Source organism: Thalia democratica, chromosome 8 (genome assembly GCF_965202585.1).
Source record: "Thalia democratica chromosome 8, ktThaDemo2.hap1.1, whole genome shotgun sequence".
NCBI classification, from domain to species: Eukaryota; Metazoa; Chordata; class Thaliacea; order Salpida; family Salpidae; genus Thalia; species Thalia democratica.
In genome coordinates this window covers 22,059,186-22,131,274 of record NC_139172.1, presented here as the reverse complement: position 1 = coordinate 22,131,274, position 72,089 = coordinate 22,059,186, and the positions used below count along the sequence as shown (strand labels likewise).

Genomic DNA, 72,089 nt, shown 5'->3' with positions numbered 1-72,089 from the left:
TTAATAGACTTGATATAGTTTAATAATAACTTTTTGATTATTGAGAAAATAACAAAAATTAAACAAAAAATGCTAATGAGAGTTAAAATCCCTGTCTTTTTTAGTATAAACTTGTTTCATAGATAAGAATTTGAAATTTTTAAAACTAACTTTAACCTAACATTCCTGTTTCATTCACCTATCAATAATAATGACCCGCGTTTAGCCGAAACAAGTCCAAAGTAACTTGTATTCAGGATTTAGTACAAACAACAATACAGGCACAAGATAAATACAACGCACGTTGGCTATAGCATGATTGTCAAAAAAAATAAAACTATTTTTAATATTAATCAACTTATTGATTCTTCTGATAGATCAGTTTTTTATTTTGATTAGCTTCATGTTCATGAAAGATCGCTAAAACTTACGGTCATCAGTTACTATTTTCCATTTATCAGTTTCCATATTTAAGGTCTTAAACTCAACCCTGCAAAGTTAGACGTTTTGTATTTCTTAAGTAGCCTGACAGTCAAGTGTTGGGAATGCGCTAGCAGCTCATTTACAGAACATGACCAAACTGACGAGGGTTGTGTACAAAATGGTGAGACAAAGGCGTCCCAGCACACCTTCGTTGCTTGTCTTTTTTGCCAACAAGTTCTGAGGATGGAGGCGTCGTTTTATTTGTCTTAAAATTTAGAACGGTTCAAGCTACTTTACCGTACTGCAAAGTACCGATATACATTCACCTTTGTGCGGGTTGTCACTTTGATTCATCTGAAACTATTGCAGCAAAAGTCGAGAAAACGTTTGTTAAAGCCACAATTATCCTTAGGGTAAGTTGTTGTGTCAGAAGCACCGGAGGTATGCGAAGTTTTTTTTACACATTTTTGATGCAAATGTCATGGATTTTGATTGTTGGTGTAACTGTAATATCTGCTTCTTGCTCTAACATTTTTATCTGTCAAAGACAAATAAGGAATGCTGACCCAACAGTATTTTCAGATCTTTTGCAGAGTAAGCTACGAATGCCGTATCAATAAAAAGTAGAATACTTCGTACAGATATACTTTTATCTTTATTCGTGATTTCAGACGTGATGCACTGCACAACTTTTGAAATTTGGACACTTCAAGTTCTTAAAAAATGTTTAAGGAGTCATATCTCAAAAAGTAATAAACACTTGACAAAATAAGAGGTTGTAACATTAATAATTATCTACAAATATTTTTTATATGAGATATGGCTAAAATAATTTTTAAATTATAGGATTTTTTAGTATTTTTAATACATTTTACTTATTAGATATTTTTTTTGCATTTTTAGTTTTACTATCATAAACTTATTGATTAGATCTATGACTGCTTCTTTATTATTTTCAAATACATAAAATTTTTGAGATATGGCCTCTTATACAATTTTTTAAGAATATGAATTTTATAAATTTGATCTGTCATATAACTTTTCAAAGGAACATGATTGAGTAGGTGTCAATTAAATATCGTATACAGCTTAATTTCAAAAGGTGGTTTTGAACAAAAACCATGCCTTAGAAGCCTACCAAGAACTACAAAAAAAGAAATTAATCGTAAATAAACTAAAAACGTTAAAATTGGTCGGTTGCCATAGTATAGAAACACTTTGCAATGTTAAAGAGACTTGTTGGACAATCAATCTTCAGCAAATTCGCAAAAAGTCTTTGAATACTTTTTAGATCAAGAGTGTTAGTAACATCGACATTAAAAAACTATAAAGCGCATTGTTTTTACTTCTCTTGCAGCTATCGCACAAAAAAAATTATTCCAGTGAAGTGTTTAAACTTCAATCATAGTTGTGACTCGAGATGTGTTACTTTAGCCATTCGTATAGGCGAGGAAGAATTATAAGTGCAGAAGATTAGCTAGCCCTGATAATTATGTGAAAAAAATCCTCTCTTTATTGCAAGCCGCTATTATTCTTATACAACATTATATTAAAAACAAGCATACTTTTTTTGGCATTCGAAGTTCTTAACAACATTCTATTAAGAAATTATGTAGGAGAACTAATAAGCAGCAATTGCACTATGCCATCATTGCACGGTATTTTCCAAGGAACCAGCTCCCTTATGGGAACAGGTCAAAATTGCACGAGGTTACTAAATTGCGTAAGGGGGCTAAATTGCAAAAAGACAAATTTGTACGAGGGCACAAAATTGCACGAAGACACTTACGCACGAAGACAAATTTGCACTAGGGCGCAAAATTTCATGAAAAAAATTTTGCACGGAGGGTCAATTTTCAGGAGAGTAAAAAAACAGAATAGATATATATAAAAAAAAACAGAAAACAAAGAAAAAATAATTAATAAAAAAACAGAAAATATATAATAAAATATTAATTAATTAAAAAAAAAAAATTAAAAATGTCTCCGTGCAAAACTGCCTACTCGTGCAAAAGTTTCTGCGTGCAAAAGTATCTTCGTGCAATTTGTCTCCTCGTACGCTCGTTTAAATTTGACAGCTACCCCTCCCTTATAGTTAGTTCGTTTTCCATATCATACCAATTAGGCTTATTACAATGTATTTATCTGCAGCATCATTAACAATGTTTGTCTCGGAATAAAAAGAAATCCATACTAATGTTTGTAATAAGTATAAAAACATACGCACTAAGAACCAAGTAGTACGTACCCACACGTATTTAAATCATAAATCATAAATACTTAATTTTTGTATACAATGAGAATCTTAACAACGTTTAGTTTGTTAGTTTATGTAAAAGTTTTGTTTTTAGTTTTGTAGATATATGTATACAATAATTTTACAAAAACCTTAACTATTTATCAGGCATTCATATCGTTTGCTTTTAACAAGTTAAGAAAAATAAAAATTACTACAAAACTTTTGTAAACAACCTTCAAACTTTTACTGCTAATTACAAAAAAAGAACCGTTTATAAATAAAACAAGAGAGCTGTTTAAAACAATATAAACGTAAGTATTTTTGCCACGCTATTCAGAGTTTGTCATGGCAAATAAAGCTGTAAGCAATTGCGTAGAATGCAAATTAAAATTAAAAATAAATATATAAAATATACAATGTATACAAAAATAATGGAAGCTAAAATAAACACAAATGAAGCAGTTTAAAGCTTTAGTAGCGATTTTTTTTTAGAACAACATATATATTTAGTTTATAGATTACCTTGATAAAAAATATGGCTGTAAAAATGTCATAATTTTGTGTTGAATTTTATATTGTGTTTATTACAAATTCCTAAATTCAATACTTTAAGTAATGTTATTTCTAATATGGTAAAATAACTCAAGCATAAAAGCGGTATAAAAATTGTACAACCTTAAGTAAACAATTATCTGTTATAAGTAACTGTTATTTGCAATCTCTAACTGTTTTTTTATTTTCATACAGGTCTTATAATATTTAACTAGAATTTAAAAAACGTTTAATTCAATTTATCAAAAATATCCAATTAAAAAATTTTTAAAGAAATAGATGTCGTTTTGTTTAAAAAATATCAATTTGTTCAAAGTTTAAACTTTTTATAAACATAATATGATTAATTACCAACATTTAACTAATGTTATTTTATTTTTTTTTTGTCTAAATAAGCTCTATTTTTATAAAGTCAATATTTTGATTAAATTCTAATTGCCAAGGTAATTTATGGTTTTTTAAAGTATAAAAACAAATAATAGTTTTTTACAGTCTCGTGTCTGTTTAAAACTATTAGTTTAACTTTACTCTCTAAAACGCCCTAAAATAAATTGATACATTAAATATTCTTATACAAAGTCAAAACTTTTATTTAATTGTTTTTGATAGAATACGCAACAAGAACTATAAAAAGTTTTTTTTAAAGCAGTTTACGTACTAAACTAGTCTTTAAACGAAGAACAAGGTAAAAAACTAACTAAATTTTGAGATACCATGGAAAAAATATTTGACTTTTAACCAATATTCCAGAGTGAAATTTTAAAAGTTATTACTATTTTAGAAAGGTTTTATCAACTAATTTAGCTAACAGTTATCAAATAACTAATTATTTTTTCCAAGGACATGGGTGCACAAAAAGAACTCTCGGAAATTGAGTTGTGCACACCAATTAAAAAAAAAAGTAACGAGACTAAAAAAATTAACAGTCAAATTTTTAACTCTAAAGAAAGAAAAACTCGTTACAAATAATAGTAAAAGTAAGTTTTTACAAGAAACTAAACTAAAAGCGACAACCAATTTGAGAATTCACATGAGTTAAACAGTTCTAAATGACAACTAATTGAAAAATATAAACTAAAACAGGTTAATTTTTAATATTTTTTATAAAAAAATAAGTTTCAATAGTTAAAAACTATGTTCTCAGAATTTCTTTTTTAAGTACATAAACAAAATAATAATACTATTTTTATTTTTAAATTTTATAGCTGTAAATAACTATCTATTAATCAAAATATAATGACTGCGAAAAAACAGAACTAATATTATAATAATAAAATAATGTTTATTAAATTGTTTTGAAGAAATAACAAAAAATTAAAAGTTAAGAAATTTCGAATTTAATTATCAAACGTAATATTTCAAAAAAAAAATTCCCTTTTAATTATGTTTTAATAAAAAGCAAACAACATTACTGTTTATTTTTACTAAATTTCTTCAACCGTGTTTTAAATCTGCTACATGTGCAAAGGTCAAAAGTTTATTTTTATGTTTTACGTAAATGTTGTTAAAACACCATATAAATTTGAAAAATTAGCTACATCAATCTTCAAGTTTTTCTAATATTTTTAAATTATTCTAATAAACACTGTAATTAGTTCAACAATTTATTTTTTCCTTAATTAAACTTCTCACCATACTTGAACGACGAACAATGTACGTTTTAGTATAAATACTTCAATGCCATTAATTTTTATTAAAACAAATTTTCAACACAAAAACTAATAGTTTAAAAATAAAACAGTAGTTAGAATTTGTCTAGTACAGTTTACATGATCTCAATAGAAAACAGAAAACTAAGTTATAAATACTTACATTAGACATTTATTTATTTTTAAAATATCCGTAATCGATAAAAGTATGATAAAGTTTATAGGTGATTATAATAGTTTTTAATTAAAAAAATATTTTTTACTGATATACTACTTGCTTTATTTTACAAATTACTTGTTGATTTATAATAGCTATCAAGGTTAAATCTTTTTTTTCTGTTGTGTAAGAGCCGTAATTTGTTTTAAAAACAAGGTAAAAGCTACAATTTTGACGTCTAGTATTTTATCATACATGCATTACTATTAAGAATACTAAGTTAAAAAACACCACCCAACCTTTCATTTTTCAGTTTTAATCCTGTGTTAAGTATCCATTTACAAGATTCATAGTTTTCTCTAAGTAAATTTTTGAAAAACTAAAGTTTATTATTAGTTTATGAGTTTTTATTCAACTTTTTGAGAAGTAATATAACTTGCATTACGCATATTTTTTATCAGTCAAACTATTTATTTATAGTTTATCTAAATGTGTGGCTGTATCAGTTTAAATGTATTTAACTTTTTCATTGTAGGTTATGTAACAAGTTTCTATACAAAAATAAAACAATATGTCGTTAAATAGGTAATGATGATAAGCGTTTACATTATAAAACCAAAAACTGCAGTTTAATTTTAAGTTCTTCTAATTTTCAAATCAACCTGCTTGCTTTTACAAGTTAATAGACAAAAAAATTAAACATTTTAAAAACGCAGCTTTGCTAGATCACTTCATTTAAATTACGTATGCAATAGGTTTCAAACCTTTCGGAAATTTTTTGTTCAAAATAATCACTTATTAAACACTACACGTCGCCAAAGCGGGAAGTAGGAATCGCTTTTCGTGTAAAAATTGTTCGAGTAGAAAACCGTTTTACTGTTTTTTTTGTGTTGAAATCAAAAGTAGTGTGAAATATTTAAGTAAACACATATACAAAAAAACAGAATTTTAGTTTTATAAAGTTTCAAGATAAAGAGTTTTGTTTAATTCATTTAGTTACAAAATGGTATAAATATTAGGAATTATTTACAATTAAATTTTATTACAGTTTAGATTTGTTAAGTCATTACATAGTTATAAATAGTTTAATTATTTGTAATAGCTAAAGTTTTTTTTTAGACTTTTGATTGTATTTTACAGTTTTCGTGAACAACTGTTTGCTTTTGGTTAACAGGTTGCATTTTATTTTTTACGGGACTCAAAAAAATACAGTTAAAATATTGTATGTTTCTTACACTTAGCTTGAGTCAAATGAAGAAACGAACTCTTAAACGTTTCAATGTACTCAAAAATAAAAAGCTAGTTTTTTTGTTTACAATAACTTAAATCGATAATATTTTTTTGCATTACAACTGATAAAAAAAATACTACCAAGTACAAAATGTACTGTTTATATGTCATTAACTGATATGCATTTCAATTGGTAAAGTATTGCAACATTACTGACCAGTTATATAGTAGGTAAAAATCAACGTTTTATGCTTAAGTTGTTTTATTTTACTTAAAGCTTTTCGGTATTAAACTTAAGAACATTATTAAACGATTGAATTAATAAAATATAAGAACGGAAATTTAAAAAGTCTTTTTACTGTTTTTTTTTTATGTTTACAAAAGTTAATAAACAACAAAGTCTACCACAGCTAAATGCTAACAGAAATATATTAATTAATAAATGATTAAAAGTGTTGTTTTTTTAGAAATCCTAGTTACCAGTTCTGTTGTTCGATTAGCAAATATTCTAAATGGTATAAGTATCTAATGTTTGTTTCGTTTTACGAATCTAAAGTTACTTAGATATTCAGTTTGAATAAAAAGTTATAAAAGCTTTGTATATGACAACCTGGTACTGACAAAAATATATATATATGTGTGTGTGTTTTTATTAATACAAAATTTATTTTGAATGGTAGAAGTCGTTAAAAAACCTGTTTCATTTTATACGTATATCACTTCAGAAACAACATTTAAAAACAAAATAATTCATTACAAAAAACTGTTTTACTGAATAAATAGGATAACTAAAATTATTTCTTTTCCAATACATATCATCAATTTTTATCAGGAAAGTATAATTGAAACATTAGATTAAAATGAAACGCAAATCAAACATATTACATAAATATACTACTTAATATTAGTTTAAAATTAACTTAGATTATTTTTAATGTTAACTGTTTTCATTATACTTTTAGCACAATGTAAAGGTATAAGCTTAATAAAAATTCCTTTAGCTTTATATACATAGTTGTATAAAAACTTTTTATTTATAAAAAACAAACATAAGTATTTTTTTTAATTTAAAGTTTTAAACACCATAAAACTACTAATAAAAAATTAAAATTTATGAACTATAAATTCTGATATCTTCTTTTAATTTTTACAAATTATCCTTCCTAATACTAGGCAATTTAAATCTTGCAAATTCATCAATTATTAAAACAAGATATATATCAACGCAAAATGTTCAGTAAACAATATTATTGATCGTACGAACGCTTGAGTACAGATAATTTTCAAGGTTTTCATCAATTTAAAAATACTTTTATACTTTACATTGAAAAGCTTTAGGCAGCTATTTACTTATTTAAGCCCAATAACTAAGATTATAAATATATTAAAAAAAAATTATCTCTGATACTTGACTATAACAGAAAAATTAACTTAAACTACTTTTTTATTGATAGGTGTTTTTCATTCAACTAAAGTTTATTTTATTAAGAGCCTTTACAACTAAGTTTTTCAATAATATACTTTTTATTTCTTAGTTTAACAGTTATTGTAAAATTTCCCAAATAAAAAGTAGTTGTTACTAAGATTTATTGTCGTTTCAATCATCAAAAGTAAAGACGAAAAAATTGACGTACCTGCGTACTTAAAAATAGTTGTTTTTTATTGCTTTCGTTTAATGTTCTTTATTTTTCTGTTTTCATAAGTAGAATATTTTTATTTTTCTAATATCTTGTTGATTTTAACTTGTGAAATTTAAACAAATCTTCATTCCTACAAAAACATTATCACTCGTTTTACATGCAAACAAAAAAGTATTACTTTACAAAACAGTTCAGAGTAGGGGTGGGCAAGGTTTTTAAAGCTTGACAATTATCTGTGTACAACAAATGACATAAAACTTGTTTTATAAAAATAATTTTAAATGTGTTCTTAATTTGGATTTCAATACAAGGTAGCGGTTTTTTATTATTATCTTGTTGGTTTTTATCTTTTAAGGTTTTTTGTTATTTAATTGTTTTAGTACAGTTTTTTTAATTGCGCGACTGGCTAAGGTACTTTTAAAAAGTTTGGTCTGCGAAAGACTTTTACTGACAAAGCTGATACGCATACTATAAAATTTGACCACATCTAGTTTAGATACTTAGATAAAAAGGCATTTCAAATAGTTAATATACTTTGATAAAAACATAATTTAAAAGGCTACATACTTGCAGCAACCAAACAAGTATTCGTTATTTTGAATTAATGGCATAGTTTCCTTAATATAAAACTAATTTTTATATTTTGAATTAAAAAGCTTGAAGCAGCTACTTACTTATGTAGAATAGTAAGTAATGTTATAACTTTATCAACATTTTTTTATTTCTGATGCTTGACTATAACAAAAAATTAAATTTAAACTATTTCTTTTAGCTCTTAGGTGTTTTTATTTCAGTTAAAAACTGTTTAACATTTTTAAGAGGTTCTACAACTAAATTTTTCAATAAAATGTTTTTCATTGCTTAATTTAAGTGTTATTGTAAGATTTCTCAGAATAAGAAGTCGTTGTCACTAAAATTTATTGTCAATTCAGTCACCAAAAGAACTTTTTTGTTGCTTAAAAAAATGCAATAAAATTTTTTTAACTTTTTAGTTAACTATTTATAGATTTTAAGTTGTTTTATTTTACTGTTTAAAGTAAACTACGACTTTCGAGCAGGCTAAATATAATTTAAAATTATTAAAACTAACTATTATCAGAAACTATGTATTTTTCAATCTTGTAAAAACTAAAGCCTCTTATTTTCCATCAGCACTGTAGTAGTTTTTTTTTATTGGTAAAACTAAATTTAAAAATAAAAACATACTAACCAACAAATTCTATTATAACTTCGCAAAGTACACTAACTATTTTCTTTAATTAGTTATTTGTAATTACATTTTTCAGCATTTAAATCAATTTTTTTAGATTTATGACGAAAAGTTTGACATACCTGCGTACTTGAAATTAGTTGTCTTTTATTGCTTTCGTTTAATGTTCTCTATTTTTCTGTTTTCATAAATAAAAATATGTTTAGTTTTCTAATATCTTGTTGATTTTAACTTGTGAAATTTAAACAAATCTTTATTCCTACAAAAATATAATCACTTTTTTTATATATAAACAAACAATTGTTTTCTTTTTAAACATTACTTTACAAACTATAAAGCAAATGTTCAGAGTAGGGGCGGGCAATTTGTTTTAAAGCTTGACAATACTTGTTCACAACAAATAACATTAAGCTTGTTTTATAAAAATATTTTAAAATGTGATCTTAATTTGGTTTTCGATACAAAGTAGCGATTTTTTATTATTATCGTATTGAAATTTTGCTTCTAATGATTTTTTTTTTACTAATTGTTTTAGTACAGTTTTTGAATTACTCAACCTGCTAAGATATTTTTAAAAGTTGGGCCTGCGAAAGACTTCACGCTGACTAGAAAAGTTGACCACCTCTAGTTTAAAGTGACACTTTGAAAAAATATTTCAATTAGTTAATATTCTTTGATAAGAGCATAATTTAAAAGGCTACTTTCTTGCAGCAGCCAAACAAGTATTCGCTATTTTGAATTATTATCATAATTTCCACAAAAATAAAATTATTGTGTTTTTTTTTTCAACTAAAATGTCTTGAACCTCTTTAGATATAGTAGATCACAAATAAATAAATAATTTTCAGCTAATTAATAAGCTAATATATCAACGCAAAATGTTCAGTAAAGAATACTATTGGTCTTACGGACGCTTTAATACAGATATTTTTTAAGGTTTTCAACAATTTTAAAATAGTTTTGTATTTTACATTGAAAAGCTTTAAGCAGCTACTCACTTATGTAGAATAATAAGTAATGTTATAACTTTATCAACATTTTTTTATTTCTGATGTTTGACTATAACAAAAAATTAAATTTAAACTATTTCTTTTAGCTCTTAGGTGTTTTTATTTCAGTTAAAAACTGTTTAACATTTTTAAGAGGTCCTACAGCTAAATTTTTCAATAAAATGTTTTTCATTGCTTTATTTAATTGTTATTGTAAGATTTCTCAGAATAAGAAGTCGTTGTCACTAAAATTTATTGTCATTTCAGTCATCAAAAGAACTTTTTTGTTGCTTAAAAAATGCAATAATTATTTTTTGACTTTTTAGTTAACTATTTATAGATTTTAAGTTGTTTTATTTTACTGTTTAAAGTAAACTACGAATTTCGTGGAGGCAAAAAATAATTTAAAATTATTTAAACTAACTATTATCCGAAACTATGTATTTTTCAATCTTGTAAAAACTAAAGCCTCTTATTTTCCACCAGCGCTGTAGTGGTTTTTTTTTATTGATAAAACAAAATTTGAAAATAAAAACATCCTAATCAACAAATTCTATTATAATTTTTCAAAGTACAATAACTTTTTTTTTAATATTAATTATGTGTAAGTACATTTTAAAGCATTTATATCATTTTTTTTAGATTAATGACGAAAAGTTTGACATACCTGCGTACTTGAAATTAGTTGTCTTTTATTACTTTCGTTTAATGTTCTTTATTTTTCTGTTTTCATAAATAAGAATATGTTTAGTATTTTAATATCCTGTTGATTTTAACTTGTGAAATTTAACTTTTAGTTTTTTTATGAAAATATTTTGAAATGTGATCTTAATTTGGTTTTCGATAAAAAGTAGCGATTTTTTATTATTATTGTATTGAAGTTTTGCTTCTAATGATTTTTTTTACTAATTGTTTTAGTACAGTTTTTAAATTACTCGACCTGCTAAGATTTTTTTTAAAGTTGGGCCTGCGAAAGACTTCACGCTGACTAGAAAAGTTGACCACCTCTAGTTTAAAGTGACACTTTGATAAAAAACGTTTCAATTAGTTGAAATTCTTTGATAAGAGCATAATTTAAAAGGCTACATACTTGTTGCAGCCAAAAAAGTATTCGTTATTTTGAATTATTATCATAATTTCCATAAAATAGAAAATTATTGTATTACTTTTTACAACTAAAATGTCTTGAACTTCTTTATATATAACAGAAAACAACTAAAAAACAACTTTTAGCTACTTTAACTTTTAACATTTAAATTGTATTTTTAATTAATTTAACAATTTGGTAGTACGTAAGTAGTATTTCTATAATAAGAAATTTTTGGTTTAAAACCATAAGTATGTTGTTGTTTTTAATATAAAGTATAAAGATTCTAATTCTTCATATTTTTTGCTATCGTCGTAAACAATTATAGTTTTTTTGCAAGTTTGTATCATCAAAACATTTGCCATTTGTAAAACAATATATTATTTTTAATCTTCTATATACCACTAGTTAACTTAAATTTTTTGAAGGTAGAAGTTCTAAAAACGTTATTTACAGAAGATCATAATTCCAAACGACGCGTCAGTACAATTTAATATCTATGTATCAAATAAACGATTAAAAAAGCTATAAAAATCCAAATAAGCATTTTTTATTTAAGTTGATGTTATAAGTTATAAGTTAATTTTATGTACGTTAAACAGGAAACAAAACATTCATTGATATAAGAATTAACTTTTAATGTAGCGGTTTTTAAATGAAAAAAGGTATTATTTAGTTTAAATGAATATTTTAATAGATAAACCTCAAGCAAAAAATCAAATAAATACTTCAAGTTTAAGTTTGATGAACAAAAATTAGTATGTTTCGTTAACTAAATTTTTACTTATTTATTTGATTTTATGTTTAGTTACTATACTTTCACTAGTTACTTATGAGTTTATTCTTTCAAGAATTTATTTTACAAACTAAGTATCGGTCAAAAACCTCGGCAGTGCTTAAATAAATCTAAAAGATATGTAACAGTCATGGAAAATAGCATTTAAACAATTAGATTAAAATTAAAACAAATTTTTACTCAAATTTTTTATTTATAAAACTAAACAAATTAAATTTTATTATTTAGATTGTATTTAAGTGTAAAGTTTAAATTTTAGTTAGGTTTTAAAATTAATATAACAACAATAATAATAATAATAAAAGCTGTATGTAGGTTTTTTTTCTTCTAATTAATTTTTAAAGTAAACATTGTTTAATCAAAAATGTAGTTAATAAAGTGAGCTTAAAGTTGAGATGCATTTTAATGTAGCTTATTTTAATTGTGACAATCTTGTGCTTGTAATAGCTACAGGGTTGCCACTCATTTTTCAACTTTTTTTCCAGGTTTTCCAAATTTCTTCCAGGTTTTTAAACGTACACATTTTTCGGTTTATTTTTAGTTTAAAATGAAGTTTAAGGTAAGAAACTGTGTTAAATAGTATAAAAGCATTGAAAAGATACTGTACAGCTCCTTTATATATGTTTTTTAATAAAAAAAATTTGATGATGACAAAAATTTTCTATTTATATGATAGATTTTTGGAGTCAAATCGAAATTTTACTACTCAACATGTGAAACTTGTTAAAACTCCAGGTTTTTTCAGGTTTTTTTAATAATTTTTGTTCAAAATTCCAGGTTTTTCAAGGGTTTTTTGCCTAAATTATCAAATTCCAGGTTTTTCCAGGATTCCAAGTGAAGTGGCAACCCTGTAGCTATGAAAATTTGAAATCCCGCCCGAATTCTTTATATAAAAACTTATAGTTAAAACGAATTTTTACCTAAAAACAAAACAAAATTATAATACTAATTTTTATTGTGACTTAACTATTTAAAATTTAAGTAATTTTGTACAGTGCTTATTCACTTATCCGGACACGTTGGGAAAGATTTTTCGGTAAACATGTCCGGATAACTAAAAATCCGGATAAGTACAAAAAGTCATTTTTTTATATAATAATGTAACTGCTGCATATAATGCAATGCATAATAAAAGTGTTATGGTAAAAACAAATACATAGTAATTGCGAGTAAGTTATAATAAAATGATAATTAATAAAAGCTAAAATTTTTTCTTTTCTAATGTAGAAAAACATCAGACTTACTAACCCTTTGCAACTATATACGTTTTTGAGGGTTAAGCAAGTAAAATTCGTCATTTGCTATTACACTTGCCCTAACTATTAATTAAAAAAATATATAGTTTTTGTTTAAGAGAAAATATAAATTAGTTTTATCTTTGAAAACAAAAAATAATGTAAACCTATACCTCCTTAAATGAGAAAAAAAACTTTTTGAACAAAAAAAAAAGCAGACAGAAAGAAAACGATAAACTTTGACTAAGTTAAAGTCAAAGTAACGGAAACATATCACTCCTAACAAGCTAGTGTTTATTGGAAGTTTTACTAAAATAAGTAAGAATATACGTTTGTTTTATAGTTTTTCTACGTTTTTCAGCAAAAAACCCATGGAATTTAAAAAGTTGTGAAAATTTTTGAATGATTTATTGTGTTTACTATTAAAAATGTTTTGAATTTTTTTCTGATCAATACTGTCCGGGTAAGTGAGTGTCCGGATAAGTGAAGTCCGGATAAGTGAATAAGCACTGTACTTGTAATAGTTACGAAAATTTGAAGTTTTCTTGAATAAATTTTATAAAAAAAACTTTTAGTTTCAAGAAAGTAATAGCTACATAAAAATTTTTTAAGAGCATGCATAAAACCTGTATTACCAGCAACTTAAGTTTTGAAGCGAAGTTATCGAAAGTGCGGGCAGGAACAAAAAAGCTCGTACCGTTTATTTAGGTTGTTTCTTCTGTCAGCTTTGGCGATCGCGAACTTTTCTAATATGCAAGTACTGCAAATGCTTTGCTCACAATAAAAATTAGCTTGATTAAAATGCAACTTAACTTAAGCTTACTTAATACTATTAACTACATTGTTATTTAAGCAATGTTTACTTTGAAAATCAACTAGAAGAAAATAGAAAGCTACATACAGATTTTTATTATTAATTGTGTCGTTCTTTGATTTTGAATTTACAATTTTGATTTGATTAAACTTTACCACAAATTCAATTTCAATATTTAAATTTAATTTGTTTTGTTTTTAAGTAAGAGTTGTTTTAACTATAAGTTTTTATATACAGCATTCGTGCGGGATTTCAAATTTTCATAGCTATTACAAGCACAAGATTGTTTAAATTTTGAATTGTTACGTCACCATTAAAATAAGCTACGTTAAAATGCATCTCAACTTTAAGCTCACTTTATTAAGTACATTTTTGATTAAGGAATGTTTACTTTGAAAATTAACAAGAAGAAAAAAGAAAGCTACATACAGCTTTTATTATTAACATTATTTTGATTTTAAAACTTGACTAAAACTTAAACTTTATCTTAAATTCAGTCTTAATATTAAAATTTAAATGTTTAGTTTTTTAAGTAAGAATTTTCAGTAAAAAATTGTTTTAAATTTAATTGTTTAAATGCTATTTTCCATGACTGTTACATATCTTTTTAGCTTTATTTAAGCACTGACGAGATCTTTGACCGAAACTTAGTTTGTAAAATAAATTCTTGAGAGAATAAATTCACTATTTCTCCTCCAGTAGTTGAGATTTCTTTATTTGTTTTCTCAATCCCAAAACATATAATACCATTTATTTATAGGGTATTCGTTTTTTTTCTAAAAACATAACTATGGATAAATAAAGCCTTTTCACTAAACTTTCTAGAATTAATGCTTTTTTTTTGAAACTGTTTACAATATTTAGTTATTTTTTATGAATTTTTAGGTTTAAACGATTTGTAGAAACCATTGTATGTCTTGAAGTTAGAATAATTTTATATAATTACCTATAAAAACATGTTTTAAACGTTTTACAAGAAGCTTATAGGCTCTAAAGTAATTAGAAAACGTACCAAACAATAAAACACCATAAGAAATTGGTTTAAAGCTTTTTTTATAAAAAATGGTTTTATTAGCATGTTACAAACTTACTTTATTTTTTTTGTATTTTTGTAGAAACTCAATCAAATGTTCAAAATCAACATTGTTTTCGTGTACATTCATTATTTTAAAGTTAGTTTTGAACTTTAATTTTGGTTGAACTTTTTTTTTTTTTAATATTCACTGTTTAGAAAAGCTAGCTTTTAAATATTTAACAAAACCTTTTAAAAAACTCAAGAATTTTTAGCTATCAAGCATGTTTTGTTATTTATAGAGAAAACTTACTTAATAAAAATTGAAATTTTCAAACCAAACTCTTTTAAATATCACAATATTTTAAATTTAATCTCTTATTATTGGGTTTTCTATCATCAAATTTTTTTAAATCAAGTTAATTGGTTAGTTTTCAAAATTTATCTATTTATTTTTATTTTAGAAAGACAACATTAAGTTTTTAAAGGCTTTTATTTTCAGTGTATTAAAAAACAAACATTCTGAAGTAAACAAAATTAAAGTTTTGAGTTAGTGTAAAAGTTGCTAATTTGCGGATCTAGCGTGTAATTGATTTTGGCAATATTTCGAAATGATTAATTACTCAACAAAACAATGCTAACTTATGTAAATTAGACTTGTTCATTCTTTTATTGAAATAACACATTAAAATAAAACAAAAATTGTTTACAATGGTCTTAATGGTACTTATTTTGGTTTTCTATTTCCTGTTTTGATAACAAAACATTGCCTATTTATAAAACTTTATTTATTTAAAAATAAGAAATAAGTAGAAATCTAGAAAAACGTTTTTAGGTTTTAGAAAAGGAAACTGCTTCAACAATGTTTGCTTAATAGTTAATAACTTTTTTTCTTCTAAAAAAATGGTTTTACTTAACATCTCATATGCATTATAAATAGCTTATTTGTATCATTTGTAATAATTTCTATAGATAAAGGGCTACAAAGGAATTTCAAAAAATCTAACCATTACAAAGTTTTTTTTTATATAAGCTTTGTTTTCAACTATAAAAAGCTTCAATTGATTTTGAAAAACCAAAAGAATTAAGATTACTAATTAAAACAGCAAACATAACATAATAACTTTTAATAAAACTTTATGAAACTAAATTTATAAGATTAGCTAGATTATTAAAATAAAAATATTTATATCAAATTTACAGTTTACTTTGACTAACATAACTTTAAAGTTTGTATTATTAAGTATAGCTATTTTTTTTTACTTTCACTATTTTTCTAAAATAAAAATTTCTATAAAGTATAAAACATTTAAAACAGTACGATAAAATATACAGACAATTAAAACGAAAAAAAATTAAATAATACAAATCGTTAATAAAGTTGTTTGTTATATACTACATCATGATTTTTTTATACTCAAAATTTAATTTACAGTAATTGAAAATTAGATTCGGAAGCTCATTTATTTTTAGAAGCAGTAAAATTTTTGTTTTACAGTTAGTATTAAATTTATAAAAACTACTTTGTGTTAAAGGTTTATATACTTTGTAAACTGTGATCTTATAAACTTATTTCTTAACCAAATACAACTTAGAAATATTAATTCAGTATAAGATAAAGAACTTACAACAAATATTAAAAATCCATTAAAATATATACATTACTATTAATTGTATACATTTATCTATTTTTTTAGTTGTTTTACACTTTGACAAATAATTCATTTGAACAACTATTTTTTAAAACAAGTAGTTTTGTTTGTAACTTGAACTCCATGTTTATAAAACTAGTTAGTACTTGATCAAACCTTATTTTTAACTTGTTTATAAAACAAAATATTAAAAAAGAAAATTAGATCAAGATTCTTTTATTCTCTAACCTAAAACGCTATCCATTAAATTCATTCTTTTACGCTGAATTAAAAATAAAAACTGTATTTTGAATAAAGCTGTTACGCAAGAAATTTACGTAAGCGATCCAACTAATAAAATTCCATTTTGACAAGCCTGATTACCAATACGGATAGGACTAGAAAATTTATTGCTTAATTTAAATATTTTTATTCGATAAACTTCTTTGGAATTAACTCGTCTTTCTAAAGTTTACCTTGTGAAGAAAAATACAACTATAAAATTATATAAAGCTCTCGTTAAATTGTAACTTTTTTTGTTAAAGTGTCATTGCATTCAGTTTTATTTTGTTCTTAGATGTTAAGCTGATAGATAGAACTATAAGCAGCTGTTTTAGCTTTATAAAAAGCTATACATTTGAATTGTGTTATAATCGATTATTCGTTGATCTTATATTTAGATTTTAAAAACTTTCTATAAATATGTTAATATCAAAAACTGTGAACTTCTTTTTTTAAAGTAATGCCAGTAGCTTAAGACTTTATTAGAAAAATTTAGAAAGTTTTTGTTGAAATGTTTTTTTAATTTTGAAAACATGATTTAGAAAATATGAATAAGCTTTTTACTTTTTTTGCACAAAATATTTTTATAAACCTTTTTTTCAACAAGAATCTTAATAAATAATAAAAAATATTTAAATACTCGAAAAACTGAAAAAAAAATATTTATAAACTTAAGAAATTTATAAATTGCTAAAAGAAAGTTCTTTTTACAAAAATTTGCTCGTTATAGAAATAAAAAGAACAATAAGTGTTTACTTTATTTGGTTTTTTGTAAAAGATATTTAAATATTTAACTTTTTGTATAATTTAATTGACTGCAAAACAACAAGCGTCAAGTTCTTGTTTCAGTTAGATAGTATTAAACAAAACAGTTTTCTTGTTGCAAGAAACACTTAATAAGTTTTATTTTTCATAAACTTTAAATTTTTCTTACTTTTAAAGATACTTTAAACTACCTGTTAAAATGCAAAACATAACTACGGCAATTCCGTTCGAAGTAACACTAGAAAATGATCAAGAAAATCAAAACAGTTCTGCAGTTTGGTACAACATATTAGGGGTTCTTATTCTGGTGGTTTCTATCTGCTCCATTGCAATCAACAGTCTGATTCTGTTTATATTTCCTAAGTAAGATATCTCGTTGTTTATTTGTTTTTTTGTTTTTTTTAGTGGGAAAAATTATCAACTTTTAGTTATAGGTTTTATCGTCAGATTTCTATATATTTATATAAGTTTGAAATATTTTTCAAAAGAATGCTTTTTTTTATATTTAGAACTGACGTACCACCTTGGCTGTAATTCTTACAGTTTGAAAGGTTTACGTTTAACCTAATAAAGTTTTAATTCAAAACTTTTTTAATGTTTTGTGTTTTTGTATGGTAATTTGATTAGCTTAGAAACAATCTAGTAATATTAAAATTAAACAAAGTGTTTTAATAAAATATATTAAAAGTTCTTTAGCAGCAGTTTTAGTAAAACTATTGTCTTTGAGCTTATCGAATTGTAAAATTAAACGTACAAAACAAATAATACAATATTGTAGATATAAAATCCTTAAAAAAATCCCACTTAGTATTATTTATTACCTAATAAGTAAGACTTAATTTTCAATTGATCCTTTGTTTGTTATAAAATCAAAACTTTATATATAGTACAATGATAACAAAACTTAAATCATTGAAATGAACCATTCCTTAGATTAGGGGTGGTTAGTATTTCCATTCGGCGGGTCAGAATTGCCAGAAAATGTATTTAGCAGGCCGGAATTGTTTCAAAAGGCTTTGCAAGCTGCGTAATTTTAAGTTATTTATCTTAAAAATTATTAAAAAATTCTAATGAGCAAAGTTGTATTTAAATAATCATATACATTGTTTTACTTTCTACTAAAAATAAACTAAGAATATATCTGTTTTTTTAATCTCGATTCTAGTTGATTTGCACAAACTATCTTAAGCTAAAATGTTTGCATGGACCAGAAGTTTTGTAGTTGGGCCGGACATTGTCCAACCCACGTTAAATGGTCAGGCCCTTCTTGTTAAAAACTCTATATATTAAAAAAAATCATTTAGTTTTAACTTTGAGTATTTTAAACTACAATAGTATAACCTAAGGCAAATTTTATTAGCAACCTACGGCCCGCAGGTTAGATATGGTTTGTTAATAAAATATATATATTCCACAACTTGTCAGTTTTTAACTGCACAAAAATTATTTTCAAAAAAACACCGACAACTGTATAAAGATAAAGTTTACAGTTACGATATTAGTTTACTCGTTAGTAGTTTGTGGTGCTAGTTTCTCGGTTATCCCTTTTTCAGCTTTTTGTGGCTTGAAAAATAAATATTATTTCAGTAAGTGTTTATAAAACTTTACGCGAAAACTTGTTTTCTAGGAGTTACTAAAATTTACTAGGAGTTACTGCTACTCAAGCCAGACAACAAGAGATATTACCCATCTCTGTAATGGTCTAAATTTTTTATAAGTATACTGTCAACACTTCAACTTTCTACATAACTAATATATAGAAATAAGTCTACGTATACAATTTCGAATTGATATGGAATCTAGTACATAAAACTTATATACTATTTTTTTTTTGAATAAGTGTTTATTTAACTTCTCAGATGTTTTACCAGCAGTTTCTACATTTATTAAGAACTTCTGTGACAAAACCACTAGTTTTGTCACTTAGAGGTAAAACTCAAATAAAATTTAACTGAAATATTGATTATATTTTTTAAATATGCATACTATATATAAACATAAAAACATGAACTAATTACCGTTCATTAAAGCAAAGAATATATAAAAATAACTCACAAAGTTTATTCCATTGTTAAATCAGAAGCTTAAGCTACATTGGCAAGTCTTTGTTACAAACCAAAACAACACAAACATGTGATTTCCCCACAAAACAACAAGTTAGCAGCTGGCACGATTAAACTTTTTTTTTGTTTCAACCAGAGCGTTCAAGTCGATGAAGCAGCGGCTGGTGAACATCAACCTGGCGTCGCTGACCGTCTCCAACATCGGCGTGTCCTCCAGCTTCCCATTCATAATCGACGCTTGCTTCCACCGCGGCTGGAGGAGCGGGGATTGGGGTTGGTTTGATGTCGTTTGATTTGTGTTTGAAAGCAACTTTGAAACAGAGTTTGGGTTCTGTTTGTTTTAAATTGAAGCTCTGCTTATAGTTTTGAATTCGATAGTAAAGGACGCTTCGTGATTACGATAGATTTAAGAACGTTTTACCTCTGCTAAAAATGTTATTTTTTGCTTAATTAGTTGTATATATTAACATTATTATGTTGTAGTTTTAATTTGTAGTAGGGTGTATGACAATAACCAAATATTTTTTTAAACTTATGGTTAGTTTGAAAACTATGAAAAGCTAAAGCTTTTGTGAAACAAGCTTTGATTATTTCTTAGCTTTAATGACCTTGCTTTTAATTTTTATACTATTTTGAAAAGTACAGTGCTTATTCACTTATCCGGACACGTTGGGCAAGATTTTTCTGTAAACATGTCCGGATAACTAAAAATCCGGATAACTAAAAAAAATATTTTTCATATAATAATATAACTGCTGCATATAATGCAGTGCATAATAAAAGTGTTGTGGTAATAACAAATACATAGTAATTGCAAGTAATATATAATAAAATTACAAATAATAAAAGATAAACTTTAGGTTAATTAATTTATTTTTTTATGGTACAAAACCATCCGATTTACTAACCCTTTACAACTATATACGTTTTTTGAGGGTCAAGCAAGTAAAATTCATCATTTACAATTCAACCTGCCCTAACTATTAATTTAATAAAAATATCAATTTATGTTTAAAAGAAAATATAAATTATATTTATCTTAAAAAACAATAAATAATGTAAAACTATCTATTTAAATTTATTAAAAGGTTTTTTTTTTATTAAAAAAAAAAACAGACAGAAAATTAACGGGAAACTTTGACTAAGTTTAAAGTCAATTTAACGGTAACATATCACTCCAAACAAACTAGCTTTTATTGTAAGTTTTACTAAAATAAGAAGTAATAGACTTTTGTTATAATTTTTCTACGTTTTTCAGCAGAAAACTCATGGAATTTAAAAAGTTGTGAAACTTTTTGAATGAATTTTTGTGTTTACTATTGAAAACTTTTTGAATTTTCTTCTGACCGAATCTGTCCGGATAAGTGAGCGTCCTGATAAGTGAAGTCCATATAAGTGAATAAGCACTGTACTTGATTTATTGAAAACTGACGTCGTAAACTAACAAAACACATCTACGGACTTTTTCTTTGTGCAGTTCCAAAAACGTTGAAGGGTACTTAGTAAATAGTGATGAGTTTTCAGAGCTGCACCATTAAAAACTCACTAGAACTGTGTTGTTGGTTAGTCTAGAGAAATGACGTTAGTAATCAATGCATCAAACACTTTGCAAATGTTTATTATCGTTATAATCAAACAAGATTATAGTTTATTGAACGACAAAAAAAAATACGCTCAAAATATTTGGTCCTAAGGCCTGGTGCACAAAGAACCTTTCGGTTATCGAGTCGCACACCACGGATACCTTTTAACGCTTTGTCCAGGACTTATTGTTAGGATTGTTACGTTTAGATTTATATTAAGAATTACTATTATAATTTATTAAGTTTTGAACAATTGCTTTTACTTTTTGGTTAACTTAAACTACTTTTAGATCACTAGTTTACTAATTATAAATCAAAACAAGTACGTAATGTGTATTTTAGAAAAAGTTTTGCAAATTGTCCTAAGTTTACATTTAAAAAAAAGTTAAAGCAACAATTAGAAACTAATTCTGTTTCCAATACGTTATTTAACTGTTTCTAAATTAACAAAAACTAATAGCTTGCTTTAGTATTCCAAGTCATGTTAAAATAGATCACAGTTGCTTTCTTAACTCAGACCATAAAACAAAAATGTTTCAAACAAAAACTTTTAACAGAATTTTTCTATAACGTGTGGTGTTTTTCTGTGCATGTTCAGAAGTGACGCACTGCACTTTTTTGAAAACACTGGGTCAAAGTAATAAATATTTTGCTTGTGTTAATTTTTTTCATACAAAAAACAAAGTTCTAAAATTATAAACATATAATAAATTAAGTAAATATTTTACTTACTACTAACTCTGTGCAAAAATATTTATACACGTAGTTAAACAACGTATTGTATGTATGTAAATATCGTAACTAAATCACACTTTTTATTAGCAACTGCTTTCAATATGGTCTAATTTACACAGCAACCATTGCACACTAGAATGTTCATCTAAAAGTTGTGTAAGGTTTACATTTAAAGATGCTTCTTAAAAAAATGTTCAGATTTCATGTTCAAAATTTGCTAGCCAATAGTTTGTTAATGAAGATCCTAACAAAGCAAGCTCGCCGGACTGTATAACAATAACAACGATTTGCACACTACTTTTCTTTAATCAACTAGCATATGTTTCTCCGTATTAAACAAGTTATGTAGCTTTTCCTAGTAATTTAGTTTGAGTTTATTAAACAATGCTTATTGATTTACTTCATTTCACAATGCAAAACAGTCGGATTATATAACAATATTGTATCTACTACTAATCAATCTGTAATAATTATGGCTTAAATTTCAGTAAATTCACATGCTCATCTGCTTTGCTTTCTTTTCTTTACTTGCACGGCTCACTTTTTGCAGAACTCCGTGGAAGTGTGTTAACTTGTTTTAAACAATTTAAAAATATGTTACTCGCATAAAGAAAAGTATATTTTTGTACAAGTTTTATAAACATTCAAAATATGAACATTAGTTTTATTCTATCTAAATAACTAACAACATAAGGGACTTGAAATATCTGCAAAAGGCTTGAAAAACTTCAAAACAAATAAAAAACTAAACTGTAGAACTGTGAACCGTGTAGTTCATATTAAAAAAAAAAGATTAATAAACCAATTTCTATAAATAAAATAATGGAACATTAAGTATCTGTAATTACGACCACGGAATTTTTCCAATTAAAACTAGTATAATAGCTTATTTTACAAAAACTTTAGTAGTTAATTTGTAAAAACGTATAGAATACAAACTTAAAATTAGTACGAAAAAATTCAATATAAAATTATGTTTAATCAACTTTAGCAAGTAGTATTTCTGTACATTTTTTCAATATAATTTTAAACTAATCATTATTTGCGAAACAAAATAATTTTTTTAAACTATTATTTTAAGTAACAATAGAAGCTGATTTAGAGTATACGTGCTAAAAAATTGTTCAATTTTTAATCAAGTTTATACCTGTTTGTTTAAAATAAAATACGGTATAACATAAATCATACATTTGCATATTAGTTTTCAGAAAAATTTCAAATAACGGATTTAATAAAAAAAAAATCAATTTGAACAATTGAAGAAATTCAACTTAACTACTTAATAATTTACTTATAAAAAATTGTTCAAGTTTTGTATTTTAAAGTTTTATCGTCGAGTGATCTACTCTATAGTAAGCATTTTTTATAAGTTCCAAAACACATTAGTTGTATCTTATTAAACTGGAGTTAAGCAATTTTAAACTGTGTGTTTTAACTAGTATAAAAATAAAATAAATTTCTTTTAAGGCAGAACTACTCATGTTTCATACTAATCCTTGGCAAGACGTTAAACTGTGTCTAAATGGTGTAGGACTCGATAATCGAAAGGTTTTTTCGTACACTAGGTCCTTAGACCAAAAATTTGTGCGCTTCTTTTGTTCAATAAACAATAATTATTAAAACGGAAGTACAGCCTGGACATACTGCGGTACCCTGTACTGCGTGACTTTAAGCATAGTTCGCTTTAAGTTTTTTTTATGATTTAAAAAAAAATCATTAGTAACATTAAAATTATAGAGTTGCTTATTTGTAAAACAATATAATCTTTTCTAAGCTAGTCAAGGTTTTTTAGGCAGTGAAAAATTTACAAACTTTACAAAACTAATACTTAACTTGCATACAGATTCTATTTTAAAAGTAATATTTTCTCATTTTGGACGTTGTTGATTCGCAATAATTAGTAAATAGACAAATAAGGGAACACTTTGGAATTAGCTAAAGCTTTTTTGCTATAAAATTATCAAACAGTTTTATACTTTTTTTTGAAAGATAATGTTTACAAACTCGTAATGGCTAGTAAAGAAAACCTTAAAGTTATTTAAGATTTAAAAACTATTTAAGCAGTTAAGCAGAATCACAATTTACCTTGAAGTTAATGTTTTAGTTTATAAATTTAAAATCTAACTATAAAGTATTAATAAAAATAAAAATAAGTCGTAGTCTAAGTGAAACTTGTTTTAAACGTTTTCAATACTGTGTCTTAACGTCTTTTTATAATGTTTATTAAACTATGTTTAGAGATTAAAAAGGAGAAATATATTTCGAGTTATACTACAAATGAACGAAAAGTAAGCACAAAAATAATTTACTGCATTTACTAATAACTGCATTTCCTTAACAGTTGAAATAAAAAGTGAATTTTTTAGTATATTATCAATATACATAGTGAAACGGAGAAAGAGCTTTCAGTAATCTCACTACTACTTTTGTTATTGTATTTAATTTCTAATAATAAAAATTAATGTTATCTTAACTGTAAAAACTTTGTTTAAGTATCATTAATACAAATTGTGCAAGTTTCTCACAGCCCTAGTTATTTTTTGTTTTTTGTTTAAAAATTTTATTACAAACGAGACCATCAAAAAATATAGTCGCAAAAACGAATCAAATCAATTAAAAATAATCATAGTTCGTTCCTTTTCATATTGTTAGTTTTTTTTTTCATGATGACGAAATGGTACTCTTTTGAGCTGTCAGTTTGCAACACGAGTTGCAATTTCAAAGCATGTATCATTCGCGTTGTTTAACATATTTGATCATTATAACTGTTTGCATCTTGAAACGCTTCTATTTTGATCTTTTTCATAATTTATGACGATGTGAGCTGATCTTTTCTAGCTCAATACGTTTCTAATTTTACTCTGTCTTACTTGTTACGTTTTTAACTTTTATTTTCTATGTCAGTGTAATTATAGCTTTATTACTTCAAATTTATGATTTTAAAATTGCACGTATCAGCATTAAATGCAAACTCATAGTTTTAAATTTTCTAACCGATTTAAATTAATTGAAGTATTTGAATATTTATAGAACTTGGTTTAAATTAATTTACAGTTCATGTAAAACTAAATATTAACTTTAGTTAATCTAATATTTATGAATCTAAAGCAAAGAAGTTTTACCTACATTTTAAGCTAAAATATAAGCAAGAAACCTACCAAGTTTAAAACGAATAGAGTCAGAGAAATTAACCATGCGATATAATGTTTTTATGAAAAATTAATGTTTTGATTAATTTTAGCATAGTTATTTTTAGTTTTAGTGTATATTATTTAATGTTGAAAAATATTAGCATTTGTGTATGCATTTTTAAACTACTGATATTTAAAAAGTTTTTAACTTTAGTTAGAAGCTTATTAAACTATATGTAGCAACTTTTTATTTATATCTTTAATAAAACTTTATTAATGTTTAAATATCATATAAATTTCAAAGTTAAAAATACACAAAAATAATTGGATAAAACTAAATAATTTAGTGATGTGCAGAGCATAGTTTGCTAACCATGACTTTACATCAAATCAACTTTTTGAATAGTTTAATTGCGTTATATTAGTTTTTAGTTGATTAAGAAAAAATCTCTTGAATGTTTATTATAACCATAACTTCTCCTAAAAAAAGGGAAATAAAATATTATTTTAATTTTTTCAAATTTTAATGGTTTAGTAAAATATTGTATACTTTTTACTTTATAGATCACAGTAAAAGTTCTCAACTTAATAATAAGGAGAATAATCAACTTTAATTTTTTAACTTTTTTAACAAAACAATCTTTTACTTGTTTGAAATAAACCAAAAGATTCTATTTGAGCAAGTTTTTATATTCAACTAATGATCTCGTTTGATTAATTTTAAACGAGTGAAATATTGTTTTGTTGATAAAGTTTAAAAACTTGAGTTGTATAGTAAAGTATCACTAAATGCTAAGAGTTTAAGGTTTTACGCTTTTATTTTTATAACTACTGATTTAGATGCAGTTTTTAGATAAAGTTTTTTTTTACAGTTTTTCAACTAAGCATTAATAAATTAAATTAGTTGAAACATTACAAATTACTTCAAAAACTTTTATCAATTAAATTAACTACTCGTCGTAAAAACTTTTACAACTAAATAATTAACAAAAAAATGTTTAAGAGTTTTTAGACGGTGTAAAAGTAAAAATATGTCACATATCTTACAACCCTAATGTTTTACGTACAAAACTTTCTACCCTATATAAACATTGCTAACATTTCTTTTGTTATGATCAATACATCTAGCATTTAAATTATTTTTACAATTTAATTTAAATTTGAACCTTGTATCAAAAAGCTGAGTTTACGTTTTTAAACTGTTCCGAAACAAAATAAAAATAATTCAAAGGCTGCAACTTCACATCATGCGCCACAGCAATTTTCTGCTACTCGCAAATATTCGTAATGTGCGAGATAGCAGTCCAGCGCTACCAGGCAACAAAGCAGGCTTTCATCGTGTATCCGGACATAAAAGAAGTCGTTTTCAAGCTGGGAGTAATATGGACGCTTGCGTAAGTGTTTTTTTTTTAATGCCAGTTTCCGATTTTAAAGCTTTATGTTTAATATTTGTCGAAGCTTTGTTGAAGTGTTTTTTTTTCACTTCGAGTTTTCAAGTATTTTTCTACTGTAGATTAGTAATCTACATACTTCTCATAAAAAATAATTTAAAATAATAAATACAATTTCTATAACAGTTTTTATAAAAACATTATAGCTTTAAGTTTATTTATAACTTTTGTTAAACTAGCTGATATATTTTTAGAAGCATGCTACCGTTTTTTAATCAAAGTATATTTAAATATTTATTAAGTACAGTTTGTAAATTTATTGTTGTTTTAGTAAAACATTTCAAAATACAAAATTAGATTTCACAATCTAATTCAGAGGCTAAAAAATGTGTGTTAGTGTTTTATCAACTTTATTTTATTGATAAATTTCGTTTTTACTTTTGTTAAAAGTATACTTAAGCTTATGTTAGTTTTTTAAGTTTTTCACTACCTTTTTATATATAATTTGTAAACTTAAAGTAGCACCTTTTTATACTAAAAACTTATAGCTAAGGTTTTAATACAGTAGCCTAAATATATATACAATAGTTTTGTTATTAAATAGTTTTAGTCTTAGTTAACTATTTGATTAACTTATATTTATTTTTTGAGCAACCTTAAACTTTTTCTGATAAAAAATGTATTCAAATGTATGATTTATAAAAAAAAAAGTTTAAGCTTCCCTAAGTAACTTTAAGCTTTTTACTAGTATTAACTAGTTTTTTTGTTTCTTTTAATTAAATTTTAGTCTTAATGTCTTCAAATAAGTTTTTGTAAGCTTCCAAAATTTAAATTCAACTGAAAATCTCTAGTACAGTAAAACATTATTTCATAAAAGATTTCTTAAAAACATTAAACTTGTAGTTTTTAGAACCATTAGATTTAACTTTAGTTTTTGCAAAATAAATTTAAAAATATAAGAAGCTGCTTATTTCAAAATGTAACAACAATACCACTTACATACTAAACTAGTTGAAAACTTTTTAGAAGCAGCTTAATTAAACTTAATAGTTTAAAAATAAAACACTATAAGTAGCTTAATTATCGGTACAAAGTTGCAACTCCTTTCTAATTTAACATTAACAAAGAATAAAACTATTAAGCTAAGTTAAATTAAGTAAATATTTCTTAAAACAACTTTATTGAAAGTTTATTGGGACAGATTGTAAACCTGAAAACGTTTTGACCTTACATGTTGTGGAACAAAACTTTGTAGATTTTTCAAAGCAATCAATTGATTTTTAAAATCAACTAAAAAACTTTGCCAATTTCAAAACAATAGCTTCAACAAACAGGGTGATTTTGGCGTGTCTTCCGTTTTTTGGGTACGGAAAGTTCGCAGTGAACGGGATAAATGTGAGTTGCACTTTCGACTTCATGTCGAAGAAAGTCAGCGACAAAGCGTACGTGTTCACGCTGATTTCGTTTGGATTTTTCAGTTAGTCAACTTCTAATCAAGTTTTGTTTGAATAACTGCACCACTGTAAAACAGCCTTGAAGTGTTTTGAATGTTTACAATGTTTTTGTGAAACTTTAGTAAAAACACTTAAAACTAAAGTATTTGAATGTTTATGATACCCAACTTAGTTTTAAAAGTTTATGTACATATTTAATAATTTAAAGGAATTTGAACTTTTATACGCTTTTTGAAAAACTTATTCATTAAAGTATTATCTGAATACAAGTTTGATTTACAATAATTTTACATAATATCATTAAATTTTTCAATCAAATGTAGTAATAAGATTTTTATTTTATTAATGAATGGTTAATAATTTTTATAAATACTTATTAGTTTCACACACTTCTGTATTATCTTATTTTGAAACGAAAGGTTAACAAAATGGTATTCTAATTTATTTCGATTTCTATCAAAAAGTTTACCTACATGCTTTATAATTACAAATGAAATAATTTAGTTTTCATCTAATCTTAATAGGTCATAGTAGCGTTAGGTATATACTATATAAATAATGATTTTAAGGAAACTTTCAAAATTAAAATTTAAAATAGCACGGCACCACATCGCACGATAATCATAAACAACTTTCAAGAAAAACTACGACCGTAAGAAGTCGGGTGGTAGATTTTTTAAACTGTTGATGGTTATGGTGCGATGCAGCCTACAACTTATTGTACAGTGAAAACCACATTTCAGCTTTGTAAAGGTAGCCGAACACTTCTATTTGTTTAAATTAAGACACTGCGTGACATAACAGACCGAAATAAAAACTAAATTTTCTACTAATTTCAATCAACTTTATTTTTAGAGTCTTACATAACTATCAAATAGTGTTGTTTGACCCTAGTGTCTTAAAATTTTTGTTTTAAAAATATAATCAAATTCTATTGCTTTTTTCAATTTAGCATGTATTTTTTTAATTCTTTTTTAATTTAATATATTTATTTGAAAATGTTTTGTTATTTGTTTTTAGTAGAAAACTTTATACAAAAATAATAAGTATAAAATTTTTAGGTAGTCTTAACACCTAATCAGAACGTAATTTTTTGGTTTGAATATGAAACAAAACAATCAATAATCTTATTTAAAGAAACTAAAACTCTAGTCTTTTACTTTTACTTTTATGAAGATATTTAGTAATTATGTTAAAGTAGTTATGTTTAGTAAATGAACCTTTTGATTAAACTAAAGTTTAAATTTTTAGAAACTTGTAGTTTCCCTTTTATTATCTCGTTTCTCACTATATCAGTGTTTTAACTTCATTGTATATTCTGTTTGGATCAACAGAGCATTTATTTTCTTAACAGTAATGGATTGTTGTTTTCAATTTTAAAAGGTTTCTTTTTAAGTGTTTTAATTAAGTTTCAGTAGAACTACTTTCATTATTTAGGAATTAAGTATATATACTTAGAGTTTAGTTTCATAAAAATAACCCTTTTAATAACTTGTATGTAGATTTAAAGCTTTGTAATCCAAACTTGATTAGTTTAATGATAAGCTAAGTTTTATAACTTAGTTACACTGAATAAAGTTGAATAAGTTTTAAATTAATAAAAATGTCTTTATGTCGCTTTTTTAGTTCCAGTGACAATCATCACTTACTGCTACGTCGGAATGATAAGGATCGCCCGCCTTTCACGCAAGACGCTCACCAAGCAGCGGCTCTCAGGCAGCACCAAAAACCAAGCCATGCTCCGGCTGCGAGAGTTTCAGCTGGCGAAAACCGCGGGAAAAGCAATCACGTGCTTTTTAGGCAGTTGGGCGCCTTACGTGTGCATTGCGCTAGTTGGAATGTTTTCAAATGAAACTGTTAGTAAAATATAAGTTGAAAACTATTACTGTAACGTTTTTTGTAAAAAAATGTTTATATAAGCAAACAATACTTTTTTTAATAATTACTTTAAAAAATTATAATGATTGTTGCTAAACATTCTTATTTTTTTGTCGTTAAAATACAAGTATACCTAAGTTACACTAAAATGGCACAAACAGCTATATAGCCTTAGACCTCACGTCAAACAACGTTTTGTCAAAGAGCAAGATTAAAACATTTGAAAAACTAAAGGTTTCCCCGACACCAGCGTTTTTGGAGAGTATAGCGGCGTTGATGGCAAAGTCGTCTTCCACGCTGACTGCTCTTGTGTACGTCTACAACCACCGCAAGTTCAAAAAAGAATACCAAAAATTCACTTCGAAATTTTGGAAGTCCGAAAATGGTCAAAGTTCTTCAGGTTTAAATACTAGTTTGCGCAATGTAGATTGCTTTAGTTTTTGTAATGATAATGGTAAGAACTCCTAATCTTACTTGACTGTGTACTAATTGTTGAGAGAAAAGCTTTTTAAGTTTTTCAGACTATACGTAAAACCGTAGTTTTATTTTTTGATGAGAGAGTAATGCAATATACAACTTATCTTTTAGGATTGTAGAATACAAATACAAAAGTTATTTTTTATTATGAACATGATGTTCATATAGTAATTATTAGTACAAGTTAGAACTGTTATTAAAATTATCCTTAAAGCTAAACAAAGTTTAACTCGAATGTATAACTTATCAACTTACACACTTTGAAAAATTACTTTAAAACTAATTATTTACAAAAGTTTATAGTATATTTAGATATTTTCACTTCAAATATCCATACTTACAGGACTAACTCAACTAGATTTAACAATTTTGAATAGCTTTTACACATAGCTAGCATTTTTTTACTAGTTTCTTTAAAACATTGTACATTTATTTCTAAGTTTATATACAAGCTGTGTTAAAACAATAAGTCGTTTTATTAGTATGTGCGCATTGATTTGTTGAAAAATATCTAGATATCAGTAGATTAAGGTACAATATAAAAATTTTTATGAGATTTAAAATTGTTAAAAAAAATATTATTAGACAGTTTTTATTACTAAACTGGAAGTATATACTACACTTTTAAAATTTAACTAGATGAAGATTAAAAGTATGAAGCATAGCCATTACTCAACATCTTCTAATCTTTTAACTAAACTTTAAACCGTAAGCTTCTTAGCTAAATGAAACAAGGCAAAACGAACTCGTCCAAACGTGATAAAACTTTGTAACATGTAAACAACCAATTTTAAAATGAAACCTTTGTTGAAAAGTCATTCGTGTAAAAAAGACAAAGCGCAGTTTTGACCGGTTTCAAGACTCAAGATTAATTATATAAATTAAATTACTAAAAATTTGCCTAAAATTGCTTTTGTAATAAATAAACAACAACATTAAGTTATTTTTTGTAAGATTACTTAAAAAAGGGTCTATTTAAATAAACAAGAGTTCTAGCAAGGGTAATATATATGATACACAGTATTTGAATTTCCTTTGAATTTTAGTTTTTAGTAATTCAATAATTTTTTATTGAATTTTACGACCTTGGCATCCTTGATGAAAAGTCTTTTTGATACTAGATTTTATTTTAATGATAAAAATTTACTAGCTTCTTTTAAATAACTATCTACGATCGCTAAATAATTAATATATGTTTACTGCTAAGAAAGCAGTTCTTTAAATAAGGTTTTATAAGTGTGTGAAATGACTAAAAATAGTTTTCTTGGTTATATTAAAATCTAAAAGTATGTCAACTAATTATTTAAGCCAGACAAAGAAATTTAAGTATTTTTAAAAATCAAAATTAATTTGCATAACAATAATTTGACCATGTATTACTATGTAAAAAAAACATATTTTTTCAAGTTTTAATTTTTGTAACAACAAGCATTAAAGTTTTTTAAAAGTATAAAGTTTTTAGGAAATATAATTTTTTGTTATTTTTTATCAATCTTTTAAAACTTAATAGTTATGCAATCATTACTAGACTTAACCTTATTTGTTTTAAAGTTTTTTGAACAGTTTATTTTAGGAAAATAAAGTGGGTGTAACCAAGAATTTTTATCTTTGAAATATTTCATAACTAGAGATAAAATTTTAAGATAAATATCAAAAAAACTTTGTTGTTTGTTTAATTTTTATTATTTTATTACTAGTTGTTGTTGCAACAATAAAATACAATGTTAGATGGACTAAAAAAATAAGTTTCATGAATTGTATACAAACAAATTTTTTAAAGCTAGCAATTAAACTAAATCATCGTTTTTCTTTTTTGTTGAGAAATATAATACTGTTAAATTATTCATGCAATTTAATTTACTCATCTTAGAATTCTTAATATTTCTTCTTCTTTTTTAACCGGGGAATTTCTTTTCTTTTCTAAATTTGTTGATTTAACACAGATGCACTGAGTTAATCTGTTTCACGTTTCAATAATCTTAAAGCCTTCTTATTAAATATAGATAAATAAATTTACTGATAGTAATAATTTTTAATAATTTTTATATTAATTGAAAAAATAATAATTTTTAAATTATAAATAGTACAAAATCAAGGTATTTTCATGTACATTTTTATTATAAATCAATAAATACTCTTATGATTTGTAGCTTTTACTTTTTTTTAAATAAAAATTAAACAATTTTCTGCTATTACTACTAATCATAATACTAATGGTACAAAGAACTGTGTTCAGAGTCGAATTTCAATTTCAAGGCTAAATTTAGTCAACATGTGTTTTTTTTTATGAATCGTGTTTAGTAGTTCTCACGACAATTTAGTGTTCTAATACACACAATTTTTTTTTTTATTATGAATTGATTTTTAATTGATTTTAAACAATTTTAAGGGTTAAATTACTTAAATAACCTTGAATGAGCAAGTACTTGGTACTACTTATCAAAATGTATTTTAGTTTTTCAAGAATTATAACTAATAAGTTAATAATTGTCAATATTTTCTTTATTTTAATTACATTTCAAAGAGTTGTGTAGTTTTACTCTTGACTTTTTAACAACTCTCGTAATCAACATATAAGTTCAATTTTCTAAGTTCTAATGCAGTGCTTTTTTTTTTTGCTATACTCGAAGTTAACTGAAACTTATGTCGCACTGACAATGTATTAGACTGCGGACAATTTAGTTGGGTCATTTTTAACTGTACCCACAAACGATTAAGTCAGTAATGAATTGCAATACATTCTGGTAACGCAGTTTCTCAAAACTAAGTCCGCCTAACGAGTTCAACTAAGCCGGTCGTGGATTGTCGCGGGAGTAGTTGTTAATAGTCGCGCGGGCAGTATGGTGCTTAATGCTCATTCTAAACTTATTTACAAAATTTTTCTTAATTTGAAAGAAAACTTATTGAGTTTGTTTTGTTTTTCTTTAAAAACGTTGCAAAACTCAAAACTTGACAACTTCTGCTAGTGTGAGAAAACTGGTAATCCATTTACTTATCAGCCGGAATTTTTTTTTTGTCATCAGAAAAGTATTCTTAACTAAATATTTGTTTTAGTGTACTAAAAAGGTAACATATGATAAAATACTGCTGCAGTTTTTGACGTAAAAAATAGTAAAACAGTGTAAAACAGCTTTAAGTTTTTTAGACAGAATAGCACTTTTGATTCAAAAAACTTACTTGAAGAAATTAAAAACTGTACTTGATAACGCTTTTTTTAAACTATAATAACAAACTAACAACTTTTCAAACAGACGTCTTAAGGTTTCCGAGCGTGGCTCTTCGCCCGGTGAATATTCCCGTTGAAATTCCCATCGACGTCAACGGAATCATTAACTCTCCTGTGAGTGAAAAACTTTTAAAAAAAGTTTAAAAGTGTTTTTTTTTGATAAGCTTTTGTATTTTTAACATCAAGATCGCTTTAGCTGCAGATTTAAAAGTTAAAAAAGAAAAAAAAAAGTAAATCAATGGCTCTGACTTACCACTGCGAAAGTGAACATTTCATCTTCAATTCTTTTCATTTGCGACTTTTTTTTAGATAGACGAAGACCTAATCCGAAGCGACCACGACATCGGCGATTCGGAAACGCAAAAATTAAACTGATGATTCTCTCGAAGCGTTGGAAGAAAAACTAACTTGACAGCTTTGAGTTGCGAATGGGCCTCCTGATTAAAAATACCAAAACTAATCGCTCTATTTAAGCTGCGGCCGCTCCTCCTTCAAATCATTATTGCTTCAACTGACTGATCGGCCGCCTCTAGATTAGCAATGTGTGTAGAAGTGTGTTAGAATTTTGCATAAGAATTACAGAGAAAAAGCTGTAGTGGTAGAATAGTGTAGACGTTAATGTTGCTTTTTGTTGTTGTTGTTTAATTTTTTCAATTTTTGAAAAGAGTTATAAAAAAAGTCATTTTTCTTCTAGTTTTAAGTCTAGTTGTATAAGATATACAAAATACATAAAATTTCTACGCCGCTGTAAAAAATGAGTAGTACAATTTAAATGTTAAATTATTTTGTATTGCAATTTGTACTTGAATAATTTTTGTAGTCGAAAACTTCGCATTTACTATTTAACGCTTAAAAGTGTAAAGAACTATATAAAACTAAAGTTCATTTAATGAAGAAAAAGTTTAGTAAAAAACCGTAAAATTAAACTACAGCAGTAAGATAAAAAAAAATCTTAGCTAAAGTCTTAAACTGTATCAGAACCGTAGTTTTTTTATTTAGAATTTTGCTAAAATAGACTTGTTTTATAGCTTGATGTTTAAGAACATATTAAAAAGGTATTGAACCAATTGCTTGCTAAAAATTAAACAATATTAGCTGCAAGAACTACACATAATTTACTTTCATTTGAATTTCTGTAAGATAAGGTAACTATTAAGTTATGAAAATTTAATAATTAACACACATTTTTATAGTCTTAAACTGACTAAGAATTACTTGCTAATGCTTATTATTTTACAGTTGAGTACATTAACATTATGTCTTAGAAAAGCTAAAAATGAATCTAAGCATTACTTCAATTTGCCAAAAAAATGCCTCATTTCAAATAGTAATTACTTTTTAGTCTAAAAAAAATTATTCTAAGATTTTTGTTAACTTAAATATTTACAAGTCTGGAAAGCGCATTGCAGTGTATAAACGAATTTTTAGAACGTTTTTAGATCTGTATTGTATGAAACTGATATTTCATGATAGTTGATGTATTTTAATGTATTATTAGCCGTATTGAGCTTTTTTATATTTTATAGTAAACTGATTGATTATAACTTGTACACACTTTTTTAATTTACAAGCAATATTATATTTAATTAAATAGATTTTTTATAGTCTAACTAAAACACCTTGAACAATTATGAAGCATTTTTATAAAGTAGATTAATATATACACAATGTTTGTAAAATAATAAACAATAAAGTTAATCTTTTTTTTTTAATCTATTATTGAATTTCTAATTGCAAATTTACATGAAATACTTCTATTTTTAGTTTAAACCGTAACGTATTAAAATGTTGCTGATATAAAATTGTTTTAAGATCATTACCGTTTTTATCCATTTTTAATAAAACTTTAAATTTTTAGGCTAAAACTTTTTAGAATTTTGCTTTTTTTTTGTTAGCAAAATAATTCCAATTAATAACCTAAATTTTTGTTATACATTTTGATACTTTTTTTCTAAAAAAAATTAAAATCTTAGTTTTTACACTCTATAAAATTTAATTAACCTAAGTAACATCTGATGCTACTCTTAAGCTGTTTAAAAGAATGACATAATAATAGTTTGTTGTTTTTTGTTAGTTAGATGACAATTCAACCTACGACAATTAAAATTTCAACAATTTAACTGTTACAAAAGATTTTGAGATTTCATATCTAAAATTAACTTCAAATTCAAAAACAAAAGTAGTAATACTTTACATGAAACTAAAACTAATAACATATGTTAATAAAAAAAAATTTAAAAAGTTATTTGAGTTAAATACTTCACAAAAACTTAGTCTTATAAGAATTTGAGGCGTATAAATCCAAATCGTCAGTATTTACATTGTGTTACACCTATTTTTACTTTAATTTACAGTCATTATTGACGATACATACCAGCCTAAGAAAGAATCAAAAATAAGCAGCTTTTTAAAAGTCCATGTTAAAATGCACCTTTACTAACTTTGGTTCCACAGTAAAAAAAAGTTAAACTTATAATTTCTGCTTCCATATCAACAAGTTTTCTTGTGTCCTTTAAATTTTTTAGTTAACATAAGACTTTATACTGATCAGGTGATATTTGTCTCAGTATTAAATGTTATCATTGAAATACACTTTAAGAAGGTACATCTTTGTTATGAAATAATATATACCTTAAATAACTGATTATATTATTTTCACTACGGAGTTCTCGTTTATAAACTTGTAATAAACTACCTAAGCTATCTTTTATTCTAATTTAATATATTATTTTAAGTTCTTGGTCGTTAAACAACTTTTAGCTTGAATTAAAGATATTTCAATTTAAACTTTAACAAAAAAATAAATTAGTTTATATTCTTTAAAAGTTTACTTACTGTAGAACCTACACAAAGTAATTTACTTAATCAGAATACTAGCAAACAAAACAAGTTTTACTTTTTCTTATCTTATTTTTACAAGTTTGAAGTAAGATCAGTTTTAAAAAGTTTTTATGATGGAGATTTGGTCAGAAATGTGTTTAGACTTGTTTCCTAAAACCTGTGCTACCCTTAATTGTTTTTATCAGTAAGAAGAGGACTAAAATTTTTTGAACAGAACTATTTGTATTAAAATTCAACGAGACAACTAAGTGTATAAATCATTACTGTTGTCATTTTTGTTTTCAGTAATTTACTATGTCTTTCTTTCTTTTTTTTTATCTTAAACGGAAATTCATTTTCAAAAATCAGAAGTTTCTAAACAAGAGCTTTACTAGAAATAGAAGGTAAACTGCTCGGTGTTAATTTAAAAACAAAGTTTTAGCTATGTAGCTTACTTGACAGCAAATGTTAAGTGTGATATTATTTGTCTCTATATCTAAATCGAATCTACAGTAGTTGTCGACTTTTGTCATTTTGTCTTGCTGCAAGTAGCAGATATGTTTACTTTACATAATTTTTGTACACAAACTTGTAATATAACTCCAAGTAAGGCAGTATATTAGAATTTTTGATACTTTCTTTTGATTTCAAAAGTCTATTGATGAAATTTGTTATGTATATTTTAAATAACTTTTGGTGTATAACTTATTGCTTCTTTGGATTTTTCATTTGATTTTAGTTATCTAGGTTTAAATAAAGTTTAGCTTTAGTATATAACCGCTTGTTTTAAAAATAATAATTTTTACAACCGAAGCTTAAGGTTTTTTTGCTGCTTATATATTTGTTTAACAACATTTTTTTAGTTATCTAAAACAATTTGTACTTTTTAAGGCATGATACTTAGACTTTTGATTGATGTTTTTCAATTTTTTAATGACATAGATTTGTTACAAAAATGTAAGTTATTTTAAGTTTTATTGACAAATAATAGTTATACTACAAGCTTGATCAGAAGATAATAGCAAAGTTATGAAAATATCAAGAACTGTGGTTATTATGCTTGTATAAAGAGTTTTGTTCTTATCAAACTATGCATACTAAACGTAAATTTCAGTTAAACCTTTGCTTCAAACTTGAACGTTCTCAACTTAAAATATAAGGTTTGAACAACGAATACAGTTTAAATTTTTTGATGATAAATTTAAACAACCTTAATGAATACTTTTTTAATACTAGCAGTAAGATATTAAACTTTAAAAATAAATAAGGAAAAAATAATAATATTGCACTATTTGGGTCCGGGGTCAGCCGGCTGCGGTCCGCGGGCCAAATGTAGCCCGTCAGGCAAAATTTTTCAACTCGCTACGTGATTTTTAGCTTCAAATTATCCAACGTAAAGCATAGAATTTTTTTAGAATACTAGTTTAAGATATGCCTCTTTTTATCTTGTAAGAAAACTATTCTGGCTATTTTATGTTTGTTTTTAATTTACTCTTAAAAGTATTATTTCAAAGTAAGACTTTTTGAGCACACTGTGGCAACAAAGAAATAGTTTTGTTTAATCCCCATGAAAAGTTGACGGCCCCTGCCTTAGACAGCTAGCTCTTTTAAACATACAAAATGTAACTAGCCGTTAAAAATTGTTACGTTGATCCAATAACGAAGGTGCTTTATAAAATGTATTAAGATAATTAAACTAAAAGTTTACCTAGATACGTTCAAGTTAACTTAGTTGAAATGTAATCTCTTTTTGATTGGTAAACTTGTCAAGGATATGCATGCTTTGTTTTTGTTTAAAACTTGAGTTGTATTTACTGAAGATATGCAAATAATCGTCAAATATGTTCTTTACTAGTTTGTAGAACAACTAGCTACTAATAGAATAACAGTTTAGTCTTGTAGTTAGCAGGGTTGTATGCAAAGTTTTGCAATTTTAGGCTGAAGTTTTACAATCCTTGTTGGTCGAAGCCAAGTTGGGCTTGTAAAAAGACTAAACGATCTATGTAGAGTTTTAACTACACAGCCTCTTAATATATTAAAATAGATTTAAATTAACCATATAAAAAACTGTTTCTTTTTTTTTACAATAACAAAAAAACAAAAGATACAGAGATTTTTTGTTTATTATATAAACATTTTCAATTCTTATTCAAATATATTTGCTACATCATCATGCTACAGAAATATATATTTTATCTATTTACAAATCGCTAGCTCACTTGTTCTTAGTTTTTTAACTATAACTACATCAACATTGATACACTTACTTTATGATGTTCCCCTCTTTTACTAACCTCTGTCTGGGTTGCCACTTTTTGAGTCAAAAAATATATCCTGAGTTAATTTTTTCCTGAGTATTAGCTTTAACTTTCTTGTATCAATAAAAATCATGTTCTTGAACCAAATTTCCAATAAAATAAAAAATACTAAAACTAATTCAACTCAAGATCTAGAAAATACTGGACTGAGACTTTCAAAAGTTTATAAAACTATCCTGCTTTAAAAATCCTGAGTCAGCCTGAGTTTTTTTTTAATTTCAAACAATCCTTAGTTATCCTAGTTTTTTTTTTTTTAGGTTCAATCTGTCCGGAGTTATCTTAAATGTGTGACAAGCCTGCTATTTTTTTTTAATTTTTGAATGCGACAATAGTAAATACTTTACTGGTGAAGAAAATGATAATATATATTCATTAAAAAAACGTCTACAATTTCTTTAAGAAACTTAAAATTCTTCCAGTTTTAGGGCTCAAAATTACTGTCGTATTGCCTCGAATGCACAATTGTAAATAAAACCACGTTTTAATTATCTACTTAAAAAACGTTTTTCAAACCTGTTTTTAGAACTTTCCAGCATTTGAAATGACAAAAACCGACAGTTTTATTAAAATTTAGTTTAATAAGCTTTTTAAAATGAATTCACAACTTAATGATTTACTTAAATAATAAATTTATGCTTTAATTGTCTAGCATTTGTACTAACAAAAAGTTTTGCTAATTTTTTTCCAAAAAAAAAATTAGCCTGACGCGTATAAACCCTAATTGAGGTTTTACTAAACCTATCAAATAAAAAAGTTTTTAACCACATTGTTTTATATTATTTTTCAATTTCAATATACTTATAGTGGTATAGATATTTAAAAGAATTTTCTAAATTTAATAGTTAAATTTTTAACAATAAAATATATCTACTCTGCTTCAATATGATTATCAGTTTAATCAGTTAACATATTGACATATATTTATTTGGTGCAAACAATATTTTTAACCGAACAAAAAATGTAAATTACATTATCAACTATTTTAATTTGTAACTACTACACTATAATACCAATTTAAGTTGTTTATTGTTTAGACTTAACAGCTTAATTGAGACAATACAAACCCAACAACTGAAGAGTGGTAGCGATTGTTTAGAACAACGACCTTTCTGTAAGCTGTAACAACAAACGGTACATCATGAAATAGCCATGTGAATTACTAACAGCCGTTTTATATAAACAAACGGCAACGGAAAATGTTGTAAAAATAACAAACGACTTACTCATTGCGCTTTGAAACAACAACGTTAAACAGTCTCATAAGTTTTCCTTATTTTTTTAGTGTATTAACCGAAATCGGTTTTAGATTGTAAAAAAGAAAGTATCTGCTTTCAAAGTTTTAATACTTTACAAATTCTAGATAAAGGTAAAACATAATAGAGCAGATGTTTACTTAAATAAAACGTTGATTAACCATGTTGACTATTTTTTATATAATAAAAGGTTACAACTATTTAAGTAGCAATAACACCTATTTTGATTTTTTATTTTGTTTCACAGTTTGAAAAATTCTATAAAAAACTAAAACTAGTTGGAGTTATAGTCAAATGTTAGAATATGTTTGTATTGTTTAAACGGTTACTGTAGTATTTAAATAAAAAATGTTGAACCTTTCTATACTAAAATGTCAATCTTGAAACAAAATATTTTCTTACGTTTAACTGCTTACACTACTACAAACGAATATTGCTCAGAAATGAGGTTTAGAAATAATATAAACTTATATCAACTATATTCTTTGAATCGTAGTTTAAAACTAAGTTAATAAAAACATAGGTTTAATGTTATAATTTTTACTTACGACGAAAAAAAACAACGACGTACAGTTCTGCTAAATAAATAGTGAAATAATTGAGTTAGTACAGAAAGTTCAACAGTAATTGACCACTAATAATAGGTAGTTGCACAAAAAATTTAATAAGACATTCGGCAGCTATAAAGAAACTTTTGTCAAAATATTAAAAAGGCAAGTTACTGTGTTTATGTGAAAACTTGTTAATTTTCTACCTTAGAACTTGATAAAACGTTTTTAAACAGGTTCAAAAAATTTGAATAAATAATTAAAACAGCTTTAATGACTTTAAAAATTCAGTTAAACTTTATTACAAATAATTTTAAACTGTCATATTTTACTCTTAGAAAAAGCAAGTCAAAATCCATTAAAAGAAAATATTAAAACTCTTAAAGCTTTGGCCGTTCACCGCTAAACATAGCAGACTCATTCGACTAAAAACAAAAATTAGATAAGGACGTCTCAGCACTTTTTTCAAAAATCCCCTAAATCAAAAACGACAAGATCACCTCTTCCTGGCGCGGGCCTTGGGCAGCTTGCTTCGCACGGGCGGCGGTTTGGGCCGGTTGCGGGTGTCCTTGCACTTGGGGATGTGCCGCTCGGCGACGCTGGGGGCGAACTTGCGCTTGCAGTACTTGCACTGCACGTAGTCCGGGTTGGTGGAGGGCGGGGGAGGGGTTAGGTCCTTGGGATTTCCCCCGTTCTGAATGTGGTTTTGCACGTTCTTGGCGTGCTGGATGGTCTGCATGAACTCCTCGTGCTTGTGCCTCCAGTTGCTCTTCTGTGGAAAATGTTTTTTTTTTTTAATAAAATTATCAAAAAAAGTGAATTACTGATTAATTACCAAGTTAATTTCTAAAAAAATCAATAAACTTAACTTGGATTTTCTTTTGACACAAGCGTTTTGTTGCAGTTACATTAAGTATATATATGGTTTAACATCGACTTCTTATTGCAAAAAATTTATTGTCAGCCTTTAATACGCAGTCATTGCTAACCAAGTTAAACGCGTTTGTATATTTGGTCATAGTGTTTTTGTCAACGCCAAGCATCGTGAAAAGACGCTCATTAACGTCATTAAGCACTTGAGTTCGGTAGCACCAAAAATTTTTAATAATTTCTCAACATGTTTGATGTCATTAATTATGAATGACATATGTATGAAAGAAGTTTGAGCAGCTTAAGTGTTTGTACTCAGCTTTATCTTGGCTTCAAAGACTGCCTTTTTGAGGTAATTTTATATTGAAATAACTTGAAAAGCGTACGAACATTATTGTTTCTTATTAGATACCAAACTTATTTTTGATTACAACAAGTTGAAGTTTATAATTCTTTGTCTTGGAAATATTGCTCAATTTTTACACTCAAAAATAATTAGTATGTAGTAGAGACAACAAAACAAAATAGCTATAAATTTTGAAACTAACAGCTCAAAACTTAATTAAAATATGAGATTGATTGTTTAAATAGTTCCCAAACAAACTTAATTACAATTTTTTTTATTTATGGAAACATTAATTTGTAATTGAAAGTCTGAAAACATAGTGTTGGAAATAAATTTATATACACTTATACTATTTTAATTACTAAAGGTTTACTTTGAGATACTATTCAACTAACACAAAAATAATTGCTTTGTTTATCAGTTATAGATTCAGATCACAAAACTACTACATATTAGTTTTTTAAGTTGTTTAAAATTAAACTAATAAACCTATTTTTCCACTAAACAAAATCTAATGAAAGAAGTATCAATGTATCAAATTTATACTTACTGGTTTTTAATTAATATAAATTTGTAGGCATTAAGACACAGTATATAAAATTACTAGCATATTACAGTAGCTTTAACTGAATTAGTTTTGCTTAAAAACTTGAATAAAAAATTTAACTGAGCAAAAAAAGATTCTGAAATTGTTTTGAATAAAAAAATTATTTATTAATTATAACCTTAACACCTTCAACAAAGTTGAACTTAATCATCAAACTTACCAGTAACTATAATAAGTTTTGCTTTTTATACGTTTAAAGTTATCCACTAACTTTTTTTTTAACTCTTTTAAAATACTTTATTTGAAATCTAGCATATCAGAAGTTTTACTTAAGTAACTTTAGTAAAAATTTTCTAAATTTTTGTTCAGTTTTAAGAAGTGATAAATTTGTTCAAGCGTAAAGCAACTAAAATGCACTGATATAACTTACTTGGAATATTTAATAATTAACAACTGAATTTGAAGAACCATAAAATTTCTTGTTTGTCAAATAACATTAGATTTTTATTTACTCATAGACTAGCTTCCTAAAAATACAAAAAAGTAAACTGTTTAAAAGTATTATATTATTTAAAAATTGGTTTAAAGAATTAACAAAAGCAGCTAATTTAATTATTTAAACTCAGATCACTATTAAAAACGATAACTTTTGTTAGCAAAAAAAGTATAAGCAGTAACTGAAAACTTGAAAAAATTCATGCTAAAAGTTCAAACAAATTTCCTAACAAAACATTCAACTTTAAACCAACCCGCTTCGGTTTCTCCTTCTTGGTGTGCTGCTGCAGCGAAGCGTAGTTCTCCATCTCAGTTCCCTTTTTGCGCATCTTTCCCATGTCGTACACCTTCCTCGCCTTCTTCTTTGGGTTCTTCTGGCAAACCTTCTTGTGCCTGGCCAGCCTCTCCGCGTTGAACTTTCTACCGCAGTAGCTGCAGGCGGCAAGCTTTGTTTGTTCGGCAAACTCCGCTGGCGCCTCCCATCCGGAGGGCTGCAGAAAATCAAACTAATAATAAAGTATTATCATGACTAGTTACAAAAATGCTAGTTATTTTAAGATCTTATACAAGGCTTAGTAAACCTATGTTGTCTACAATATTGTATCACAATAAATTATATAAGATGATAATTGGAAGGTATTTATCATTATAGTTTTGAAATCAAATTAATAGACTAAAAAATAAAATAATAAACCATTTTATAATTTTTACAAAATTGGCTAGGCTTTAAATGGCCTACTAGCACAATGTTTGAAGATAATGTGCTTGGTTAGAGCACTTAATATTTTAAATTATTAAAAACATGTTTCATCAACCTTAAATAATCCAAAAAAAAACAAAGCAATACTACAAGTACAACTTTGTTGTAAAAAACAAATAAAAAATTAAACAAAAAAAACCTCAAACTTGGGTTCCACTTCAAATTTTTCAACAACCGGTGTGCTTTCAACAACTGGTGTGCTTAGAATTGCTGGTGTTTTCGGCTGTCTGTGATTTGCTCGCTTCGTATAGGTCTTCCCAAAGTCAGTGTGCAAAACATCAGCATTAGCAGGCGTTCTCATGGAGTAATTGGAACTACTTCGACTGTCCCTACGCACTTTTACTGGCTTGTTCAAATTGGCCAGTCCAAAGGGGGACTCTTCTTTGACATTTGTGGGTTTTTCTTTGGGTTCTTGTATTCTTTTTGCTTTTGTGTAAGTTTTGCTGAAGTTAATTTCTTTCCTTTCTTCAGGGCTGACACTGGTAAATGGCTGGTTTCTAGGAGCTTTTGCATAGTTGTTGTAGGAGCTTTCTCTGCTGACAGAATAAAGGGTTTCAGAGTCAAACTGAGTATTAGACTGAGCATAGTTTTGATTTAGATTGTACAGTTTATTCGACTTGTTGTTCCTCTTACCATTAACATTATGGTCATCAAGATTTTCTTCAGGAGGTAAGGGTATACTGTTATGCTCTGTGACATTTGTATTTAATCGTTTTTTATTCAGCTTTAAAAGCTCTTGTTTTCTGTTTTTCTGCTGTCTTTTCCTAATTCCTATTAGAAACTTTGGATCAAACTCTTGTGTTTGATGTAAATTTACTGTATCTTCTTGTTCCTGCTGTTTAAAATTGTTCAATCGATCATTTTCTAAATGATTAGAAAAGGCACTTCTGCCTTCCGGAGGCTGGTCTGGGCTCATAACACTGGCTATGGGTTTATTCAATCTTATTGGCTTCTTGTTCTTGGACTTTTGCTTTTTGTTAGACTTGACTTCTTCAGGTACAACCTTAGTTAGAGGGGGCAAATGGGAAACTCTTTTCTTTTTTGTTTTATACTGATTTATATTACCATTTGGCACCTTCTTTCCAAAGTAACTTTTGACCAGGCTGCTACTTTTGTTGGAAATGGTCTGCAGTGATTCTTGCTGGTTCTTCCTGAAAATCTCCACCATCTTGCGCTCTTTCTCTGCGTACAGCTTTCTCTGGTAATTCTGCTGCATCACTAGGAGCGGAGAAGACTCGTGGAAATCTTTGTATGGTTCTTTTTTGTTTTTAAAGTTTCTGTTACTATCCCCATGATGGTAGGCGTGAACCATTTTTTTTACTTTACTGTTATTTTGCTACAAAATGTACAAATTTTAATTTATAACTTTTAAAATTATTGAAACAGTCAAACATTTGATAACCAAAAATTATGTATTTGTGAAAAACATTTCTTTAATATATAACTGCTACCCTTTTTTTTTGTAATTTATTTTGAAAAATAGCTTTATTTAATGTATTTTTTCAAACCTATGTAAGCGTTTGCGTTAGTATCATCCTTTTATACTATTACAGGAAGTATACTTAATAAAAGTATAAAAAAAAAACCTTTTTTGGAAAAAAAAGTACAAAAATTATTTTATTGTATAAAAGTAGGAATTAGGAACACCAAAACTAATAACTATGATATTTTTCAACTTTTCATTAGTTTAAAATTTACAGTCAATGAAGCAGGTTATTTTTGTTAAAATAAATGGTACTTAAATATTATAATTATACTACCATACTTTATATATTTTTTTTTAACATGTTAAGCTAATTGTTTTATTTACTAAAAGCCTAATCATAACTAACAATAAAGAAAGAGTTTTATTTTACTAGATTTAGGCTTAAATTTTTACAACACTAAATATTTTAAACTCACTGTTTTTAATTTTAAAAAGTGGACTAATTTTTCACATTTTTCAATTGTACTTGAAACATTATTAAACTTACAATAAACTTTTAATTTTTATAAAATTTATAACAACATTTTTTTCAAACACTAAAAAAGTAATACTAAAAGTAAATAACATTTTATCATTAAACTTTTTTAAACAATTTAAAGACAGTTTTATAGTGATATTTCTTGTTTTAAAAAAACTGGAAATTTAAGAAAACTTATAAAAACTACATAAAATCAAGAGTTGCCTCAACAAAACTTTTGTTAATTCGTTATAAATTGTGCACAATGTGTTTTTGTGACAACTGGCCACATGTAAAAAAATTATCTACAGAAAATTCTTAAGTTGAATTTTTTGTGTCCCATACAACTTGCATTGGGGTTGAATTCAGAAAACTAGATTTGCCTCTATGTTTGCTTCTTCAAATCAGCTAAAAACTTGCAAATAGGGTTTTTGTAACATTTCCCAAGGTAAAAAAATTTTAAACTGAAAATTTAAAGGTTGCTGGTTTTATAAGCACCCTAATGCACCTAATTTGTTTGTAAGAACATCTAAAAAAATAAATACCAAGTTTGTTAAGTATTTAATTAAAAACATTATTTTCATAAACAAATGGTATAAACAGACTGCTAGATATTCAAACCAGGTATAGTTAATCAACCTATGAAAGATAGATAAAAAAGTTAAACATCAATTACAGCAGTCTTTTTTGTAGATAAAAGCTGTGAATAACTTTGTAAATAAAATTGAAGGTATTTAAAAACATTACTTTAGGTAAAACAAAACATTCTTTAACCAAAACATATTGTTTCTATTAGCAAACGGTAACAACTAACTAAATTAACAGTGAATTAAATAACTTTAAAAACTCAACAAAAAACTCCTTAGATAAGATAAAGCATCTTAAAAACTAAATGTACAAAAACAAATGTTTTTTAATGCTTTTGTTATATTAAAAAGGAATCTTTTTGAAAACAAAAATATACATAAGCAGCTAGATTAAATATAACTGGCTATTGTTTTGCGTACTACTAACCAACAGTTTTTTTTGAGAAAAAAAAAAAAAAAAATACAATTTTCAAACTATCTTTAAATACTTGAAATTAAATTTAAAATAGTTAGGGGTCAAACATTCTTTTTAAAAAAGTTTACACTGGTTCTTATTTGAAAGCTTAGAGTAATACTACAAGATACTTTTTATAGAACAAATACATTTCAATAAATTTTAAGATATAACTAGTTTTGTAAAAAAAATCTAATACAAGCGTATGAAATGACAAATTTTCATTGCTAAATCTTTCAAAACTTTCAAAGTTTTTGAAACTTTTAAATAGTCTGATTTAGTCTGAATTAGTTTGAGTTTTTTTTAACTCTAGGTCTTTTGATGTTTTTTTTTGTCTAAATTTTTAAATTTTAGGTTTTTTCAGGTGAAATGACCACTCAGTATTGAATTATCAATTTTAAACTTTTTTAATCTGATAATTCATAAAATATGAAAAACTTTAAGAAAGAGATTTTCTAATTTATAATTAATTACAAAAATAAAAAACAAAAAGTTGAAAATTAAGGTCTCTAACCAAGAATAAAAAAATTAGTATTTTTTTAAAAGAAAACTTTAACTTTTTTAAAAACCTAATAATGAAAACCATGCAACCCGTATATTCATATCAAAAAGTTTAACCAGTAAAGGCTCCATAATAATTTAGTTAAAAATACTATATTCTTTATAAATAAATACACAATCTAAGTTTTTGTAAAAAATTATCTGATCCCATATGGCCTGTACATGACAGTAATCAAAATAAAGATAAGTAAAAACTTTTAAAACAGTGAACAAGTACCATAATTAAATTAACTAATAAAACTCTTAATTATATATTGTTATGACTCATTGTATGAGTTTCTACTCATTTAATGAGTTAAGTATTTAATTAAATGAGTAGATACTCATACAATGAGTTAAGTAGCTGTTCTACATAATGTATCAAGAGTGCATTCCCTGAGCAGCGTTATATATTGGTTGAAAAAATTTTTGTTAGATACAATTATATGATTAAAAAATTCTGAACAACTGTTTACTTTATAAAACTTTACTGGTTCATAGCAATATCAAGTTAGACAACTTTATGTTTAGCTCAGTGGAAATGTCAAGTTTTTACAAAATGACTGAAGCATTTGGTAAACTTAAGAACATTTTTGTTTATAAAGTATTTATCAATATATTATAAAAAGGTATTTATAAATTAGGTCAGTGATTCTCAGAGTGTGATGAGTAGAGAGCAGTGCATTGAAGCAATATTTGGTTTGTATTTTCTTTTAGAAAAAGCTAATTTAAAAAAAAATAGTTTTTAACAGTTAACTTATACACAAACCATAAAAATTGTTTTTAATAATAAGTTAATTTATTTAGTCTGGTATGCACAAGGTATTTTTTCATGTGCACAGCAAAACTTTTGAAAATTTCAAAAACGTTTGCATGGGATTGTTAAAGTATGTAATTTCATAGCTCACAATAATAGATAACAAGTTAAACTTGTTATTGTTTTAATATATAAAAAGTAAGTAAAGTATCCTGGATTTTGACAGAACTATTCCAGCACTTTACTCTTTATAAAAATTGTTCAAAATTTCAGGTTTTTTAGGATTTTTACCAAAGTTTTGAAATTTAATCTTTTCTGAGGAATTCCAAGTTAAGGACATAGGGGAGTTAAACTTTTTTTTTAATTAATATAAGCTCTTATTTGAAAGCTTACAGTATAAGTAACAGGCCATTTTTTATAACTTTTTTTTTTTGGATAGATATATACGTTTTTGTAAAAAGTTTTAAATATAAATGTATGGACCACAGATTTTTTTAGAGGAAATTTCTTGGAAGTTTAAAAATTCACTTTAAATCCATCTTCTCCTTAATTTTTTTGAGCTAGAGACCTCAAGTTATTAGGAACCATTTTATTTTACTTTAAAAGACTTTTAATATTGGGTTGTGAAAAATCTTAATATATATAATTTTAGATTAAAAAAAAAAGTTTCTTTTTTTAGTAAAATGTTTAGTTTTTGAAAATAAAAAAACTCCTGCATAAAATCAATTTAAATATTAGTAGTAGACTTATATATGTTTAGCTTATTACTTATAGAAAATATCTATACATTACAAGCTTGACATTTAAATTAAACTTTTATCAACAATAATCCTAAATAATTAGAAAAAAGAAAAAAAAATTGAAAGCTAACAACTATGCTCAATGGATTTGACTGGTGAAATACCTTTTGGCCATTGAGCTACACACCGTTTGTTTGTAAACACTGTCCAAGGCAAAATTTAATTTTATTATACTAAGCTTGTTTACATATGTGTGTATATTTATCTATTTCTTTTTTTAATGATTAAATTAGTATCAAATTTAAGGTTAAAATTGGTAACACTCCTTTTCAAAACCATTACTTCCAAAATCAGCAATGAAAATAGTAGTCTACCATTGCCGACACACAGTATTATTCTTAGATTTAGATTTTTACAATCATTTAACTTCATATTTTTCTGGTTGGCTTTTTTACAGAACAACCACAAAATTGCAAAAAAAAGAAAGAAGAATTGGTAATCAAAATAAAATAAAAATCTAAAACTAACACAGGTTGGTTTAAATGGCATCAGTAGGACCTCTAATCCAACAATCCACACATAATGCACAAAAATAAGGAAGTCTCTAATTTTTATAGCTTTTTTATTTACACATAATTTTAGTTAATATTATTATTGAGTTTGTCTAACTTAAAGGTTTCTAGAGCAACGTTTTCCCCTAACTTGAAAGCTTACTTGAAAACTTTTTAAGAATTTGTAAAAAAGATGATTAACGTGTAATGTAGAAAGTGAGAAAAAGCAAACAACACAAAAATAAATAGTATTTTTAGTTGTACATTGCGTTTTCATTTAATTTAACAAAGACTTTTATAGTTTTTTTTTTTTCTTTTAAAGCAAACAATACAAACCGTGGTCCAGACCGGACTCCGAACGACCCGTTAAGCAAGTTTACAAAGCTAGTGACTTTTTTGGTTTTGGGAAATATAACTTTCACATAAATAAATAAAATATTTGAAAAAGAATAATTTTTATTGACAAAGTAAGCCAAACCTTAACTTGGTGACTAGTTAGTAAAAATTAAATTTAAAACAAAAAACTTATAACATTATTTTGAAACAAGGAAACTATCAATGAATCTTTATGAATATTGCTTCTAGTATTAAATACATAATGCAAAAAATGTATCACATCTTACCAGCTATACATAAGTTTTTACTATTGTCTTATTTATTCTGCTCGCTTTAAAATGAGTCGTGTTATATTTTTCTTTTACAAAACTACTTTTAATATTGATGTAAGATATAAGCGGTTAGCAATATAGTTGCTAGACTTTAATCAGCTAAAACTATACTTATGTACATTGTACATGTGCAAGTTTTAAAAATATTTCATTTCTAGTTAGCAGAAGACGCTGAATCTTTTTATATGTATAGTTCTGTAGTTTTGATTTTTGGTTTATTTAGAGTTTAATTGATCGAATTATCTATAGAAGAACATAGTAGTTGGTATAATGTATTCAGATTAAACAAAAGTTATATTTTTCTAACAATTTTCAACTACTTTAGTTTGATAAATCACATACAACTATTTTTTTCGCCATCATACTTATTTTAAACTAACAATATAATGTTTAGTAAAAAGTACTAGTAGATAAATTAATTTTTCAATAACATTTTTATTACAAATAACGTCCTAAAAACAAGTTAGCTTGTAATAAGATTAAATTACAGAACTTAAAAGATTTACATAAGATAATTTTTTTAGTACAAAGAAATATATAGGTAAAAGAAAAACCTAGTAAGTGGAAACTAAAAATATTTAACTATAGCATAACAGGTTTAAAAAAATACATTACATAACCTTAAAGTTTTATTTTTTTTACAAAATTTACTTAAAACCAAATCCAAAGTATTATAAAATGGAAACTTTATAAATTAATAAAACTTAGTTAACTACTTAAAAGTTAAAAAAAAGTTCTTAAAACTACTTGTTTTCCAAAAAAACCTACAATTATTTTTATAACTAATACACTATAACTTTGAAAAAGGAAACAAATCACTTAACACAAAACTTTACTACAGACTAGTTAATCTACTTAAGCTAGTTATAAATGACTTTGTATGGATTAAACATCATCTAGAGCAGCGTTTCCCAAACTCGTTTTCTAAATCGCCCCCTTTTTAGAAATTTGAAAAATAATCGCCCCTCACAATTTTACAAGTAGTTTTTTTTTTCTTGAGCACAAACTTTTGAGCAGAAAAAGTTGTGTTCAAAGTGTAATTTAGTCTAGTATTTCTTATGCACGCACTTTTGGACTGTGTTCAAAGTAGTTTACAGGGCTTGAGTAAATAAGTTACATTTGTTTTGTTATAAGCCCAGTAAAGTGTATTAAAATACTTAATTATTAAAAAGCTTTGTGTAATCTGTAATCAATCCTGTTTAGATATGAGTTGTTTTGAAACTAATGAAACTTTTAGGGTAGTGGAGGACAACTTTTGTAGTCAGCAATTCATATTTACTAAGAAATATTTTTTAGCTTTAACTCAGTAAAAAAATGTAATTGCGGGCTGCATATTTTAAAATATAACATATATGAAGATTAAAAAAATCGAACAAAATTGTAATAAAATGATTTAGTATTATTGTGATCTAAGGAATATTATTGTGAACTGAAAACCGAATAAAAAGTGTATTTCAAAATATTATGTATCAAAAAACTAAATTTTGTTTATTTTACACAAGCAGTTTTCAAGTTACTTAGCGGGTCGAAATTTGACTGAATCTTAACCGTACGTTACCCATCTGAAATCTTAATTTAAACCTGACATTAAAATAATCTCTCATATAACGAACTTCGGTCATTTAGAAGTTAATACTAAGTAACTTATTTAAGCCGCACAAAATACTTAAATTATTTTATAATAGGCATATTCTAAAATTAATATACCGGAGATTAAAAAAACTATAAAAGAGTGGACAGTTTATTTCACACATAATAAAATAGATATTAAAACACAATTTCTGATCTAGTTTGAGGAAGTTTGAGCGACTGGTTGATTATCTCACATGAAAAGTGGTTTCATCAACAGCTTCAGTTAATGCAGTAAAATTATTAGTTTCAATGCTAAGATATATTATAAGCAAGTTAGTTTTAAAGTTAAAATCTTAGTTTTAAACTTTTTAAACTATATGTCTTGTAGTAGAATACCATTAAATAGTATTTGACTTGGAATAACCTTTAGGAAACTAAACCTTAAATTTAACATTTTCTTAATTTAAATTCAAAAAGAATCTAAAGTTTTACAGTTAGTTCTGTGAAAAGAAAGTAAACGATTAAAAATTTTTTTTAATTATGTTATAATTTTGTTTTGTAACTGTAGCAGTCTTTTTGATGGCTTATTTAATACTGTTTAAACTTATTTTTTCTCTAGTTATTAGCCTATAATAATTTACCAGAAGAAAATAGTGAAAAACTAAAAGCTAGTGTTGAACTATTAAAATAAACAACACATTCTAATTGCTAGTAAATTAAAAATTAAGATAAAACAAAAAACAGTTGTATTAATAGTTTAAAACTCCTTAATATATAGATTTTTTAACAATAATAAATCAAGTTAGAAAATAAAATTGAGTTTCAAAATCTTTTAAATGAAAAATTTGAAGTCATTTCAAATAGAAACCTCAAATCCATACTCTTTTAAAACCAAAAAAAAAAATTTTGAAATAAAAACTTTAATGGTTATCAATTTTTTTTTTTTTATACAGGTTAAACAGGTATTAACAAAAATATGTCAAATAAAATTCTTTCAAACAAATACTTTAATCACTATGCTATAAAAACTTTAAGTGTAATGTAATACGACAAAAATAAACTAAAAAATTAACCAGGTCAAAATAAAACTATTAACAGATTTTAAACATAAAACAAACATTCATTAGAAAAATAGATCTATATAAGCTTTTAAATATTACGTATTTTTTGTTTTGTTAATACTTAGTTAGTAATAGACTTTAATTAAGTTAAATGTAAGAAAATATAAATATGCATTTTTTTTGGGTTAAAAGTGCGAACTCAAGAGGAAGTCTACCGTAATTAATATTTATTAAGCATTATGCAAACCTGGTGTAGAATAAATAACTTAATAAAATTTTTATTATTAAAAGACTACTTAAAAATAATACAAACCAAGTTAAATAAGAAGTATTTTAAAAGATCAAATAAATAAAAAAACTTTTATAAAATAATCTCTGCTACTGAAGTCTAATATAATGTGAAGGATGAGGTTCACGACTGCTTGCAAGTTTTTCTAATCTGATTCTTATTCAGTAAAATTAAGCCTCCTTTACAAATATCTAGATTAGATCTTTTGCGCAAGATGTTGATAACTGAACTGAAAGCTTTCTCAACAACATAGCTAGAAGGAAAAACTATAAACAACAATCTAAATTCCTCTCAAATGATTGGATACTTTTAGCTTAATTTTTGTTGAGTCCAAAAGCTTTCATATTGGTCTTTGGAAAAATATACTTTAAGTTCAAGGTCAGTTTGTAAGTCTGAGAAGGTTTCCTGTAAGTCGTTTACTTCAAAAAGATCTGCCTCGAAGGGATCCATATTTTTAACTATATGATAGCTTTTTTGTGTCAAATCGAAATTTTACTACTTGATATGTTGAAATTGTTAAAAATTCCAGATTTTTTAGGTTCTTTTTTGCGTAAATTGTCAAATTCAAGGTAATTTGGCAACCTTGTATAGTTTTATTACTTAGTCTAACTTAGTGACTATTCAAAAAACAAGTGGAAATAAAAGTATACAAGGTTGCAAGTTTACCTAGAAATTTAATAATATATAACATAAATTTTTACAAACCATTTATGATCCCAAATAACATATATGTCAGGTTATAAAATGATGAGAGGGACTCCGATCGTCTATGATCTATGTTTGATAATAAGAAAATATATGAATGAAAATATGTAATTCAATTGTAAGTAGGAGTCATAAGTACTTGATTTTTTTCTCAATCTTTTACATAAACAATGTAAACTTTTTTCGTTTAAGTTTTACCTCAGGGTCAAATATTTAATAGCAATCTAAAAGTAGTAAAATAGCAATATAAAAAGTAAAAATTTTATGACAGCCCAAAATTTTAAAATCGCCCCCTTTTCGCCCCCTTACTAGTTATCGCCCACCCTTTCGCCCCCTTACTAATTATCGCCCCCCGACTTACTAAAATCGCCCCCAGGGGGGCGATATCGCCCACTTTGGGAAACCCTGATCTAGAGCAATCACAAAGGACATGTAATAAACTCGTAAAAACTTTCTTACAAACCAAAATAAACGTAAAAAGATATTTTAATAACTGCTGCAAAACGACAATTAGTTGATAAACGTTTTACTAAAGTTCTATTTCAATTTAAAACATTTATAATAACAACCTTCTCAACAGTCTTAATTTTACATACTTTTATTTAATTTTCTTTAAATGGAGGTTGTCTCAATTCGTTTAAACAAATGTTAGCTATCTAACAAAAATCAATTTTATTATGATTAAATAAACATAAAAATATCAGTTGGTAAAAAGATTATGTAGTTTTTATGTCTTTCATAGTTACAAAAAAAAAAAGGAAATAAAATAATTTCTTCCTTATTTCATAAAGATTTTTCGATATGCTTTTTATTTTTTAATTATTGTAGTACAGCTGTTGAACAGACCACAAGAGCTATTGAAAACATTTTACTTTTGTTTTTGCGTAAAGTTATATAAATAAAAACTTTTAGTGTATTTAATAGTAACTATAAAAATCAAAATTTTAAAATTCTACAAGTTTTTCCAGTAATTTTATATAACTTTAAAATACCTAAACTAGTTTTTGTGTATTTTCTTTGAAGTTGATACGAAAAAATCTATAGAACAGTTACTGTAGACAAACAAGTACTAAAAGAAAAATAATTCAGACTAAACTAATAGAGTAAAAAATGAATTAGTTTAAGTTCTTAAAACTCTTAATCTTTAGTCAGCATGTAGTTCTAGTTATGCGAGCTGTTTATATATAAGTAGATATTAAAAAAAAAACATATATATTTTACTTTAAACACCAACGAAAAGTTTATAGAATCTCATAAACTTTAATCAATTGCAATTTTGTCAATACTTTAAACAAGTGTCGACCAAGCTGTATGCAAATCAGTTGAGCACAAAAGTATTTACTTTGTTGACAACCGTACTTCGTTAGTAACAAGTTTTTTTATTTATCTTCAATGTCCTCTTTAGCTACCAACTTTTAATTTGTAACTAATGCCTAATAAACAAAACACAAATTATTCATAAAACATTGTCGCCAATTTAACTTAACTCTTGAAGCTACATCATTACTCTAAATAAACTTTTTCTATGAAAATATTAAATAGTACATATAGTAATATGCTAGTTTAAAATTCTGATTACAAATAAACGATTTCTATAAAAGTGTATAGCAACTCCAAGACAACATTTTACAATTAGCTCAGATCTAAAACTTATAAAATGAAAAAAAAAACTAAACGAGTAAATAAAATATATTTTTGAACGTCGTAAACAGTAAAGCTATTTTAAAAGATGGACATCAATATTTTAATTTCAATCTATTAGTGTTTGTTCTTGGTTTTAAGTTTTGAAAACTTATTCGATAAACTTTTAACATCGTAAAACTATCATTTCTTATTTTGCATCAACTACAAACTTATTAAGTTTGTTTACTAATAAAAAGACATATTGTTCTCGACAAGATATTGAACGGTATCCGCAGAATATGACTCGATAACTGAAAGGTTTGTTTTTCTTTTTGAGTGCATTTTGTTTTGTCGTTTGATAAACAAAATAAAAAAAAAGATTTTTTTAACATGTAGTTAACGCAAAACTTTTAAATACACTTTAAGCTAATTAATAAACCTTAGTACAATTAATAAACCACTAAATAAACGCTTGTTCTAGGAACTATTAAAATGTAGCAAAATATCTTTGGGACTGATAAAGTATTGTGCTAAAGTTATATCTTAATGAAAATAAACAACTCTGATAAACGGATACTTAAGTTATCAAATGTGAGGAGAGTGAGGTTTTTTTGATGTTTTTCTATCTTTAAAAAAAAAAAAAAATTCTAAACTGTTTGTAACTATCAAAAATCAAAAGGTTGTTTTCCAGCAACTGAAAAGTATATGATAACACAACATTTTGTTACTTTTCTAATAATTATTACCAGAAAAGTAATAAGTGACACCTGGTCAATCTAAAAAAGAACAGCAAAAAGTACGTCAAGCCTTGTGTTTCGTCTATATTTATATATTTTCAACAAACACTACATTATATAAAATTAAAAAACTCCAAATAGATTCTTTAGATAAAACGTGTTTAGCTATTTGTGTTTTAGTATTTGGCTACTGCTATCATTTAATACGCTTACAAATTCTTACTTTTTTAGAAATAAATGCTAAAAATTACAATACTTTTTCTAATGTATTCTTAAAAACTCATTATGCTGCGATAACCAAAATTCATCAACTTATACGCACTGTGACTTTAACTTTAAATATAGCGGTTTATAATTCAAAGTTTTACATTTAACATATTTTGCGCCTTGCACAATGACACTGTGAAAAACACGCCAGGTTTGAGGTAATGGACTTTTAAGACGGGTGTTGTGCATTGATTTGTTACATTTTCGACCTGCATATTGTTAGAAAATCTTCGAAGTGTTTTAAACAAATACGGTATATAGACATGACGGGACAAGTGCTACAGATGTAGCAAAATACATTTTTAACAATTAAACGTGATTGACTACAATACATGCAGCATTTATTGTAGTATTCACTATGTACTGAAAGTTATACTTAGTTTTAATATTTTTTAAAAAAATTTCTCAAATGAAAATTCAAATAAAACAATCTGATTTTATAAGCTTTTGAATTTTCTTTAAACTTGCTTCACGACGCAAAATTAATTGAATTTTAAAAAATAAAATATCCTAAAATATAAAAATAGTTTAAGCTTCTTCTTAAAGGTCAGTGGTTTTGCAGTCTTTGATTTATAATTTATTTAATTTTATCAAAGTACAAAACGTAGATATAATTTATTGATTGAAAAACTAGCCTTGTTATGTAAGCTTATTTATAATTATAGAAAACAAGGTAATTGTTTTAATTTGATGGGTAAGCTTCTCTATTTACCAAGTTCCTTTCATTTTAAATTTGAGCTAGTTGAAGATTAAAGACAATTTTTTGTTTTTATGAAACATATGTTCTAGAAATTTAAAATTGCATTTAACTAATAAATTACATATATATATATATATATACACTCACATGACAATTTACGCTTTTACTAAAAAACTTATTTAAAGTTTATTTAATTTTGAATTAAACATTGAACGTTATGCTTGAAAGCTAATCGAAATAACTATACTATAATTACACAAGTGTAAAGCAATTAGCTAAATTAAGAAAAATAAAGGTATTAAACCATATAAATTCTTACTAAACTTGATCCTTTAAAACTTGGATGCGTTTAAAATCTATTTCTGTTAACTAGTTAATTATTAAATTTATTTAAAAACTTTTTCATGTTTTCTGTAAAAAACAACTAAGAAAATACTTACTTTGTTTATAGAATAATTAAAATATTGTAAATAAAAAAGTTTTTACCTTTACTAGCTTGTATAAAAACTTTAATAAACTTTATTTAGTTAAACGGATAAGTATATATTGACAAAATGTATAAGTAATTTACTATCAATTCAAACTGTAATTAACTTTTTAATATGTATTGTCATTAAGCTATACGTATAAGGTAAAAGTTGTGTTTTTATACTTATTTTAATAAGAATTTTAGTTAAAATAATGTATACAATAATTTTAGCTAAAATTTTTAATCTTGAAACATACAATATTAGCTTTTTATTTAGTATGGTATGTATTTAGTGATACTCGTATACTCTAAAAATTAAGTTAGATTTTGAAAGTTTGTTATTGACCCCAACTTATGAACAACTACTTTAAAGGTATTAAATTTACGAAAATGATGGACTCCAGTGAAATTAGTTCAAAATGGGAGGAAATAAATATTTCATCTGTTAGTGCATGCAATGACAATTTAAAAGTTCTCTTCAATGATCACCTGGTCATAAATGTTGACAAAGAAAGTGTTATGAAGAATTCTTTGTACTTTCAAGCTATGCTGAGCGGCTCATTCAAGCAGTCTTCTGGTGATTTGCTACAAGTGAACCATGACGTTGGCGATGACGTGTTTAAAGAATTTTTAACTTGTATGGTAAACGATAAATGGGAGTTTAAGGAGCAAATCACATTTGATGTTTACCGGCTTGCGTGCTATTTACAAATATCTTCTCCTGAGTTGGAAAAGGTTTGTTGGGATAACTTCAAAAACAGTTTGAAAGAAGAGCAAGTTAGTAAACTGATAAAATTGTTCGAAGAAGATAACTGCCTACACTCGTTTAAAGAAAAAGCATTGGAGTTCGAGAAAAGTAAGCGGCCGTCTTTGAATGGATTTTACATGCTTGTGGACGAAGTTGTAGGTGAAGTATTGGACACTGAGATAGAGAACAGACGTTGGAGAAGAAGAATGTATCCTGTGTACGAACATAGACTCGCGTTTAAAATGTTTAATAAAGATTCTGGCAAAATGGTAGATTTAGAGGCTCCGGTTAAAGGCATCTTTTCATCTGAAGAATGTGAGCTTGCAACGGTTGATGACAAAATTCTTCTATACAACCACTCAATGTATAGCCAGTTTTGTTTAAATGAATACGATCTTTTTTCTGGTCATTGGAAAAATATAGAATGTCCTAAATTTATCCGTAATATGACAGTATCTTGTGTGTATGAGAAAAAAATGTATGTGTTTAGTTTCTCTCCTGAACCAAAAACTAAACGCAGTAAATCATTTTCTCTTCAAATCGCTATATACGACCCTTCAAATGGTGCATGAAGCTTGATGTCGAAAATTGATAGTTTCATAACTTGTGAATCTCTTCGTTTGTATACAGTTTTGTGTGTCGAAGGAGTTTTTTATGTCATTTATCATGACGGATATAACAGAACATGGTGCTGTAAAGCTCTAAATATCAAAACATTGGACGTCCTACCTGAAGCAAAGTTTAATTCGTTTTTAAAAAGGCATGGGTTGTACTGTTGGTTCTTTGCCTTTGAAAACCAACCGCAGTTATTTGCTTTCGAACAATCCGATAGAACTACTTTCAAAGGAGTCGTTTACCATCTTTCAAAAAACACTGAAAACGATTTTGAGTTTTCGTGGCCTTCTACTTTAAAGAGAAGCTACAGAAAAGTGTCACTCATGCAAGAAGGAAAAGAAAAATATTTTTACACTTTGGAGTCCAGCCGAAGTGAACAAGGTAAAACACGTTGTGAATTTTATTGTGCAGAGAATATTCCAAACGCTAATACTTGGGTGCACAAAGAAATGTTTGAAACGCAGCTCAAAGATAAATCTTATGTTTTGAAGTTTATTCCTATCGGTGAACATTTTTTCTAATAAAATTTTTGTTTTTTATTTTTAACTTGTGTTGCATTAGAAGTACGACTGACTTTATTTTTGTACTTACATTTGTTTATGTTTATTATTTACAATCTCTTGTTATTTTTATTTTTATTGTATAAAACTTTTAACAGTGACCTAATAAAAATATACAAAACTGATCAAAAGTTGTTAGTTTTTTACTTCATAACTAACTTAATATTATTATTCTTTTAAAAAATTAAATTTTTTTCTTAAATATTTGTGAAAATATCATTATAAAGAGCTGTTTTGTTCTATGACCTGTGAAGAGCCTTTTTAACAAGACCGACCTAAAACTAACTAGTCTTACCAAAAAGCTGTTTAACTCTGATTTGGACTATTGTTAAATACAAATCGTATTTTTCGTTAAAATTATATATTTTACTAGCATTTTGTTATTGTTACTTATGTATAATTAATGGCTCCTTTTCCTTTAAATGAATCTAATTTCTAAACTTTGCTAAAATACAAAAATAGATAGAACACTTATAAAAATGACCTGAAATTACTAAACATAATAACTATGTTCCAATGATTATCAAAAAATGTTTAGTACAACTTATGTGTATTAACATTTTATTTAACAACATTATTCTATAAAAATAAGTTAAACGGCCTTATATAGTTCAACTTACAAGCAAAAATATTTAAATGAAAAATTAGTTTTTTATTTGCCTTGTTAGTTTGTAAGTCCGCTTTTCCGTATCAGTAATGTTTGGCGAAAATGATATTTGATATTTTTATCGTAAAATACTCGACAGTAAAATATTAACTTTCAAAGTAGCATTATCAATCACAAAATGTTTTTGTTTAAAAACTTTTATAAAAATAATAAAGTTTTAATTCTTTTCATAGTTTTTATACAGGCACTAAAATTAAACTGTTTACATGCTGAACAATTCTGATTCTGAGTAATAACGTTAATTTTATTTCCATTCATATTTTTTATAAAGATACTAAAATTAATTTGTTTAAAAGTTTATATTGTAAATACATAATTAAAGCTAAGAACAGTGAATTTACAACAGTATTGTTACAATAAAAGTCTTAAGATTAGAAGTATTACTGTAAACTATAAAAACGTACCTTATAAAAAAAGTGAATTGTATAACAAAACAATTGAAAAAAATTAAATATAAGCATAATATACAAAGTTAGCCTAGTTTTAAAACTAAAAGTACAACAAGTAAAAAAACATCTACTCGGAATAAATCAATCTATGCCAATTTTTTAAACTAGAACCATTTTCAATACCATCTGAACAATCAAGTTTGGTGCTGAAACATACTACTGTTCTTTATATTAAAACAACTTTTTAACTAAATCTAAAAGAAAAATCCAAAATGTAGTTTAAAATTCATGACTAATGCTTTTATTGTTTACACTCAAGTAAATTTGATGTACTGAAAATAAAACTTATGCTAATTTACTTACTTTAGGTTTAAAAACCTGTTTTAAAAGCATAATGTTTTTTAAAATTATCAATTTCTTGAAAGAAATTATTCTTGTAACATGTGTCAAAGGAAAAGTTAAAGGAAAAGAGTATAACTAAATTAATTAGAATATCGACCACATTGTATAATAAAATCTGTAATTGTTTTAAAAATTAAATTTATTCTATTTTAACTTAGAATTAGTTATAAAAGTACAGTGAATTCAAAACGAGTTGTATAACAAGAAAACTAACGCAAACTGTTATTTCATTTATTGTATCTTTTAAAAATAATACAAATTTGGAATTTTTAAATTTGTAATGCAATAATGTGGTGTACGACTCGATAACCGAAAGGTTCCTTTGTACACCAAGTCCTTAGAACAAACTTTTTGAGCGCTTTTTTTTATCGTTCAATAAACAATGTTATTAACATTTATAGCAGATTAATATTTTCCTTAACAAAACAATAAAAGTATAATTATAAAAGTCAGTTTACAAACTGTTAAAATTATTCTTTAGATTATAAAAGTATTTCATAAAGTGCAGTGGCTTTGCAGAAAAAATAAACTTCAGTAAAATAGTTTGCTTAATTAAATGAATGTTTATAACTTTTAATTGGAATCATAACTTAAAATTTTTTAAAGGTTTTCTACATACATGGTAAAGTTAGAATTTTCATTGGTATTAACACTTTTTTCACTTGATAACAATCATACAGTTATTTTTATCTACTGTAAATGGAAACACAGTTTCAATCATTTTTTATCTGTTCAAGTAATGACTAATTAAGTTAGTAGTTTTAACAGAAAACATTGTTTTCTTTATGTTAAGCTTAAGTAGTTTTTTTGCCGTTTATTCAAATTTTATCAGTCTATGTACTTAAGATTTAACCGATTTTAAGAGGACTAGACTATTTTTTCAGTAATTTAGAAATTATTAAAATAAGTTATGTATTTTTTTGATGTACAACATGCATATTTGTATCCTTCTAAAAAAGATTATAAAACAAAAATATGTTGCTTAAAAGCTTAAAATCTAAATTGTTTACTAACTAAACCCAATATTTATTGAGCTAATTTATTCCTTTATTTTAAAATTAAAAAACTTACCTTTATACTTTTTAGATATGATAAAAAAACTTATACATAATTGTTGTCAAACTAAAATTTGAGAAACTTTTTATTTTAATGCCTTTTAATCATAACTATAAAGCTTTAAAATTTACCTTATTATTGTTGTTGAAAAATAAAAATTTGTATTTGTTTAAAGTACTTTTTTATAAACATGTTGACCAACCATACTTAGGACAAAGCTTCTTATAGAATACAGAAGTATGAATGTTTAAAGTTATACTTTTATATCTTAAATGAACTAACAGGAAGTAGAGTTATAGAAAACTTATTGTATAGATAAAACTTTTTGATTCAGTTTATAAAAAAGGAAGCTATTCATATCAACTTCTGTGTATTCTTAAAATAAAATTTTGTACGGGCTTTATAGTTTTATGCAGAAGATATAAAGTTTTCCTTAAAAATTATCTAAACAAGCATATTAACCTTTTAAAAACAGGTTATATAACTAGTTTTTTAATTGTTAAACACTTCATTCTTAGTCTAAATAACCCTAATCGTTTACAGTAGGCTGAGCACAGTACGGCCCACGAGCCTGATACTGCATGCAAAGTGAAAATAATCGACCTGCGAGCATATAAATCTGTCCCACCAAACAAAATTCTAAAAGGACATGAAGTATTCTTAGATCAGTCTATAAAGAGCAAAATATTTTTCAAGGTACAGTTTGCGAGAGATTAGAAAATTACACTAGATATAGTATATAAAAAAGGTTACATAGAGTTAGTATTTTGTCAAAATGAATCGCATAGTTGAGTAATTATCTTGAACAAACCGAAATGTAAATGATCCGGCCGGTCATTTCTAATTTTCTCATCGGACCCGCCGATTTTAAACGCTTCTTAGCTTTAGGTTACAGTTTTTTTTTCTTTGCAGTCGATTATTTATATAAAGTGAAAATAGTCTTAATTTTAGTGTTACACTAACTGAGGAAAATAATTGCTTTGTTACTGATTTGTAAAACTATTTATAAAAGCATAAATCAACAGCATCACGTTTTATTTTTAGACAGCTTGAAAACTTGATAATTAAAATATTGGTTTAGATTTCAGCTATAAGTTAATTAAAGCGTTTTTCAGTCTTAGTTTTCAAAATGTTCAAAACAGGAGACCTTTATCTTAGCAGCTGGTTAAATCTATTCTCAGATTTAAGTAAGTTTTTATTTTTTATTTTAAAAAAATATTATTGAATCATTAGTTATTTAATATATCTTGTAACTCAAGTAAATGAAGTATTCATCTAATAGGACTTTACTAATTTTAGTAAAACAAACATATAAGTTTAGCGTTTTACTGTATCTTATTTTTATACATAAATTTGATATAAATATTACAATTATATTTTTTTTTGTTTATTTCTTAAAAGACATTAAAATTTGACTTATAAAACTAAATGAATGCAACTTTGTCATACGAAAACTTTTTATATTGCTATTTGTTTATCAAATTATCTAAAACAAGCTTGTTGGAACAGCTAAAAAAATAAAAATAAAAAACAAAAATAAAACTTTCTAATTTTTAAGTAAGTAAAACCTTACTTTAATTGACAACAAACTAAACGCAGTGATGATATATTCGACATGAATAACAAAAACTTTAAAGCATGAAGGCAAATAAAAAGAGGTAATAAATTTCAAAAAATAATCAAACTTCAGTTTTTAACTTAGCAGTCTCTTCCGGGTTACCATTTTCGTCTAATCCTAGTTTATGGCTGCTTATGCTATCCCTCTTATACCTGAAAAAGTTCAGTTTATTAAATAACTAGCAAAAAAAGCTTATTAGATACCAAATTTATACTAACACAGCTAAAGAGAGTTTCGTGATAATTCTGAATAAAACGATTAAAACAAACAGCCAGTTATCAAAATATACCCATGGAAAACTTTTTTTTTTTACTAAATATTTAACAAACATACCCAGTTATTCTATTATACAAGTGCAACTTTCTGCGGTAAAACTCTTCAGCGTCGCCTAGTGTGCGGAAAAACGAGGCATTCTGGGTGTTGGGTAAGAACATGCTCAATGCAGCGCTGATTATTCCACATACACCGAATATCGTCTGTAATCAACTTATCATCAATACATCATAAACTTTGTTTAAATATTTTTAATCAATTTATAGGCTTATAACAAAAAGTCAACATTGCAGTATGTATAACCTTTATGCATACCTTTAAAGTAATTATTCTGAAAACTAAGAAGTAAGTAAAAAAGACATTTTGAAATTAGGATACTATGTATAAGATTCTGACCTGAGTAGCCCACGGTATCGTGGACTGAAGCTGGATCGTCAGCGGAGAGATGGAGGATCCGACTCTCGCCGACATCGATCCCAAGCTCATACCTGTTCCCCTGTAGAAAACAAATTCAGATGTTTACTAATGACACTGAGACAATTGCGAATTCGCTTTTCATACAAACATTTTATTAGTCTTATAAACTCTCCCTATTCATTAGTAACTGTAGAAGCAAGAGCTAAACTCTTTAAACTAGTTTTAATATTTCAATCTTACAACTCACCTCGCCAGTGTCGGGTAAATTTCAGCTGTGATCGCGTACACCAGTAACTGGACTGCTTGCGAGTTCATCTTGCCAAAAACAGCCAGCACCACCGCACCTACCGTAACAAAATTTCATCAAAAATAAACTCAACTATTAAAAAAAAGACTTTAAAAGACGCTGAAAAGTTTTGAGCGTCTGATTTTTAAGGAGTGTGATCAAGCAAAGGAACTGACTCATGGATTCTTTGACGAAGAGGGCGCACAACGTGGAGGCGATGCACGCCAACCCGGACAGCAGGAGGGTGAGGCTGAGAAGTTTGGTTTTGCCGAAGCAGGGGGCGAGCAAAATCATGAAGTTACCCAGAATTTCAATTCCCGAGTTGATGAAAGCGTTCAGGTAAGGATTTCCTGGAAAGTTACAAAGTTAATATTCAAAGTTACCACGCTGATTGATTTTTAAAAAGATATGACATTTTGTAAAACTTCTACAACATATTTTTTGATTTAGGTATCGTAAAAAAGGAGTTTTGAAAAATTTATAACTGTTTTATTGATATATTGTTATTATAAATAGTTGTTTACAAATTTAGAAACAGTTGGTTCAAGTTTTAAAGAATTAAAGCTTCACTTTATTGTAGTTAAAATGTTTTATGATAATATAAATTATAACGCTGTATTAACATTACAAACACCATGACAAAAATGTGTATTAAAGATCATATATATGTTCCTTAATTTATTTTTTGCAATACTTTTTGCTGCTTATTGTTGCTCATAGTATTTACAAATAGAGTTTGATTGTTTAAAGGGAATTTAATTACTGCATTGTAGATTTTTTTTGTACGTAAATAAATGTTGAAATTTTTTTCTGGACGTCAGCTATTACTAAAGATATTTAGTATTAAGACAAATACTTTACAAAATTGTAAAATATTTTAGTAACTTTAGCCTTGTAATAGACAATAATAGAAGGTAATAAAAAAACCAAACTTAAATCTAAACTTGTTTGAACTCATATAATCATACAAATTAGAAATACTTGAGGTCGATTTTTTTTACTAATTTCATTATTGAATAAAGTTAGTTTAAATGCTTACTCTAATTATCAGTACAAGTTTACATTGTTAAATTCATGTTATTGTATAGTTTTTATTGATAAATTAAATTGTCTTGTTTTAATTGTTTTTTAATTACGTTCTAATGTTAAAGCAAAAGTCTGATGTGGGACTCCAGCATGTTTTTAAGAAAAACGTTATATCGATTGTTCATGCCAACTTTAAGGTTGAATTCTTGTTTAGAAACATTTGTTCTACTTAAAGTTGTGTTCTTTAATTCAAAAGTTTTGTAAAAAACTCACTATTTTACGTCCCAGTAAAAATACTACACAAAAACTTTAGTATAATTTACAGTTTGACATAGTTATATTACAAAATCAATGTTTAATTTTGTTTTTATTCTTGCATAATAATAAAGAACAATTATTATAAAAATTTATTGTTAAAAAAATGTTTCATAACATAAAACATACAGTGACTTTCGTTTTTTCTCGGTTAAGTGAGATAAAAAAATTTATTATTTATAAAACTTAATTTATTGTCAAACATTTAACATATTGTAGCTAGCTGTTTAAACAAAAAAAAATAAAAGTTTTATAACTTTAAAATTGAAAAAACAGTTGCGTAACTTTTAAATTTTCATAACTATGTTTTTTTAAATACTTCAAGTAGACTTTACCTACAAGGGACTTTACCTAGACTTTACCTAGATATTACGATACAATTGTGCAAAAATTAACAAAATTCAAGACCATAAAGTTGTAAAGTGCCAACACAGCAATATTATTTTGTTATAGTTGTTTTTTTATTTACCACTTAAACATAAATCCTGTTACAACCCCGCAGAAGCAACTATGAAAACTTTTACGGCGCTTAAGAATAATTTAATTGCCGTTCGAGTAAATAAAAACTAGTTTGCTGTTTGTCAGCTTAGCAAATATTATTCAATTTGAACTTGACTTTGTTTGGTTTTGTTGTGCAAGGCAAATTTGTTTTAAAAACAACATTTAATCTACGAAAGACCTAACCATCAGCAAATAAAGTGTTTATAAAACTCATTGTTTTATAATATGCTCAAAAAATTGCTGTTTAAATTAAGTATGTGGTAAAACGACGACTCCAGTTAAACTTTATTACAGGAAAAGCAGCCAATATAGAATGAAGTATTTCTTCCTTTAGAGAAACTAACTGCCAATTGTTTCACTTTTTTAACAAGTTTAAAATCCTAATCTGATAAAAATATATAAACTACCGTTTATTAGTTTTTAATTGATCATAAACAAAAAAATCAATAAAATAATGATATTGTCAATAAACCATGTTACCTTTTATGTAATTAAGAATTTAATATCAACGTTAAATAATTTTTTTACAGTTTTTTTACCATACTTTGAAACTAAATATCATAAAAACCGCTTTCGTTATTGTTTAAAGCAGAATTGCACCAAAAACAATTAATGTTCCAAGGTCACATGAGAATTTAATAAATATACGCAAAAAACCAAACAAATAATGAGTATTGATTTTTTTGTGGTCGTGTTTATTTTACAACTCTATCATAAAAACATCGAGTGCCACAAACAACAAGTTACAATAAAAGGCATTTAGGTCATAATCAAAACAAAAAGTGTGTAATTATTAAAGCCTTTTTTACAAAACTTTAACACTGTTAAATTTTGTAAAACTTTTAGTTATGTATCAAGTAGGATCAATTTAGTTCTTTAACTAACCGAAAAAGTTTCCAATATTGAGAGTCATTCCGTAGAACAGAAAGCTGCATGTGAACCAAGCCTGCGCAATTATGATAGACACAAATCTCGTTCTTTTCTTGCTGAACAAATCGATCAGAGTGTAGTTTTTCTTTTGTGTTTTGCTCTATGAAAAAAAAAATGATACTTTATTGAACAGCATAGTGAAACCGATTGAGGCTCAAAAAAAAACTTTTAAACAGAGTAACAACAAACACTTTTGATAGTTTTCCTAATGCTTTCATTTAGTGTAACTTAATTTCAGAATTAGTTATTAAACTATTTTTATTCATATATTAAGTTCTTTAAATACATTTTTGTTTTTATAAACTAAAACATAACAAAGTAACATTGTCAATAACTAACTCCTTCAGTTTCAATTTTGACGACATGGTTCCAGTCATCGTCGCTTAACTTTGTCCCGTGACTTTTTGCAAACTTGAGAGCCACTTTCTTTGCTTCTTCTATGCGGCCAGTTGATAAAAGCCATCTGAAATTGAAAAATCAATAAAAACGGCCGTAAAATTCTCTTGGATCTAAGATAGAGCAGTATCGCTATAAATATATTTTGCTTAGTCATACTGTGTTTTCCTATATTAAAGTTATTTTATTCAAGATATTTTAAAACTATAAAATTTTCAAACTATAAAATATACAAGTTTGTATTAATGATTTTTTTAAATTATTAAATTAAAAAATAGCTGTTTTGTACCAAACTTAAAACTTTTTGAAAATTAAACCATAAAACATTTTTTAGCAATAATATTTATGTACGATATTTACTATTTTAGATTTAAAAAACTTGGTTTAAGCTACTTAATCAAGTTCAGTATTTATTAAGAATTAAACTTGTTATTAAGTATGTTTTAAAGATGCATTAACTAGTTTTTTTTCTATTACATTGTACTAACAAATATTCATTTTGAATTTTATTTTATCAAATATTGTATCAAAAATGTTCAATTTTTTATATGCAAATATTAACAGTTTTTCAAAACAGTTGAAATGAGTTTAAATGGTGCTTTTCTAAGAAAAACCACAACATTTTTAAGGGTTTCAAAAATTGTAACCTTATATAATGTATTTTGTATTTTCAAAACATATTGACAAAAAACAGCTGTAACTTAGCAAAATATACACAAAAATTTAATCTAAATACATCATAATTTGACAACACATCTAAAAGTTACAAAGTTTTTTTCCCAATAAAACTGAGTTTTAGGAAGGAAGTATCATGTTTTTAACTTTTAGCTAAATGTATAAGAAAATTTGTTGTATAACACTTTTATCTATTAATACATAACTTCTAATGACAAAATTCTAATTCTTATACGTGTTTCTTAAACTTTTTAAACTGTGTTTCTTAAAATGCTTAACTCTAATCTAATTAAATATAATTAGTTTAAGTAATTTATTACTCAAACGCATGATACAAACAGATTTAAGAAATTTACCATTTTTTGAACATAAACTTTCTATAAATTGTAAATTCTACAACTAAACCATTACAAAAAAGTTCAAACAATATTTAAACAATGTTTTTTTGCAAACACAAACCTGGGAGATTCAGGTATGAACGGGTATAGTATCAACAGTGGCAACGGGAGGAGGCTGCCGATGAGGCTGACCATCCTCCACTTGCGGAACAAGTAGCCAATCACGGGCACGAGTACGTGAGAAAGGGACTGGGAGAGGGAGCAGATGAGGATCATGGTGTTGCGGTACTGCTGTGGGCAGATTTCCGTCACTACAAAAAAAAACGTGATAAAGTTCTTGTGGATTTTTGTGTTTGGTGTGAATACTTCACTTATACTTTGTTGAAAATTTAGTTTTCAGTATTGTTTTTTTTTTAACTTTTTTCTTGTTAAAATTGTTTCATTAAGTTTGAGTTTGATATTTTGATTAATAATTAAGCACAATTTTGCCCGTTTCAATGATTAATCATTTAAAATTACCTAAAAACAATTTTTTATAAAAGTTTATTGGGTCATCTATTTAGTAAAATTAGTCTTAAGAAATATATTTTTACTTCACAACCAAAATATCTAACCATAAGTAAATGCAGTCAGGTAGGCGGCAATACCAGAACAAGCAGACAGAAACCGGAGAACCATGAACACGGTGAAGTTAGGTGAGAAGCTCATGCCGAACCCAAGACAGGTGAAAGTGAAGCAGTGGAATGTTAGCGCCCTCTTGCGTCCAAACCTGAAAATATTCTTTTATTAAATTTACAAAAAAAATAAGAAAAAATAAGAATCAATATATCTAGAAATTTAACATTTTTGATAAAAAAAAAGCAACTTTCTTAAAATCTCTACAAAGTTTCTTAAACTTTTAATAAGACTGAAAATGCTTAAAAACTGACAAGTTTTTGTTTAACGAATTAATGTCAAACAGATAACTTGATTTTATTACTTATATAATCAGAATCTGGTGATTATCAGATCTGCACAAAAATCTCACCAGTCGCTCATCGGACCGCTGACAATGGAGCCGAAGAAGTAGCCAACACAAAATATCGTGTTGACGATCGTATCGAGGTACTGTCGGTCGCATACGAGGTTGTACTGAAACAAACAATTAGTTACAGAGCTCTTTAGCGAGCTCGCGTTTAAAAGTTACTTTTAGTTCAACATTTCTTTTTGCCCTTGAGTAGTAATCAGGGTTTGAAGTTACTTTTTTTTGAGTAAGCTTGTTATTACGCATTTACAGCTTGTTATTTAACTTTAAAAAACAATAAGTTTTAGGTTTTTTTTTATAAGCTTACTACTCAAAGGTTCAGTGTTAAAAGTATTGAAGTAAAATCTCACCTCGGAAACGGCCGTCTCATCAAAGTGTTCCTCGCTGTAGTGGTACCCGTGTTCGCAAATACTCATTTGCTGTTCGTAATCTATGCAGTCAACCCCCGTACAGTTGGCTTCGTGGTCTATCTTGTACTGGTAACATCTTTCGTAGTTCTGTAGTTTTAAAGTCAATTAGTTATTATAGTTTGTTTTTAGTTAAAATGTTTTTAGAATCTAAATTTAAGTCAGTGTGAAAAAATACGTGACTAAGCAACTTTTTTTGTTAATCTTAAATATCATTCTTAAAGTATATGATTTTACAGTTAATACAGAGTGCAAAAAAAAAAAACGAGAGTTGTAAAATTAAAACAAGACTCACTTGTTTGGCGTCGGAATATGGAACTGTCATTTCTAATATCTGGGTTTCCGTGTAATTTGAGAGAAAATCGGTATTGTTTGGGTGAAAGTTACATCTGTTTTATGTAAAAATTAAATTATAAACTTTAAACTGATTGAAACATGATATAAAGTTACCAATAAGGAAACAAAATAAGGTTTGAAAAATGCATATTTAATCATGTTAGTTTTAAAAATGCTTTCACCTTGAATCAGACTATATTTTTAAAATTAAAAAAAGTAAAGCGTTTTTACATACTTGTTTGTTTAGCCAAATACAAACTTGATAATAACCTTTAGGTAGAGAATATTTTAATACTAGAAAACACTATTTTACTAGACTGTTTCAGACAAGTTGACAATTAAATATTTAATTCAAAACAAAAAGTGACCTGTACTCGGGTATGGCACTAAGAAACACGGCAAGTTGTCCGTAGAAACCAGGACCAACGACGGCTATGAGGACAAAGGTGAAGCAGTTAATTTGGTACCAACTCAGTCCGCCCAGTTTCATCTGAAGTTCATCGAAATCATTCGGTGTGTCGATTAATTTCTTTCCCATGTTGGTGAGTTGCAAAAGTGAACAAGAGCGTAAGTTGTAATGTTTTTTAAACACCTGTTTATTTATTTACTTCTAAATTTATCAAACTTAAAACTTCTTACGTTTTTTATGTTTACCTTGAAGCTATTTGTGCTTATGATTTTTGTGTTGACAGTTATGAAGAAAATGCTTCTAATCATATATTTTAAACTCGTAGAACTATTTTAATGAAAAAAAAAGGTTATACTTAAATTTCAAAAACTGTTTTAAAACTTTTTTTGTACAGTTTACTTTTAATGTTAATTTATAACAATTATAAAAAAATTTTTTAAATAAACACATCTTGAAAAAGCTTAATTTGACGTAAAATAATTCTTGTTTTACAAGAAACTCATAATTGTTTTCATGTAAAAGCACAGAGATGTTTTATTCTAATTAATATTTATTTTTATTAATATTTTGTTTTTTATATTTTAATATTTTTAAGTATTTTCTTATTTCAAGACTTCTAATTAGTGACAGTAATCTTAAAAGTAAAGTTAGCTTATAAGACTAATGTTTTTCTGAGCTCTACTAAAAAGCTTAACTAAAAAATAAATTACTAAAAACGAATATCTTTGTCTGCACAAACATAACGAACAATTTAGTTAATTAAATTTTGTTTTTGACTTTAGAGACATTTATAATTAGTTTAAAAACAAAGCTTTACGTATAAAATATATCATGTGTTTTTGGTTAAGTTTAAAATAAACTAAGAAACATGAATTTTTGTTTTCTAGTAGTAGAATTGCTGCTAAATTTTAACGTCTGCAATCATAAAAACTTGAGTATTTATTATTGTTTTTAGCCATTTCACTATTGAGAAGAATGGAGAAAAAGACGTAATTAAACGTCTACTAGTACGTAAAATTGTCGTCACATTATTTAAGTTTGAGGGTTTGTTAAAATTTTATAGTATCTAACGTTTACCATTCCATACACTCCACTATGTACAAGCTTGTTAAGTATTTCTTATTATTTTTCTCTTAATTAGCATCAAATGTAGTTTTTGCGGCTTAGCCTTATTACCAAACATTATAGTATTTTTATTTCAAAACTGATAAGCTAAAGCTTTTAAAATTTGTTAACAATATTGCTCACTCATCAACAGCTTCGGAATATATGTATTTGATTGCAATTATCAACAATTTTTATATGACCAAACGATTGTGCATCATTACGAACTTCCGCCTTTTTGCAGACGGTCATATTTTCAACTTTATATGTAAGATTATTCAATTTCAAATTTTCGTTTGCAATAAACAGGAAAATCAAATTAAAAATAAGCTTTTTTTTTGTAATTTTG

General features: G+C 26.0%; 3 protein-coding genes across 3 annotated transcripts; 1 reads left to right on the top strand and 2 right to left on the bottom strand.

Annotated features, from left to right (window-relative positions):
- Window positions 1-17,889: 17,889 nt before the first annotated feature.
- LOC145843014 (rhodopsin, GQ-coupled-like) lies at window positions 17,890-34,003 on the top strand. The gene is made up of 8 exons (XM_082950484.1): window positions 17,890-18,038; window positions 19,890-20,026; window positions 26,434-26,596; window positions 27,928-28,070; window positions 29,674-29,903; window positions 30,160-30,325; window positions 33,654-33,742; window positions 33,938-34,003. Exons 1-8 carry the CDS (start codon window positions 17,890-17,892, stop codon window positions 34,001-34,003), a joined length of 1,143 nt encoding a protein of 380 aa, XP_082806610.1.
- Window positions 34,004-40,589: 6,586 nt separating this feature from the next.
- Window positions 40,590-44,917, bottom strand: LOC145842083 (uncharacterized). The gene is made up of 3 exons (XM_082949460.1): window positions 43,725-44,917; window positions 43,080-43,316; window positions 40,590-41,339 (listed from the first exon to the last, which is right to left on the bottom strand). The coding sequence occupies exons 1-3, from the start codon at window positions 44,895-44,897 to the stop codon at window positions 41,064-41,066; spliced, it is 1,686 nt and encodes a 561-aa protein (XP_082805586.1). The 5' UTR covers window positions 44,898-44,917; the 3' UTR covers window positions 40,590-41,063.
- Window positions 44,918-63,071: 18,154 nt separating this feature from the next.
- On the bottom strand, window positions 63,072-70,815 carry LOC145842144 (solute carrier family 22 member 4-like). Its single transcript, XM_082949535.1, has 13 exons — window positions 70,596-70,815; window positions 70,187-70,280; window positions 69,835-69,981; window positions 69,488-69,591; window positions 69,075-69,229; window positions 68,582-68,771; window positions 67,391-67,514; window positions 67,007-67,151; window positions 64,456-64,629; window positions 64,241-64,337; window positions 63,973-64,072; window positions 63,637-63,779; window positions 63,072-63,455 (listed from the first exon to the last, which is right to left on the bottom strand). The coding sequence occupies exons 1-13, from the start codon at window positions 70,763-70,765 to the stop codon at window positions 63,365-63,367; spliced, it is 1,734 nt and encodes a 577-aa protein (XP_082805661.1). The 5' UTR covers window positions 70,766-70,815; the 3' UTR covers window positions 63,072-63,364.
- Between the last annotated feature and the right edge of the window lie 1,274 nt (window positions 70,816-72,089).

Coding starts and splice junctions, on each gene's coding strand:
- LOC145843014 (XM_082950484.1), top strand. CDS start 17,890: ATGCAAAACATAACTACGGCAATTCCGTTCGAAGTAACACTAGAAAAT. Junction 20,027..26,433: donor CTGGAGGAGCGGGGATTGGG/GTTGGTTTGATG, acceptor AATAATTCAAAG/GCTGCAACTTCACATCATGC. Junction 26,597..27,927: donor GGAGTAATATGGACGCTTGC/GTAAGTGTTTTT, acceptor TTCAACAAACAG/GGTGATTTTGGCGTGTCTTC.
- LOC145842083 (XM_082949460.1), bottom strand. CDS start 44,897: ATGGTTCACGCCTACCATCATGGGGATAGTAACAGAAACTTTAAAAAC. Junction 43,317..43,724: donor AAGTGGAACCCAAGTTTGAG/GTTTTTTTTGTT, acceptor GATTTTCTGCAG/CCCTCCGGATGGGAGGCGCC. Junction 41,340..43,079: donor AGAAGGAGAAACCGAAGCGG/GTTGGTTTAAAG, acceptor CATTTTCCACAG/AAGAGCAACTGGAGGCACAA.
- LOC145842144 (XM_082949535.1), bottom strand. CDS start 70,765: ATGGGAAAGAAATTAATCGACACACCGAATGATTTCGATGAACTTCAG. Junction 70,281..70,595: donor AGTGCCATACCCGAGTACAG/GTCACTTTTTGT, acceptor TACATAAAACAG/ATGTAACTTTCACCCAAACA. Junction 64,630..67,006: donor CAATATTGGAAACTTTTTCG/GTTAGTTAAAGA, acceptor GTAACTTTCCAG/GAAATCCTTACCTGAACGCT.